The sequence below is a fragment of the Spea bombifrons genome, chromosome 9 (assembly GCF_027358695.1).
Source record: "Spea bombifrons isolate aSpeBom1 chromosome 9, aSpeBom1.2.pri, whole genome shotgun sequence".
In the NCBI taxonomy this organism is placed as follows: domain Eukaryota; kingdom Metazoa; phylum Chordata; class Amphibia; order Anura; family Pelobatidae; genus Spea; species Spea bombifrons.
In genome coordinates, this window is record NC_071095.1 from 24,432,920 (window position 1) to 24,502,947 (window position 70,028).

Below are 70,028 nucleotides of genomic sequence, written 5' to 3' on the forward strand. Positions count from 1 at the left end.
AGTGTAAGAGGGTGTAAGAGACAGTAGCAGAGTGTAAGAGAGTGTAAGAGAGTGTAAGAGACAGCAGCAGAGTGTAAGAGAGTGTAAGAGACAGTAACATAGTGTAAGAGAGAGTAACAGAGTGTAAGAGACAGTAACAGAGTGTACGAGACAGTAACAGAGTGTAAGAGACAGTAACAGAGTGCACGAGAGTGTAGTAGAGTGTAAGAGACAGTAACAGAGCGTAAGAGACAGTAGCAGAGTGTAAGAGACAGAAGCAGAGTGAAACAGAGAGTAGCAGAGTGTAAGAGACAGTAGCAGATTGTAAGAGAGTGTAAGAGACAGTAACAGAGTGTAGGAGAGTGTAAGAGACAGTAACAGAGTGTAAGAGACAGTAACAGAGTGTAAGAGACAGCAGCAGAGTGTCAGAGAGTGTAACAGCGTGTAAGAGAGTGTAACAGAGTGTAAGAGAGTGTAAGAGACAGTAACAGAGTGTAGGAGAGTGTAAGAGACAGTAACAGAGTGTAAGAGACAGTAACAGAGTGTAAGAGACAGCAGCAGAGTGTAAGAGAGTGTAAGAGACAGTAGCAGAGTGTAATAGACAGTAACAGAGTGTAAGTGAGTGTAAGAGACAGTAGCAGAGTGTAATAGACAGTAACAGAGTGTAAGAGAGTGTTATAGACAGTAGCAGAGTTTAAGAGACAGTAACAGAGTGTAAGAGAAGTAAAAGAGTGTAAGAGACAGTAACAGAGTGAAAGAGACAGTAGCAGAGTTAAAGAAACAGTAGTAGAGGGTAGTAGAGTGTAGTAGAGTGTAAGAGAGTGTAAGAGAGTGTCACATGGCATATACCGTCCTCTAGGATCACATAGTCCCGAATGATCTCAGTATACTGTGAACGTCTTTGGGGATCTCTTCGCGTAGACATCGTAAACCTGTGTAAGAGACAGGAGCAGAGAGTAAGAGATGGTAACAGAGTATATGAGACAGTAGCAGAGTGTAAGAGAGTGTAACAGAGTATAGGAGACAGTAACAGAGTATAGGAGACAGTAACAGAGTGTAAGATAATGTAAGAGACAGTAACAGAGTGTAAGAGAGTGTAACTGAGTGTAAGAGACAGTAACAGAGTGTAAAAGGGTGTAAGAGACAGTAGCAGAGTGTAGGAGAGTGTAAGAGACAGTAACAGAGTGTAAGAGACAGTAACAGAGTATATGAGACAGCAGCAGAGTGTAAGAGAGTGTAACAGAGTATAGGAGACAGTAACAGAGTATAGGAGACAGTAACAGAGTGTAAGAGACAGTAACAGAGTGTACGAGACAGTAACAGAGTGTAAGATACAATAACAGAGTGTATGACAGTGTAGTAGAGTGTAAGAGACAGTAACAGAGCGTAAGAGATAGTAGCAGAGTGTAAGAGACAGTAGCAGAGTGAAAGAGACAGTAACAGAGTGTAATAGACAGTAGCAGAGTGTAAGATACAGTAACAGAGTGTAAGAGACAGTAGCAGAGTGTAAGAGAGTGTAAGAGACAGTAACAGTGTGTAAGAGGGTGTAACAGCGTGTAAGAGAGTGTAGCAGCGTGTAAGAGAGTGTAACAGAGTGTAAGAGAGTGTAAGAGACAGTAACAGAGTGTAAGAGGGTGTAAGAGACAGTAGCAGAGTGTAGGAGAGTGTAAGAGAGTGTAAGAGACAGTAACAGAGTGTAAGAGAGTGTAACAGAGTGTAAGAGACAGTAACAGAGTGTACAAGAGTGTAGTAGAGTGTAAGAGACAGTAACAAAGTGTAAGAGACAGTAGCAGAGTGTAAGAGACAGTAGCAGATTGTAAGAGAGTGTAAGAGACAGTAACAGAGTGTAAGAGAGTGTAACAGCGCGTAAGAGAGTGTAACAGAGTGTAAGAGAGTGTAAGAGACAGTAACAGAGTGTAGGAGAGTGTAAGAGACAGTAACAGAGTGTAAGAGACAGCAGCAGAGTGTAAGAGAGTGTAAGAGACAGTAGCAGAGTGTAATAGACAGTAACAGAGTGTAAGAGAGTGTAAGAGACAGTAGCAGAGTGTAATAGACAGTAACAGAGTGTAAGAGAGTGTTATAGACAGTAGCAGAGTTTAAGAGACAGTAACAGAGTGTAAGAGACAGTAACAGAGTGTAAGAGGGTGTAAGAGACAGTAGCAGAGTGTAGGAGAGTGTAGGAGAGTGTAAGAGAGTGTAAGAGAGTGTAAGAGACAGTAACAGAGTGTAAGAGACAGTAACAGAGTGTAAGAGACAGCAGCAGAGTGTAAGAGAGTGTAAGACACAGTAGCAGAGTGTAATAGACAGTAACAGAGTGTAATAGACAGTAACAGAGTGTAAGAGAGTGTAAGAAACAGTAGCAGAGTGTAATAGACAGTAACAGAGTGTAAGAGAGTGTTATAGACAGTAGCAGAGTTTAAGAGACAGTAACAGAGTGTAAGAGACAGTAACAGAGTGTAAGAGGGTGTAAGAGACAGTAGCAGAGTGTAGGAGAGTGTAAGAGAGTGTAAGAGACAGTAACAGAGTGTAAGAGACAGTAACAGAGTGTAAGAGACAGCAGCAGAGTGTAAGAGAGTGTAAGAGACAGTAACAGAGTGTAAGAGATTGTAACAGAGTGTAAGAGACAGTAACAGAGTGTACAAGAGTGTAGTAGAGTGTAAGAGACAGTAACAGAGCGTAAGAGACAGTAGCAGAGTGTAAGAGACAGAAGCAGAGTGAAACAGAGATTAGCAGAGTGTAAGAGACAGTAGCAGACTGTAAGAGACAGTAGCAGATTGTAAGAAAGTGTAAGAGACAGTAACAGAGTGTAAAAGAGTGTAACAGTGTGTAAGAGAGTGTAACAGAGTGTAAGAGAGTGTAAGAGACAGTAACAGAGTGTAAGAGAGTGTTATAGACAGTAGCAGAGTTTAAGAGACAGTAACAGAGTGTAAGAGACAGTAACAGAGTGTAAGAGACAGTAACAGAGTGTACGAGACAGTAACAGAGTGTAAGATACAGTAACAGAGTGTATGACAGTGTAGTAGAGTGTAAGAGACAGTAACAGAGCGTAAGAGATAGTAGCAGAGTGTAAGAGACAGTAGCAGAGTGAAAGAGACAGTAACAGAGTGTAAGAGACAGTAGCAGAGTGTAAGAGAGTGTAAAAGACAGTAGCAGAGTGTAAGAGAGTGTAAGAGACAGTAACAGTGTGTAAGAGGGTGTAACAGCGTGTAAGAGAGTGTAACAGCGTGTAAGAGAGTGTAAGAGACAGTAACAGAGTGTAAGAGGGTGTAAGAGACAGTAGCAGAGTGTAGCAGAGTATAGGAGAGTGGAAGAGAGTGGAAGAGACAGTAACAGAGTGTAAGAGAGTGTAACAGAGTGTAAGAGACAGTAACAGAGTGTACGAGAGTGTAGTAGAGTGTAAGAGACAGTAACAGAGTGTAAGAGACAGTAGCAGAGTGTAAGAGACAGAAGCAGAGTGAAACAGAGAGTAGCAGAGTGTAAGAGCCAGTAGGAGAGTGTAAGAGACAGTAGCAGATTGTAAGAGAGTGTAAGAGACAGTAACAGAGTGTAAGAGAGTGTAACAGCGCGTAAGAGAGTGTAACAGAGTGTAAGAGGCAGTAACAGAGTGTAGGAGAGTGTAAGAGACAGTAACAGAGTGTAAGAGACAGCAGCAGAGTGTAAGAGAGTGTAAGAGACAGTAGCAGAGTGTAATAGACAGTAACAGAGTGTAAGAGAGTGTAAGAGACAGTAGCAGAGTGTAATAGACAGTAACAGAGTGTAAGAGAGTGTTATAGACAGTAGCAGAGTTTAAGAGACAGTAACAGAGTGTAAGAGACAGTAACAGAGTGTAAGAGGGTGTAAGAGACAGTAGCAGAGTGTAGGAGAGTGTAAGAGAGTATAAGAGAGTGTAAGAGACAGTAACAGAGTGTAAGAGACAGTAACAGAGTGTAAGAGACAGCAGCAGAGTGTAAGAGAGTGTAAGAGACAGTAACAGAATGTAGGAGAGTGTAAGAGACAGTAACAGAGTGTAAGAGACAGTAACAGAGTGTAAGAGACAGCAGCAGAGTGTAAGAGAGTGTAAGACACAGTAGCAGAGTGTAATAGACAGTAACAGAGTGTAAGAGAGTGTAAGAGACAGTAGCAGAGTGTAATAGACAGTAACAGAGTGTAAGAGAGTGTTATAGACAGTAGCAGAGTAACAGAGTGTACGAGAGTGTAGTAGAGTGTAAGAGACAGTAACAGAGTGTACGAGACAGTAACAGAGTGTAAGATACAGTAAAAGAGTGTATGACAATGTAGTAGAGTGTAAGAGACAGTAACAGAGCGTAAGAGATAGTAGCAGAGTGTAAGAGACAGTAGCAGAGTGAAAGAGACAGTAACAGAGTGTAAGAGACAGTAGCAGAGTGTAAGATACAGTAACAGAGTGTAAGAGACAGTAGCAGAGTGTAAGAGAGTGTAAGAGACAGTAACAGTGTGTAAGAGGGTGTAACAGCGTGTAAGAGAGTGTAACAGCGTGTAAGAGAGTGTAACAGAGTGTAAGAGAGTGTAAGAGACAGTAACAGAGAGTAAGAGGGTGTAAGAGACAGTAGCAGAGTGTAGGAGAGTGTAGGAGAGTGTAAGAGAGTGTAAGAGACAGTAACAGAGTGTAAGAGAGTGTAACAGAGTGTAAGAGACAGTACCAGAGTGTACGAGAGTGTAGTAGAGTGTAAGAGACAGTAAGAGAGCGTAAGAGACAGAAGCAGAGTGAAACAGAGAGTAGCAGAGTGTAAGAGACAGTAGCAGAGTGTAAGAGACAGTAGCAGAGTGTAAGAGAGTGTAAGAGACAGTAACAGAGTGTAAGAGAGTGTAACAGCATGTAAGAGAGTGTAAGAGACAGTAACAGAGTGTAGGAGAGTGTAAGAGACAGTAACAGAGTGTAAGAGACAGTAACAGAGTGTAAGAGACAGCAGCAGAGTGCAAGAGAGTGTAACAGTGTAACAGTGTAAGAGAGTGTAAGAGAGTGTAAGAGACAGTAGCAGAGTGTAATAGACAGTAACAGCGTGTAAGAGAGTGTAACAGAGTATAAGAGAGTGTAAGAGACAGTAACAGAGTGTAGGAGAGTGTAAGAGACAGTAACAGAGTTTAAGAGACAGTAACAGAGTGTAAGAGACAGCAGCAGAGTGTAAGAGAGTGTAAGAGACAGTAGCAGAGTGTAAGAGACAGTAGCAGAGTGTAAGAGAGTGTAAGAGACAGTAACAGAGTGTAAGAGAGTGTAACAGCATGTAAGAGAGTGTAACAGAGTGTAAGAGAGTGTAAGAGACAGTAACAGAGTGTAGGAGAGTGTAAGAGACAGTAACAGAGTGTAAGAGACAGTGACAGAGTGTAAGAGACAGCAGCAGAATGTAAGAGCATGTAACATAGTGTAAGAGAGTGTAAGAGACAGTAGCAGAGTGTAATAGACAGTGACAGAGTGTAAGACAGTGTAAGAGACAGTAGCAGAGTGTAATAGACAGTAACAGAGTGTAAGAGAGTGTTATAGACAGTAGCAGAGTTTAAGAGACAGTAACAGAGTGTAAGAGACAGTAACAGAGTGTAAGAGGGTGTAAGAGACAGTAACAGAATGTAAGAGACAGTAGCAGAGTGTAAGAGACAGCAGCAGAGTGCAAGAGAGTGTAACATAGTGTAAGAGAGTGTAAGAGACAGTAACAGAGTGTAAGAGAGTGTTATAGACAGTTGCAGAGTTTAAGAGACAGTAGCAGAGTTTAAGAGACAGTAACAGAGTGTAAGAGACAGTAACAGAGTGTAAGAGGGTGTAAGAGACAGTAGCAGAGTGTAGGAGAGTGTACGAGAGTGTAAGAGAGTGTAAGAGACAGTAACAGAGTGTAAGAGACAGTAACAGAGTGTAAGAGACAGCAGCAGAGTGTAAGAGAGTGTAAGAGACAGTAACATAGTGTAAGAGAGTGTAACAGAGTGTAAGAGACAGTAACAGAGTGTAAGAGACAGTAACAGAGTGTACGAGAGTGTAGTAGAGTGTAAGAGACAGTAACAGAGCGTAAGAGACAGTAGCAGAGTGTAAGAGACAGAAGCAGAGTGAAACAGAGAGTAGCAGAGTGTAAGAGACAGTAGCAGAGTGTAAGAGACAGTAGCAGATTGTAAGAGAGTGTAAGAGACAGTAACAGAGTGTAGGAGAGTGTAAGAGACAGTAACAGAGTGTAAGAGACAGTAACAGAGTGTAAGAGACAGCAGCAGAGTGTAAGAGAGTGTAACAGAGTGTAAGAGAGTGTAAGAGACAGTAACAGAGTGTAGGAGAGTGTAAGAGACAGTAACAGAGTGTAAGAGACAGTAACAGAGTGTAAGAGACAGCAGCAGAGTGTAAGAGAGTGTAAGAGACAGTAGCAGAGTGTAATAGACAGTAACAGAGTGTAAGAGAGTGTAAGAGACAGTAGCAGAGTGTAATAGACAGTAACAGAGTGTAAGAGACAGTAGCATAGTTTAAGAGACAGTAACAGAGAGTAAGAGAAGTAACAGAGTGTAAGAGACAGTAACAGAGTGAAAGAGACAGTAGCAGAGTGAAAGAAACAGTAGTAGAGGGTAGTAGAGTGTAGTCGAGTGTAGTAGAGTGTAAGAGAGTGTCACATGGCATATAAAGTCCTCTAGGATCACATAGTCCCGAATGATCTCAGTATACTGTGAACGTCTTTGGGGATCTCTTCGCGTAGACATCGTAAACCTGTGTAAGAGACAGTAGCAGAGAGTAAGAGACGGTAACAGAGTATATGAGACAGTAGCAGAGTGTAAGAGAGTGTAACAGAGTATAGGAGACAGTAACAGAGTATAGGAGACAGTAACAGAGTATAGGAGACAGTAACAGAGTGTAAGAGAATGTAAGAGACAGTAACAGAGTGTAAGAGAGTGTATCGGAGTGTAAGAGGGTGTAAGAGACAGTAGCAGAGTGTAGGAGAGTGTAAGAGAGTGTAAGAGACAGTAACAGAGTGTAAGAGACAGTAACAGAGTGTACGAGACAGTAACAGAGTGTATGACAGTGTAGTAGACTGTAAGAGACAGTAACAGAGCGTAAGAGATAGTAGCAGAGTGTAAGAGACAGTAGCAGAGTGAAAGAGACAGTAACAGAGTGTAAGAGACAGTAGCAGAGTGTAAGATACAGTAGCAGAGTGTAAGAGAGTGTAAGAGGGTGTAACAGCGTGTAAGAGAGTGTAACAGCGTGTAAGAGAGTGTAACAGAGTGTAAGAGAGTGTAAGAGACAGTAACAGATTGTAAGAGGGTGTAAGAGACAGTAGCAGAGTGTAGGAGAGTGTAAGAGAGTGTAAGAGACAGTAACAGAGTGTAAGAGAGTGAAACAGAGTGTAAGAGACAGTAACAGAGTGTACGAGAGTGTAGTAGAGTGTAAGAGACAGTAAGAGAGCGTAAGAGACAGAAGCAGAGTGAAACAGAGAGTAGCAGAGTGTAAGAGACAGTAGCAGAGTGTAAGAGACAGTAACAGAGTGTACGAGAGTGTAACAGAGTGTAAGAGAGTGTAAGAGACAGTAACAGAGTGTAGGAGAGTATATGAGTCAGCAGCAGAGTGTAAGAGAGTGTAACAGAGTATAGGAGACAGTAACAGAGTGTAGGAGACAGTAACAGAGTATAGGAGACAGTAACAGAGTGTAAGAGACAGTAACAGAGTGTAAGAGACAGTAACAGAGTGTACGAGACAGTAACAGAGTGTATGACAGTGTAGTAGAGTGTAAGAGACAGTAACAGAGCGTAAGAGATAGTAGCAGAGTGTAAGAGACAGTAGCAGAGTGAAAGAGACAGTAACAGAGTGTAAGAGACAGTAGCAGAGTGTAAGATACAGTAACAGAGTGTAAGAGACAGTAGCAGAGTGTAAGAGAGTGTAAGAGACAGTAACAGTGTGTAAGAGGGTGTAACAGCGTGTAAGAGAGTGTAACAGCGTGTAAGAGAGTGTAACAGAGTGTAAGAGAGTGTAAGAGACAGTAACAGAGTTTAAGAGGGTGTAAGAGACAGTAGCAGAGTGTAGGAGAGTGTAAGAGAGACAGGAGACAGTAGCAGAGTGTAAGAGAGTGTAAGAGACAGTAACAGAGTGTACGAGAGTGTAGTAGAGTGTAAGAGACAGTAAGAGAGCATAAGAGACAGTAAGAGAGCATAATAGACAGAAGCAGAGTGAAACAGAGAGTAGCAGAGTGTAAGAGACAGTAGCAGAGTGTAAGAGACAGTAGCAGAGTGTAAGAGAGTGTAAGAGACAGTAACAGAGTGTAGGAGAGTGTAAGAGACAGTAACAGAGTGTAAGAGAGTGTAACACAGTGTAAGAGACAGCAGCAGAGTGTAAGAGAGTGTAACATAGTGTAAGAGAGTGTAAGAGACAGTAGCAGAGTGTAATAGACAGTAACAGAGTGTAAGAGAGTGTAAGAGACAGTAGCAGAGTGTAATAGACAGTAACAGAGTCTAAGAGAGTGTTATAGACAGTAGCAGAGTTTAAGAGACAGTAACAGAGTGTAAGAGACAGTAACAGAGTGTAAGAGACAGTAGCAGAGTGAAAGAAACAGTAGTAGAGGGTAGTAGAGTGTAGTAGAGTGTAGTAGAGTGTAAGAGAATGTCACATGGCATATACCGTCCTCTAGGATCACATAGTCCCGAATGATCTCAGTATACTGTGAACGTCTTTGGGGATCTCTTCGTGTAGACATCGTAAACCTGTGTAAGAGACAGGAGCAGAGAGTAAGAGACGGTAACAGAGTATATGAGACAGTAGCAGAGTGTAAGAGAGTGTAACAGAGTATAGGAGACAGTAACAGAGTATAGGAGACAGTAACAGAGTGGAAGAGAATGTAAGAGACAGTAACAGAGTGTAAGAGAGTGTAACGGAGTGTAATAGACAGTAACAGAGTGTAAGAGGGTGTAAGAGACAGTAGCAGAGTGTAGGAGAGTGTAAGAGAGCGTAAGAGACAGTAACAGAGTGTAAGAGACAGTAACAAAGTATATGAGTCAGCAGCAGAGTGTAAGAGAGTGTAACAGAGTATAGGAGACAGTAACAGAGTATAGGAGACAGTAACAGAGTGTAAGAGACAGTAACAGAGTGTACGAGACAGTAACAGAGTGTAAGATACAGTAACAGAGTGTATGACAGTGTAGTAGAGTGTAAGAGACAGTAACAGAGCGTAAGAGATAGTAGCAGAGTGTAAGAGACAGTAGCAGAGTGTAAGAGACAGTAGCAGAGTGTAAGATACAGTAACAGAGTGTAAGAGACAGTAGCAGAGTGTAAGAGAGTGTAAGAGACAGTAACAGTGTATAAGAGGGTGTAACAGCGTGTAAGAGAGTGTAACAGCGTGTAAGAGAGTGTAACAGACTGTAAGAGACAGTAACAGAGCGTAAGAGACAGTAGCAGAGTGTAAGAGACAGAAGGAGAGTGAAACAGAGAGTAGCAGAGTGTAAGAGACAGTAGCAGAGTGTAAGAGACAGTAGCAGATTGTAAGAGAGTGTAAGAGACAGTAACAGTGTGTAAGAGGGTGTAACAGCGTGTAAGAGAGTGTAACAGCGTGTAAGAGAGTGTAACAGCGTGTAAGAGAGTGTAACAGAGTGTAAGAGAGTGTAAGAGACAGTAACAGAGTGTAAGAGGGTGTAAGAGACAGTAGCAGAGTGTAGGAGAGTGTAAGAGAGTGTAAGAGACAGTAACAGAGTGTAAGAGACAGTAACAGAGTGTACGAGAGTGTAGTAGAGTGTAAGAGACAGTAAGAGAACGTAAGAGACAGAAGCAGAGTGAAACAGAGAGTAGCAGAGTGTAAGAGACAGTAGCAGAGTGTAAGAGACAGTAGCAGAGTGTAAGAGAGTGTAAGAGACAGTAACAGAGTGTAAGAGAGTGTAAGAGACAGTAACAGAGTGTAGGAGAGTGTAAGAGACAGCAGCAGAGTGTAAGAGAGTGTAACATAGTGTAAGAGAGTGTAAGAGACAGTAGCAGAGTGTAATATACAGTAACAGAGAGTAAGAGAGTGTAAGAGACAGTAGCAGAGTGTAATAGACAGTAACAGAGTGTAAGAGAGTGTTATAGACAGTAGCAGAGTTTAAGAGACAGTAACAGAGTGTAAGAGACAGTAACAGAGTGTAAGAGGGTGTAAGAGACAGTAGCAGAGTGTAGGAGAGTGTAAGAGAGTGTAAGAGAGTGTAAGAGACAGTAACAGAGTGTAAGAGACAGTAACAGAGTGTAAGAGACAGCAGCAGAGTGTAAGAGACAGCAACAGAGTGTAAGAGACAGCAGCAGAGTGTAAGAGAGTGTAACATAGTGTAAGAGAGTGTAAGAGACAGTAGCAGAGTGTAATAGACAGTAACAGAGTGTAAGAGAGTGTTAGAGACAGTAGCAGAGTGTAATAGACAGTAACAGAGTGTACGAGAGTGTAGTAGAGTGTAAGAGACAGTAACAGAGCGTAAGAGACAGTAGCAGAGTGTAAGAGACAGAAGCAGAGTGAAACAGAGAGTAGCAGAGTGTAAGAGACAGTAGCAGAGTGTAAGAGACAGTAGAAGATTGTAAGAGAGTGTAAGAGACAGTAACAGAGTGTAAGAGAGTGTAACAGAGTGTAAGAGAGTGTAACAGCGTGTAAGAGAGTGTAAGAGACAGTAACAGAGTGTAGGAGAGTGTAAGAGACAGTAACAGAGTGTAAGAGACAGTAACAGAGTGTAAGAGACAGCAGAAGAGTGTAAGAGAGTGTAAGAGACAGTAGCAGAGTGTAATAGACAGTAACAGAGTGTAAGAGAGTGTTATAGACAGTAGCAGAGTTTAAAAGACAGTAACAGAGTGTAAGAGACAGTAACAGAGTGTAAGAGGGTGTAAGAGACAGTAGCAGAGTGGAGGAGAGTGTAAGAGAGTGTAAGAGACAGTAACAGAGTGTAAGAGACAGTAACAGAGTGTAAGAGACAGCAGCAGAGTGTAAGAGAGTGTAAGAGACAGTAACAGAGTGTAAGAGAGTGTAACAGAGTGTAAGAGACAGTAACAGAGTGTACGAGACAGTAACAGAGTGTAAGAGACAGTAACAGAGTGTACGAGAGTGTAGTAGAGTGTAAGAGACAGTAACAGAGCGTAAGAGACAGTAGCAGAGTGTAAGAGACAGAAGCAGAGTGAAACAGAGAGTAGCAGAGTGTAAGAGACAGTAACAGAGTGTAGGAGAGTGTAAGAGACAGTAACAGAGTGTAAGAGACAGTAACAGAGTGTAAGAGACAGCAGCACAGTGTAAGAGAGTGTAACATAGTGTAAGAGAGTGTAAGAGACAGTAGCAGAGTATAATAGACAGTAACAGAGTGTAAGAGAGTGTAAGAGACAGTAGCAGAGTGTAATAGACAGTAACAGAGTGTAAGAGAGTGTTATAGACAGTAGCAGAGTTTAAGAGACAGTAACAGAGTGTAAGAGACAGTAACAGAGTGTAAGATGGTGTAAGAGACAGTAGCAGAGTGGAGGAGAGTGTAAGAGAGTGTAAGAGACAGTAACAGAGTGTAAGAGACAGTAACAGAGTGTAAGAGACAGCAGCAGAGTGTAAGAGAGTGTAAGAGACAGTAACAAATTGTAAGAGAGTGTAACAGAGTGTAAGAGACAGTAACAGAGTGTACGAGACAGTAACAGAGTGTAAGAGACAGTAACAGAGTGTACGAGAGTGTAGTAGAGTGTAAGAGACAGTAACAGAGCGTAAGAGACAGAAGCAGAGTGAAACAGAGAGTAGCAGAGTGAAACAGAGAGTAGCAGAGTGTAAGAGACAGTAGCAGAGTGTAAGAGACAGTAGCAGAGTGTAAGAGAGTGTAAGAGACAGTAACAGAGTGTAAGAGAGTGTAACAGTGTGTAAGAGAGTGTAACAGAGTGTAAGAGAGTGTAAGAGACAGTAACAGAGTGTAGGAGAGTGTAAGAGACAGTAACAGAGTGTAAGAGACAGTAACAGAGTGTAAGAGACAGCAGCAGAGTGTAAGAGAGTGTAACATAGTGTAAGAGAGTGTAAGAGACAGTAGCAGAGTGTAATAGACAGTAACAGAGTGTAAGAGAGTGTTATAGACAGTAGCAGAGTTTAAGAGACAGTAACAGAGTGTAAGAGACAGTAACAGAGTGAAAGAGACAGTAGCAGAGTGAAAGAAACAGTAGTAGAGGGTAGTATAGTGTAGTAGAGTGTAGTAGAGTGTAAGAGAGTGTCACATGGCATATACCGTCCTCTAGGATCACATAGTCCCGAATGATCTCAGTATACTGTGAACGTCTTTGGGGATCTCTTCGTGTAGACATCGTAAACCTGTGTAAGAGACAGGAGCAGAGAGTAAGAGACGGTAACAGAGTATATGAGACAGTAGCAGAGTGTAAGAGAGTGTAACAGAGTGTAGGAGACAGTAACAGAGTATAGGAGACAGTAACAGAGTGTAAGAGACAGTAACAGAGTGTACGAGACAGTAAAAGAGTGTAAGATACAGTAACAGAGTGTATGACAGTGTAGTAGAGTGTAAGAGACAGTAACAGAGCGTAAGAGATAGTAGCAGAGTGTAAGAGACAGTAGCAGAGTGTAAGAGACAGTAGCAGAGTGTAAGAGACAGTAGCAGAGTGTAAGATACAGTAACAGAGTGTAAGAGACAGTAGCAGAGTGTAAGAGAGTGTAAGAGACAGTAACAGTGTGTAAGAGGGTGTAACAGCGTGTAAGAGGGTGTAACAGCGTGTAAGAGAGTGTAACAGAGTGTAAGAGAGTGTAAGAGACAGTAACAGAGTGTAAGAGGGTGTAAGAGACAGTAGCAGAGTGTAGTAGAGTGTAAGAGAGTGTAAGAGACAGTAACAGAGTGTAAGAGAGTGTAACAGAGTGTAAGAGACAGTAACAGAGTGTACGAGAGTGTAGTAGAGTGTAAGAGACAGTAAGAGAGCGTAAGAGACGGAAGCAGAGTGAAACAGAGAGTAGCAGAGTGTAAGAGACAGTAGCAGAGTGTAAGAGACAGTAGCAGAGTGTAAGAGAGTGTAAGAGACAGTAACAGAGTGTAAGAGAGTGTAACAGCATGTAAGAGAGTGTAACAGAGTGTAAGAGACAGTAACAGAGTGTAGGAGAGTGTAAGAGACAGTAACAGAGTGTAAGAGACAGTAACAGAGTGTAAGAGACAGCAGCAGAGTGTAAGAGAGTGTAACATAGTGTAAGAGAGTGTAAGAGACAGTAGCAGAGTGTAATAGGCAGTAACAGAGTGTAAGAGAGTGTAAGAGACAGTAGCAGAGTGTAATAGACAGTAACAGAGTGTAAGAGACTGTTATAGACAGTAGCAGAGTTTAAAAGACAGTAGCAGAGTGTAAGAGACAGTAACAGAGTGTAAGAGGGTGTAAGAGACAGTAGCAGAGTGTAGGAGAGTATAAGAGAGTGTAAGAGAGTGTAGAGACAGAAACAGAGTGTAAGAGACAGTAACAGAGTGTAAGAGACAGCAGCAGAGTGTAAGAGAGTGTAAGAGACAGTAACAGAGTGTAAGAGAGTGTAACAGAGTGTAAGAGACTGTAACAGAGTGTACGAGAGTGTAGTAGAGTGTAAGATTCAGTAACAGAGCGTAAGAGACAGTAGCAGAGTGTAAGAGACAGAAGCAGAGTGAAACAGAGAGTAGCAGAGTGTAAGAGACAGTAGCAGAGTGTAAGAGACAGTAGCAGAGTGTAAGAGAGTGTAAGAGACAGTAACAGCGTGTAAGAGAGTGTAACAGAGTGTAAGAGAGTGTAAGAGACAGTAACAGAGTGTAGGAGAGTGTAAGAGACAGTAACAGAGTGTAAGAGACAGTAACAGAGTGTAAGAGACAGTAACAGAGTGTAAGAGACAGCAGCAGAGTGTAAGAGAGTGTAACATAGTGTAAGAGAGTGTAAGAGACAGTAGCAGAGTGTAATAGACAGTAACAGAGTGTAAGAGAGTGTTATAGACAGTAGCAGAGTTTAAGAGACAGTAACAGAGTGTAAGAGACAGTAACAGAGTGTAAGAGGGTGTAAGAGACAGTAGCAGAGTGTAGGAGAGTGTAAGAGAGTGTAAGAGAGTGTAAGAGACAGTAACAGAGTGTAAGAGACAGCAGCAGAGTGTAAGAGAGTGTAAGATACAGTAACAGAGTGTAACAGAGTGTAACAGAGTGTAAGAGACAGTAACAGAGTGTACGAGACAGTAACAGAGTGTACGAGAGTGTAGTAGAGTGTAAGAGACAGTAAGAGAGCGTAAGAGACAGAAGCAGAGTGATACAGAGAGTAGCAGAGTGTAAGAGACAGTAGCAGAGTGTAAGAGACAGTAGCAGAGTGTAAGAGAGTGTAAGAGACAGTAACAGAGTGTAAGAGAGTGTAACAGCATGTAAGAGAGTGTAACAGAGTGTAAGAGACAGTAACAGAGTGTAGGAGAGTGTAAGAGACAGTAACAGAGTGTAAGAGACAGTAACAGAGTGTAAGAGACAGCAGCAGAGTGTAAGAGAGTATAACATAGTGTAAGAGAGTGTAAGAGACAGTAGCAGAGTGTAATAGGCAGTAACAGAGTGTAAGAGAGTGTAAGAGACAGTAGCAGAGTGAAATAGACAGTAACAGAGTGTAAGAGACTGTTATAGACAGTAGCAGAGTTTAAAAGACAGTAACAGAGTGTAAGAGACAGTAACAGAGTGTAAGAGGGTGTAAGAGACAGTAGCAGAGTGTAGGAGAGTATAAGAGAGTGTAAGAGAGTGTAGAGACAGAAACAGAGTGTAAGAGACAGTAACAGAGTGTAAGATACAGCAGCAGAGTGTAAGAGAGTGTAAGAGACAGTAACAGAGTGTAAGAGAGTGTAACAGAGTGTAAGAGACAGTAACAGAGTGTACGAGAGTGTAGTAGAGTGTAAGACAGTAACAGAGCGTAAGAGAGTGTAGTAGAGTGTAAGACAGTAACAGAGCGTAAGAGACAGTAGCAGAGTGTAAGAGACAGAAGCAGAGTGAAACAGAGAGTAGCAGAGTGTAAGAGACAGTAGCAGAGTGTAAGAGACAGTAGCAGATTTTAAGAGAGTGTAAGAGACAGTAACAGCGTGTAAGAGAGTGTAACAGAGTGTAAGAGAGTGTAAGAGACAGTAACAGAGTGTAGGAGAGTGTAAGAGACAGTAACAGAGTGGAAGAGACAGTTACAGAGTGTAAGAGACAGCAGCAGAGTGTAAGAGAGTGTAACATAGTGTAAGAGAGTGTAAGAGACAGTAACAGAGTGTAATAGACAGTAACAGAGTGTAAGAGAGTGTAAGAGACAGTAGCAGAGTGTAATAGACAGTAACAGAGTGTAAGAGAGTGTTATAGACAGTAGCAGAGTTTAAGAGACAGTAACAGAGTGTAAGAGACAGTAACAGAGTGAAAGAGACAGTAGCAGAGTGAAAGAAACAGTAGTAGAGTGTAGTAGAGTGTAGTAGAGTGTAAGAGAGTGTCACATGGCATATACCGTCCTCTAGGATCACATAGTCCCGAATGATCTCAGTATACTGTGAACGTCTTTGGGGATCTCTTCGCGTAGACATCATAAACCTGTGTAAGAGACAGTAGCAGAGAGTAAGAGACGGTAACAGAGTATATGAGACAGTAGCAGAGTGTAAGAGAGTGTAACAGAGTATAGGAGACAGTAACAGAGTGTAAGAGAATGTAAGAGACAGTAACAGAGTGTAAGAGAGTGTAACAGAGTGTAAGAGACAGTAACAGAGTGTAAGAGGGTGTAAGAGACAGTAGCAGAGTGTAAGAGACAGTAACAGAGTATATGAGACAGCAGCAGAGTGTAAGAGAGTGTAACAGAGTATAGGAGACAGTAACAGAGTATAGGAGACAGTAACAGAGTGTAAGAGACAGTAACAGAGTGTACGAGACAGTAACAGAGTGTAAGATACAGTAACAGAGTGTATGACAGTGTAGTAGAGTGTAAGAGACAGTAACAGAGCGTAAGAGATAGTAGCAGAGTGTAAGAGACAGTAGCAGAGTGAAAGAGACAGTAACAGAGTGTAAGAGACAGTAGCAGAGTGTAAGAGACAGTAGCAGAGTGTAAGAGAGTGTAAGAGACAGTAACAGTGTTTAAGAGGGTGTAACAGCGTGTAAGAGAGTGTAACAGCGTGTAAGAGAGTGTAACAGAGTGTAAGAGAGTGTAAAAGACAGTAACAGAGTGTAAGAGGGTGTAAGAGACAGTAGCAGAGTGTAGGAGAGTGTAAGAGAGTGTAAGAGACAGTAACAGAGTGTACGAGAGTGTAGTAGAGTGTAAGAGACAGTAACAGAGCGTAAGAGACAGTAGCAGAGTGTAAGAGACAGAAGCAGAGTGAAACAGAGAGTAGCAGAGTGTAAGAGACAGTAGCAGAGTGTAAGAGACAGTAGCAGATTGTAAGAGAGTGTAAGAGACAGTAACAGAGTGTAAGAGAGTGTAACATAGTGTAAGAGAGTGTAAGAGACAGTAACAGAGTGTAGGAGAGTGTAAGAGACAGTAACAGAGCGTCAGAGACAGTAACAGAGTGTAAGAGACAGCAGCAGAGTGTAAGAGAGTGTAACATAGTGTAAGAGAGTGTAAGAGACAGTAGCAGAGTGTAATAGACAGTAACAGAGTGTAAGAGAGTGTAAGAGACAGTAGCAGAGTGTAATAGACAGAAACAGAGTGTAAGAGAGTGTTATAGACAGTAGCAGAGTTTAAGAGACAGTAACAGAGTGTAAGAGACAGTAACAGAGTGTAAGAGACAGTAACAGAGTGAAAGAGACAGTAGCAGAGTGAAAGAAACAGTAGTAGAGTGTAGTAGAGTGTAAGAGAGTGTCACATGGCATATACCGTCCTCTAGGATCACATAGTCCCGAATGATCTCAGTATACTGTGAACGTCTTTGGGGATCTCTTCGCGTAGACATCGTAAACCTGTGTAAGAGACAGCAGCAGAGAGTAAGAGACGGTAACAGAGTATATGAGACAGTAGCAGAGTGTAAGAGAGTGTAACAGTGTATAGGAGACAGTAACAGAGTATAGGAGACAGTAACAGAGTATAGGAGACAGTAACAGAGTGTAAGAGAATGTAAGAGACAGTAACAGAGTGTAAGAGAGTGTAACAGAGTGTAAGAGACAGTAACAGAGTGTAAGAGGGTGTAAGAGACAGTAGCAGAGTGTAGGAGAGTGTAAGAGAGTGTAAGAGACAGTAACAGAGTGTACGAGACAGTAACAGAGTATATGAGACAGCAGCAGAGTGTAAGAGAGTGTAACAGAGTATAGGAGACAGTAACAGAGTGTAAGAGACAGTAACAGAGTGTAAGAGACAGTAACAGAGTGTAAGAGACAGTAACAGAGTGTATGAGACAGTAACAGAGTGTATGAGACAGTAACAGAGTGTAAGATACAGTAACAGAGTGTATGACAGTGTAGCAGAGTGTAAGAGACAGTAGCAGAGTGAAAGAGACAGTAACAGAGTGTAAGAGACAGTAGCAGAGTGTAAGATACAGTAACAGAGTGTAAGAGACAGTAGCAGAGTGTAAGAGAGCGTAAGAGACAGTAACAGTGTGTAAGAGGGTGTAACAGCGTGTAAGAGAGTGTAACAGCGTGTAAGAGAGTGTAACAGAGTGTAAGAGAGTGTAAAAGACAGTAACAGAGTGTAAGAGAGTGTAACAGAGTGTAAGAGACAGTAACAGAGTGTACGAGAGTGTAGTAGAGTGGAAGAGACAGTAAGAGAGCGTAAGAGACAGAAGCAGAGTGAAACAGAGAGTAGCAGAGTGTAAGAGACAGTAGCAGAGTGTAAGAGACAGTAGCAGAGTGTAAGAGACAGTAGCAGAGTGTAAGAGAGTGTAAGAGACAGTAACAGAGTGTAAGAGAGTGTAACAGCATGTAAGAGAGTGTAACAGAGTGTAAGAGAGTGTAAGAGACAGTAACAGAGTGTAGGAGAGCGTAAGAGACAGTAACAGAGTGTAAGAGACAGTAACAGAGTGTAAGAGACAGCAGCAGAGTGTAAGAGAGTGTAACATAGTGTAAGAGAGTGTAAGAGACAGTAGCAGAGTGTAATAGACAGTAACAGAGTGTAAGAGAGTGTAAGAGACAGTAGCAGAGTGTAATAGACAGTAACAGAGTGTAAGAGAGTGTTATAGACAGTAGCAGAGTTTAAGAGACAGTAACAGAGTGTAAGAGACAGTAACAGAGTGTAAGAGAGTGTAAGAGACAGTAGCAGAGTGTTGGAAGAGTTTAAGAGAGTGTAAGAGAGTGTAAGAGACAGTAACAGAGTGTAAGAGACAGTAGCAGAGTGTTGGAAGAGTTTAAGAGAGTGTAAGAGAGTGTAAGAGACAGTAACAGAGTGTAAGAGACAGTAACAGAGTGTAAGAGACAGCAGCAGAGTGTAAGAGAGTGTAAGAGACAGTAACAGAGTGTAAGAGCATGTAACAGAGCGTAAGAGACAGTAACAGAGTGAACGAGACAGTAACAGAGTGCAAGAGACAGTAACAGAGTGTACGAGAGTGTAGTAGAGTGTAAGAGACAGTAACAGAGTGTAAGAGACAGAAGCAGAGTGAAACAGAGAGTAGCAGAGTGTAAGAGACAGTAGCAGAGTGTAGGAGACAGTAGCAGATTGAAAGAGACAGTAGGAGACAGTAACAGAGTGTAGGAGTGTGTAAGAGACAGTAACAGAGTGTAAGAGACAGTAACAGAGTGTAAGAGACAGTAAGAGACAGTAGCAGAGTGTAGGAGAGTGTAAGAGAGTGTAAGAGACAGTAACAGAGTGTAAGAGACAGTAACAGAGTATATGAGACAGCAGCAGAGTGTAAGAGTGTAACAGAGTATAGGAGACAGTAACAGAGTATAGGAGACAGTAACAGAGTATAGGAGACAGTAACAGAGTGTAAGAGACAGTAACAGAGTGTACGAGACAGTAACAGAGTGTACGAGACAGTAACAGAGTGTATGACAGTGTAGTAGAGTGTAAGAGACAGTAACAGAGCGTAAGAGATAGTAGCAGAGTGTAAGAGACAGTAGCAGAGTGAAAGAGACAGTAACAGAGTGTAAGAGACAGTAGCAGAGTGTAAGATACAGTAACAGAGTGTAAGAGACAGTAGCAGAGTGTAAGAGAGTGTAAGAGACAGTAACAGTGTGTAAGAGGGTGTAACAGCGTGTAAGAGAGTGTAACAGAGTGTAAGAGAGTGTAAGAGACAGTAACAGAGTGTAAGAGGGTGTGAGAGACAGTAGCAGAGTGTAGGGGAGTGTAAGAGAGTGTAAGAGACAGTAACAGAGTGTAAGAGAGTGTAACAGAGTGTAAGAGACAGTAACAGAGTGTACGAGAGTGTAGTAGAGTGTAAGAGACAGTAAGAGAGCGTAAGAGACAGAAGCAGAGTGAAACAGAGAGTAGCAGAGTGTAAGAGACAGTAGCAGAGTGTAAGAGACAGTAGCAGAGTGTAAGAGAGTGTAAGAGACAGTAACAGAGTGTAAGAGAGTGTAACAGCATGTAAGAGAGTGCAACAGAGTGTAAGAGAGTGTAAGAGACAGTAACAGAGTGTAGGAGAGTGTAAGAGACAGTAACAGAGTGTAAGAGACAGTAACAGAGTGTAAGAGACAGCAGCAGAGTGTAAGAGAGTGTAAGAGACAGCAGCAGAGTGTAAGAGAGTGTAACATAGTGTAAGAGTGTAAGAGACAGTAGCAGAGTGTAATAGACAGTAACAGAGTGTAAGAGAGTGTAAGAGACAGTAGCAGAGTGTAATAGACAGTAACAGAGTGTAAGAGAGTGCTATAGACAGTAGCAGAGTTTAAGAGACAGTAACAGAGTGTAAGAGACAGTAACAGAGTGTAAGAGGGTGAAAGAGACAGTAGCAGAGTGTAAGAGAGTGTAAGAGAGTGTAAGAGACAGTAACAGAGTGTAAGAGACAGTAACAGAGTGTAAGAGACAGCAGCAAAGTGTAAGAGAGTGTAAGAGACAGTAACAGAGTGTAAGAGAGTGTAACAGAGTGTAAGAGACAGTAACAGAGTGTACGAGACAGTAACAGAGTGTAAGAGACAGAAACAGAGTGTACGAGAGTGTAGTAGAGTGTAAGAGACAGTAACAGAGCGTAAGAGACATTAGCAGAGTGTAAGAGACAGAAGCAGAGTGAAACAGAGAGTAGCAGAGTGTAAGAGACAGTAGCAGAGTGTAAGAGAGTGTAAGAGACAGTAACAGAGTGTAAGAGAGTGTAACAGCATGTAAGAGAGTGTAACAGAGTGTAAGAGAGTGTAAGAGACAGTAACAGAGTGTAGGAGAGTGTAAGAGACAGTAACAGAGTGTAAGAGACAGCAGCAGAGTGTAAGAGAGTGTAACACAGTGTAAGAGAGTGTAAGAGAGAGTAGCAGAGTGTAATAGACAGTAACAGAGTGTAAGAGAGTGTTATAGACAGTAGCAGAGTTTAAGAGACAGTAACAGAGTGTAAGAGACAGTAACAGAGTGTAAGAGGGTGTAAGAGACAGTAGCAGAGTGTAGGAGAGTGTAAGAGAGTGTAAGAGAGTGTAAGAGAGTGTAAGAGAGTGTAAGAGACAGTAACAGAGTGTAAGAGACAGTAACAGAGTGTAAGAGACAGCAGCAGAGTGTAAGAGAGTGTAAGATACAGTAACAGAGTGTACGAGACAGTAACAGAGTGTACGAGACAGTGACAGAGTGTACGAGACAGTAACAGAGTGTACGAGACAGTAACAGAGTGTACGAGAGTGTAGTAGAGTGTAAGAGACAGTAACAGAACGTAAGAGACAGTAGCAGAGTGTAAGAGACAGTAGCAGATTGTAAGAGAGTGTAAGAGACAGTAACAGAGTGTAAGAGAGTGTAACAGCGTGTAAGAGAGTGTAAGAGACAGTAACAGAGTGTAGGAGAGTGTAAGAGACAGTAACAGAGTGTAAGAGACAGTAACAGAGTGTAAGAGACAGTAACAGAGTGTAAGAGAGTGTAACAGCATGTAAGAGAGTGTAAGAGACAGTAGCAGAGTGTAATAGACAGTAACAGAGTGTAAGAGAGTGTTATAGACAGTAGCAGAGTTTAAGAGACAGTAACAGAGTGTAAGAGACAGTGACAGAGTGTAAGAGACAGTAACAGAGTGAAAGAAACAGTAGTAGAGTGTAGTAGAGTGTAAGAGAGTGTCACATGGCATATACCGTCCTCTAGGATCACATAGTCCCGAATGATCTCAGTATACTGTGAACGTCTTTGGGGATCTCTTCGCGTAGACATCGTAAACCTGTGTAAGAGACAGTAGCAGAGAGTAAGAGACGGTAACAGAGTATATGAGACAGTAGCAGAGTGTAAGAGAGTGTAACAGAGTATAGGAGACAGTAACAGAGTATAGGAGACAGTAACAGAGTGTAAGAGAATGTAAGAGACAGTAACAGAGTGTAAGAGAGTGTAACAGAGTGTAAGAGGAAGTAACAGAGTGTAAGAGGGTGTAAGAGACAGTAGCAGAGTGTAGGAGAGTGTAGGAGAGTGTAAGAGACAGTAACAGAGTGTAAGAGACAGTAAAAGAGTATATGAGACAGCAGCAGAGTGTAAGAGAGTGTAACAGAGTATAGGAGACAGTAACAGAGTATAGGAGACAGTAACAGAGTGTAAGAGACAGTAACAGAGTGTACGAGACAGTAACAGAGTGTAAGATACAGTAACAGAGTGTATGACAGTGTAGTAGAGTGTAAGAGACAGTAACAGAGCGTAAGAGATAGTAGCAGAGTGTAAGAGACAGTAGCAGAGTGAAAGAGACAGTAGCAGAGTGAAAGAGACAGTAACAGTGTGTAAGAGACAGTAGCAGAGTGTAAGATACAGTAACAGAGTGTAAGAGACAGTAGCAGAGTGTAAGAGAGTGTAAGAGACAGTAACAGTGTGTAAGAGGGTGTAACAGCGTGTAAGAGAGTGTAACAGCGTGTAAGAGAGTGTAAGAGAGTGTAAGAGAGTGTAAGAGACAGTAACAGAGTGTAAGAGGGTGTGAGAGACAGTAGCAGAGTGTAGGAGAGTGTAAGAGAGTGTAAGAGACAGTAACAGAGTGTAAGAGAGTGTAACAGAGTGTAAGAGACAGTAACAGAGTGTACGAGAGTGTAGTAGAGTGTAAGAGACAGTAACAGAGCGTAAGAGACAGTAGCAGAGTGTAAGAGACAGAAGCAGAATGAAACAGAGAGTAACAGAGTGTAAGAGACAGTAGCAGAGTGTAAGAGACAGTAGCAGATTGTAAGAGAGTGTAAGAGACAGTAACAGAGTGTGAGAGTGTAACAGCATGTAAGAGAGTGTAACAGAGTGTAAGAGAGTGTAAGAGACAGTAACAGAGTGTAGGAGAGTGTAAGAGACAGTAACAGAGTGTAAGAGACAGTAACAGAGTGTAAGAGACAGTAACAGAGTGTAAGAGACAGCAGCAGAGTGTAAGAGAGTGTAACATAGTGTAAGAGAGTGTAAGAGACAGTAGCAGAGTGTAATAGACAGTAACAGAGTGTAAGAAAGTGTAAGAGACAGTAGCAGAGTTTAAGAGACAGTAACAGAGTGTAAGAGACAGTAACAGAGTGTAAGAGACAGTAACAGAGTGTACGAGACAGTAGCAGAGTGAAAGAGACAGTAGTAAAGTGTAGTAGAGTGTAAGAGAGTGTCACATGGCATATACCGTCCTCTAGGATCACATAGTCCCGAATGATCTCAGTATACTGTGAACGTCTTTGGGGATCTCTTCGCGTAGACATCGTAAACCTCTGTAAGAGACAGTAGCAGAGAGTAAGAGACGGTAACAGAGTATATGAGACAGTAGCAGAGTGTAAGAGAGTATAGGAGACTGTAACAGAGTATAGGAGACAGTAACAGAGTGTAAGAGAATGTAAGAGACAGTAACAGAGTGTAAGAGAGTGTAACAGAGTGTAAGAGACAGTAACAGAGTGTAAGAGGGTGTAAGAGACAGTAGCAGAGTGTAAGAGAGTGTAACAGAGTATAGGAGACATTAACAGAGTATAGGAGACAGTAACAGAGTGTAAGAGACAGTAACAGAGTGTACGAGACAGTAACAGAGTGTAAGATACAGTAACAGAGTGTATGACAGTGTAGTAGAGTGTAAAAGACAGTAACAGAGCGTAAGAGATAGTAACAGAGCGTAAGAGATAGTAGCAGAGTGTAAGAGACAGTAGCAGAGTGAAAGAGACAGTAACAGAGTGTAAGAGACAGTAGCAGAGTGTAAGATACAGTAACAGAGTGTAAGAGACAGTAGCAGAGTGTAAGAGAGTGTAAGAGACAGTAACAGTGTGTAAGAGGGTGTAACAGCGTGTAAGAGAGTGTAACAGCGTGCAAGAGAGTGTAATAGAGTGTAAGAGAGTGTAAGAGACAGTAACAGAGTGTAAGAGGGTGTAAGAGACAGTAGCAGAGTGTAGGAGAGTGTAAGAGAGTGTAAGAGACAGTAACAGAGTGTAAGAGACAATAACAGAGTGTAAGAGAGTGTAAGAGACAGTAACAGAGTGTAAGAGAGTGTAACAGAGTGTAAGAGAGTGTAACAGAGTGTAAGAGACAGTAACAGAGTGTAAGAGACAGTAACAGAGTGTAAGAGACAGTAACAGAGTGTACGAGAGTGTAGTAGAGTGTAAGAGACAGTAACAGAGCGTAAGAGACATTAGCAGAGCGTAAGAGACAGAAGCAGAGTGAAAGAGAGAGTAGCAGAGTGTAAGAGACAGTAGCAGAGTGTAAGAGACAGTAGCATATTGTAAGAGAGTGTAAGAGACAGTAGCAGAGTGTAAGAGAGTGTAACAGCGTGTAACAGAGTGTAAGAGAGTGTAAGAGACAGTAAGAGAGCGTAAGAGACGGAAGCAGAGTGAAACAGCGAGTAGCAGAGTGTAAGAGACAGTAGCAGAGTGTAAGAGAGTGTAAGAGACAGTAACAGAGTGTAAGAGAGTGTAACAGCATGTAAGAGAGTGTAACAGAGTGTAAGAGACAGTAACAGAGTATAGGAGACAGTAACAGAGTGTAAGAGACAGTAACAGAGTGTACGAGACAGTAACAGAGTGTACGAGACAGTAACAGAGTGTAAGATACAGTAACAGAGTGTATGAGAGTGTAGTAGAGTGAAAGAGACAGTAACATAGCGTAAGAGATAGTAGCAGAGTGTAAGAGACAGTAGCAGAGTGAAAGAGACAGTACCAGAGTGTAAGAGACAGTAGCAGAGTGTAAGAGACAGTAACAGAGTGTAAGAGACAGTAGCAGAGTGTAAGAGAGTGTAAGAGACAGTAACAGTGTGTAAGAGGGTGTAACAGCGTGTAAGAGAGTGTAACAGCGTGTAAGAGAGTGTAACAGAGTGTAAGAGAGTGTACGAGAGTGTAAGAGACAGTAACAGAGTGTAAGAGGGTGTAAGAGACAGAAGCAGAGTGTAGGGGAGTGGAAGAGAGTGTAAGAGAGTGCAAGAGACAGTAACAGAGTGAAAGAGACAGTAACAGAGTGTAAGAGACAGCAGCAGAGTGTAAGAGAGTGTAAGAGACAGTAACAGAGTGTAAGAGAGTGTAACAGAGTGTAAGAGACAGTAACAGAGTGTACAAGACAGTAACAGAGTGTAAGAGACAGTAACAGAGTGTACGAGAGTGTAGTAGAGTGTAAGAGACAGTAACAGAGAGTAAGAGATAGTAGCAGAGTGTAAGAGACAGAAGCAAAGTGAAAGAGAGAGTAGCAGAGTGTAAGAGACAGTAGCAGAGTGTAATAGACAGTAACAGAGTGTAAGAGAGTGTTATAGACAGTAGCAGAGTTTAAGAGACAGTAACAGAGTGTAAGAGGGTGTAAGAGACAGTAGCAGAGTGTAGGAGAGTGTAGGAGAGTGTAAGAGAGTGTAAGAGACAGTAACAGAGTGTAAGAGACAGTAACAGAGTGTAAGAGACATCAGCAGAGTGTAAGAGAGTGTAAGAGACAGTAACAGAGTGTAAGAGAGTGTAACAGAGTGTAAGAGACAGTAACAGAGTGTAAGAGACAGTAACAGAGTGTAGGAGACAGTAACAGAGTGTACGAGAGTGTAGTAGAGTGTAAGAGACAGTAACAGAGCGTAAGAGACAGTAGCAGAGTGTAAGAGATAGTAGCAGAGTGTAAGAGACAGTAGCAGAGTGTAAGAGACAGTAGCATATTGTAAGAGAGTGTAAGAGACAGTAGCAGAGTGTAAGAGAGTGTAACAGCGTGTAACAGAGTGTAAGAGAGTGTAAGAGACAGTAAGAGAGCGTAAGAGACGGAAGCAGAGTGAAACAGCGAGTAGCAGAGTGTAAGAGACAGTAGCAGAGTGTAAGAGACAGTAGCAGAGTGTAAGAGAGTGTAAGAGACAGTAACAGAGTGTAAGAGAGTGTAACAGCATGTAAGAGAGTGTAACAGAGTGTAAGAGACAGTAACAGAGTATAGGAGACAGTAACAGAGTGTAAGAGACAGTAACAGAGTGTACGAGACAGTAACAGAGTGTACGAGACAGTAACAGAGTGTAAGATACAGTAACAGAGTGTATGAGAGTGTAGTAGAGTGAAAGAGACAGTAACATAGCGTAAGAGATAGTAGCAGAGTGTAAGAGACAGTAGCAGAGTGAAAGAGACAGTACCAGAGTGTAAGAGACAGTAGCAGAGTGTAAGAGACAGTAACAGAGTGTAAGAGACAGTAGCAGAGTGTAAGAGAGTGTAAGAGACAGTAACAGTGTGTAAGAGGGTGTAACAGCGTGTAAGAGAGTGTAACAGCGTGTAAGAGAGTGTAACAGAGTGTAAGAGAGTGTACGAGAGTGTAAGAGACAGTAACAGAGTGTAAGAGGGTGTAAGAGACAGAAGCAGAGTGTAGGGGAGTGGAAGAGAGTGTAAGAGAGTGCAAGAGACAGTAACAGAGTGAAAGAGACAGTAACAGAGTGTAAGAGACAGCAGCAGAGTGTAAGAGAGTGTAAGAGACAGTAACAGAGTGTAAGAGAGTGTAACAGAGTGTAAGAGATAGTAACAGAGTGTACAAGACAGTAACAGAGTGTAAGAGACAGTAACAGAGTGTACGAGAGTGTAGTAGAGTGTAAGAGACAGTAACAGAGAGTAAGAGATAGTAGCAGAGTGTAAGAGACAGAAGCAAAGTGAAAGAGAGAGTAGCAGAGTGTAAGAGACAGTAGCAGAGTGTAATAGACAGTAACAGAGTGTAAGAGAGTGTTATAGACAGTAGCAGAGTTTAAGAGACAGTAACAGAGTGTAAGAGGGTGTAAGAGACAGTAGCAGAGTGTAGGAGAGTGTAGGAGAGTGTAAGAGAGTGTAAGAGACAGTAACAGAGTGTAAGAGACAGTAACAGAGTGTAAGAGACATCAGCAGAGTGTAAGAGAGTGTAAGAGACAGTAACAGAGTGTAAGAGAGTGTAACAGAGTGTAAGAGACAGTAACAGAGTGTAAGAGACAGTAACAGAGTGTAGGAGACAGTAACAGAGTGTACGAGAGTGTAGTAGAGTGTAAGAGACAGTAACAGAGCGTAAGAGACAGTAGCAGAGTGTAAGAGATAGTAGCAGAGTGTAAGAGACAGTAGCAGAGTGTAAGAGAGTGTAAGAGACAGTAACAGAGTGTAAGAGGGTGTAACAGCATGTAAGAGAGTGTAACAGAGTGTAAGAGAGTGTAAGAGACAGTAACATAGTGTAGGAGAGTGTAAGAGACAGTAACATAGTGTAAGAGACAGTAACAGAGTGTAAGAGACAGCAGCAGAGTGTAAGAGAGTGTAACATAGTGTAAGAGAGTGTAAGAGAGTAGCAGAGTGTAATAGACAGTAACAGAGTGTAAGAGAGTGTTATAGACTGTAGCAGAGTGTAAGAGACAAGAGCAGAGTGAAAGAGACAGTAGTAGAGTGCAGTAGAGTGTAGTAGAGTGTAAGAGAGTGTCACATGACATATACCGTCCTCTAGGATCACATAGTCCCGAATGATCTCAGTATACTGTGAACGTCTTTGGGGATCTCTTCGCGTAGACATCGTAAACCTGTGTAAAAGACAGTAGCAGAGAGTAAGAGACAGTAACATAGTATATGAGACAGTAGCAGAGTGTAAGAGAGTGTAACAGAGTATATGAGACAGTAGCAGAGTGTAAGAGAGTGTAACAGAGTATAGGAGACAGTAACAGAGTATAGGAGACAGTAACAGAGTGTAAGAGAGTGTAAGAGACAGTTACAGAGTGTAAGAGAGTGTAACAGAGTGGAAGAGACAGCAGAAGAGTGTAAGAGAGTGTAAGAGACAGTAGCAGAGTGTAATAGACAGTAACAGAGTGTAAGAGAGTGTTATAGACAGTAGCAGAGTGTAAGAGACAATAGCAGAGTGTAAGAGACAGTAGCAGAGTGTAATAGACAGTAACAGAGTGTAAGAGAGTGTTATAGACAGTAGCAGAGTGTAAGAGACAATAGCAGAGTGTAAGAGACAGTAGCAGAGTGTAATACACTGTAGCATAGTGTAAGAGACAGTAGCAGAGTGTAAGAGACAGTAGCAGAGTGTAATAGACAGTAACAGAGTGTAAGAGAGTGTTATAGACAGTAGCAGAGTTTAAGAGACAGTAACAGAGTGTAAGAGACAGTAACATAGTGTAAGAGGGTGTAAGAGACAGTAGCAGAGTGAAGGAGAGTGTTAGAGAGTGTAAGAGACAGTAACAGAGTGTAAGAGACAGTAACAGAGTGTAAGAGACAGCAGCAGAGTGTAAGAGAGTGTAAGAGACAGTAACAGAGTGTACGAGACAGTAACACAGTGTAAGAGACAGTAACAGAGTGTACGAGAGTGTAGTAGAGTGTAAGAGACAGTAAGAGAGTGTAAGAGACAGAAGCAGAGTGATACAGAGAGTAGCAGAGTGTAAGAGACAGTAGCAGAGTGTAAGAGACAGTAGCAGAGTGTAAGAGAGTGTAAGAGACAGTAACAGAGTGTAAGAGAGTGTAACAGCATGTAAGAGAGTGTAACAGAGTGTAAGAGACAGTAACAGAGTGTAAGAGACAGTAACAGAGTGTAAGAGACAGTAACAGAGTGTAAGAGACAGCAGCATAGTGTAAGAGAGTGTAACATAGTGTAAGAGAGTGTAAGAGACAGTAGCAGAGTGTAATAGGCAGTAACAGAGTGTAAGAGAGTGTAAGAGACAGTAGCAGAGTGTAATAGACTGTTATAGACAGTAGCAGAGTTGAAAAGACAGTAACAGAGTGTAAGAGACAGTAACAGAGTGTAAGAGGGTGTAAGAGACAGTAGCAGAGTGTAGGAGAGTATAAGAGAGTGTAAGAGAGTGTAGAGACAGAAACAGAGTGTAAGAGACAGTAACAGACTGTAAGAGACAGCAGCAGAGTGTAAGAGAGTGTAAGAGACAGTAACAGAGTGTAAGAGAGTGTAACAGAGTATAAGAGACAGTAACAGAGCATAAGAGACAGTAGCAGAGTGTAAGAGACAGAAGCAGAGTGAAACAGAGAGTAGCAGAGTGTAAGAGACAGTAGCAGAGTGTAAGAGACAGTAGCAGATTGTAAGAGAGTGTAAGAGACAGTAACAGCGTGTAAGAGAGTGTAACAGAGTGTAAGAGAGTGTAAGAGACAGTAACAGAGTGTAGGAGAGTGTAAGAGACAGTAACAGAGTGTAAGAGACAGTAAGAGAGTGTAAGAGACAGCAGCAGAGTGTAAGAGAGTGTAACATAGTGTAAGAGAGTGTAAGAGACAGTAGCAGAGTGTAATAGACAGTAACAGAGTGTAAGAGAGTGTAAGAGACAGTAGCAGAGTGTAATAGACAGTAACAGAGTGTAAGAGAGTGTTATAGACAGTAGCAGAGTTTAAGAGACAGTAACAGAGTGTAAGAGACAGTAACAGAGTGAAAGAGACAGTAGCAGAGTGAAAGAAACAGTAGTAGAGTGTAGTAGAGTGTAGTAGAGTGTAAGAGAGTGTCACATGGCATGTACCGTCCTCTAGGATCACATAGTCCCGAATGATCTCAGTATACTTTGAACGTCTTTGGGGATCTCTTCGCGTAGACATCGTAAACCTGTGTAAGAGACAGTAGCAGAGAGTAAGAGATGGTAACAGAGTATATGAGACAGTAGCAGAGTGTAAGAGAGTGTAACAGAGTATAGGAGACAGTAACAGAGTGTAAGAGAATGTAAGAGACAGTAACAGAGTGTAAGAGAGTGTAACAGAGTGTAAGAGACAGTAACAGAGTGTAAGAGGGTGTAAGCGACAGTAGCAGAGTGTAGGAGAGTGTAAGAGAGTGTAAGAGACAGTAACAGAGTGTAAGAGACAGTAACAGAGTATATGAGACAGCAGCAGAGTGTAAGAGAGTGTAACAGAGTATAGGAGACAGTAACAGAGTATAGGAGACAGTAACAGAGTGTAAGAGACAGTAACAGAGTGTACAAGACAGTAACAGAGTGTAAGATACAGTAACAGAGTGTATGACAGTGTAGTAGAGTGTAAGAGACAGTAACAGAGCGTAAGAGATAGTAGCAGAGTGTAAGAGACAGTAGCAGAGTGAAAGAGACAGTAACAGAGTGTAAGAGACAGTAGCAGAGTCTAAGAGAGTGTAAGAGACAGTAACAGTGTGTAAGAGGGTGTAACAGCGTGTAAGAGAGTTTAACAGCGTGTAAGAGAGTGTAACAGAGTGTAAGAGAGTGTAAGATACAGTAACAGAGTGTATGAGGGTGTAAGAGACAGTAGCAGAGTGTAGGAGAGTGTAAGAGAGTGTAAGAGACAGTAACAGAGTGTAAGAGACAGTAACAGAGTGTAAGAGAGTGTAACAGAGTGTAAGAGACAGTAACAGAGTGTACGAGAGTGTTGTAGAGTGTAAGAGACAGTAAGAGAGCGTAAGAGATGGAAGCAGAGTGAAACAGAGAGTAGCAGAGTGTAAGAGACAGTAGCAGAGTGTAAGAGAGTGTAAGAGACAGTAACAGAGTGTAAGAGAGTGTAACAGCATGTAAGAGAGTGTAACAGAGTGTAAGAGACAGTAACAGAGTGTAGGAGAGTGTAAGAGACAGTAACAGAGTGTAAGAGACAGTAACAGAGTGTAAGAGACAGCAGCAGAGTGTAAGAGAGTGTAACATGGTGTAAGAGAGTGTAAGAGACAGTAGCAGAGTGTAACAGACAGTAACAGAGTGTAAGAGACAGTAGCAGAGTGTAAGAGACAGTAGCAGAGTGTAAGAGGCAGCAGCAGAGTGTAATAGGCAGTAACAGAGTGTAAGAGAGTGTAAGAGACAGTAGCAGAGTGTAATAGACAGTAACAGAGTGTAAGAGACTGTTATAGACAGTAGCAGAGTTTAAAAGACAGTAACAGAGTGTAAGAGACAGTAACAGAGTGTAAGAGGGTGTAAGAGACAGTAGCAGAGTGTAGGGGAGTATAAGAGAGTGTAAGAGAGTGTAGAGACAGAAACAGAGTTTAAGAGACAGTAACAGAGTGTAAGAGACAGTAACAGACTGTAAGAGACAGCAGCAGAGTGTAAGAGAGTGTAAGAGACAGTAACAGAGTGTAAGAGAGTGTAACAGAGTATAAGAGACAGTAACAGAGCATAAGAGACAGTAGCAGAGTGTAAGAGACAGAAGCAGAGTGAAACAGAGAGTAGCAGAGTGTAAGAGACAGTAGCAGAGTGTAAGAGACAGTAGCAGATTGTAAGAGAGTGTAAGAGACAGTAACAGCGTGTAAGAGAGTGTAACAGAGTGTAAGAGAGTGTAAGAGACAGTAACAGAGTGTAGGAGAGTGTAAGAGACAGTAACAGAGTGTAAGAGACAGTAAGAGAGTGTAAGAGACAGCAGCAGAGTGTAAGAGAGTGTAACATAGTGTAAGAGAGTGTAAGAGACAGTAGCAGAGTGTAATAGACAGTAACAGAGTGTAAGAGAGTGTAAGAGACAGTAGCAGAGTGTAATAGACAGTAACAGAGTGTAAGAGAGTGTTATAGACAGTAGCAGAGTTTAAGAGACAGTAACAGAGTGTAAGAGACAGTAACAGAGTGAAAGAGACAGTAGCAGAGTGAAAGAAACAGTAGTAGAGTGTAGTAGAGTGTAGTAGAGTGTAAGAGAGTGTCACATGGCATGTACCGTCCTCTAGGATCACATAGTCCCGAATGATCTCAGTATACTTTGAACGTCTTTGGGGATCTCTTCGCGTAGACATCGTAAACCTGTGTAAGAGACAGTAGCAGAGAGTAAGAGATGGTAACAGAGTATATGAGACAGTAGCAGAGTGTAAGAGAGTGTAACAGAGTATAGGAGACAGTAACAGAGTGTAAGAGAATGTAAGAGACAGTAACAGAGTGTAAGAGAGTGTAACAGAGTGTAAGAGACAGTAACAGAGTGTAAGAGGGTGTAAGCGACAGTAGCAGAGTGTAGGAGAGTGTAAGAGAGTGTAAGAGACAGTAACAGAGTGTAAGAGACAGTAACAGAGTATATGAGACAGCAGCAGAGTGTAAGAGAGTGTAACAGAGTATAGGAGACAGTAACAGAGTATAGGAGACAGTAACAGAGTGTAAGAGACAGTAACAGAGTGTACAAGACAGTAACAGAGTGTAAGATACAGTAACAGAGTGTATGACAGTGTAGTAGAGTGTAAGAGACAGTAACAGAGCGTAAGAGATAGTAGCAGAGTGTAAGAGACAGTAGCAGAGTGAAAGAGACAGTAACAGAGTGTAAGAGACAGTAGCAGAGTCTAAGAGAGTGTAAGAGACAGTAACAGTGTGTAAGAGGGTGTAACAGCGTGTAAGAGAGTTTAACAGCGTGTAAGAGAGTGTAACAGAGTGTAAGAGAGTGTAAGATACAGTAACAGAGTGTATGAGGGTGTAAGAGACAGTAGCAGAGTGTAGGAGAGTGTAAGAGAGTGTAAGAGACAGTAACAGAGTGTAAGAGACAGTAACAGAGTGTAAGAGAGTGTAACAGAGTGTAAGAGACAGTAACAGAGTGTACGAGAGTGTTGTAGAGTGTAAGAGACAGTAAGAGAGCGTAAGAGATGGAAGCAGAGTGAAACAGAGAGTAGCAGAGTGTAAGAGACAGTAGCAGAGTGTAAGAGAGTGTAAGAGACAGTAACAGAGTGTAAGAGAGTGTAACAGCATGTAAGAGAGTGTAACAGAGTGTAAGAGACAGTAACAGAGTGTAGGAGAGTGTAAGAGACAGTAACAGAGTGTAAGAGACAGTAACAGAGTGTAAGAGACAGCAGCAGAGTGTAAGAGAGTGTAACATGGTGTAAGAGAGTGTAAGAGACAGTAGCAGAGTGTAACAGACAGTAACAGAGTGTAAGAGACAGTAGCAGAGTGTAAGAGACAGTAGCAGAGTGTAAGAGGCAGCAGCAGAGTGTAATAGGCAGTAACAGAGTGTAAGAGAGTGTAAGAGACAGTAGCAGAGTGTAATAGACAGTAACAGAGTGTAAGAGACTGTTATAGACAGTAGCAGAGTTTAAAAGACAGTAACAGAGTGTAAGAGACAGTAACAGAGTGTAAGAGGGTGTAAGAGACAGTAGCAGAGTGTAGGGGAGTATAAGAGAGTGTAAGAGAGTGTAGAGACAGAAACAGAGTTTAAGAGACAGTAACAGAGTGTAAGAGACAGCAGCAGAGTGTAAGAGAGTGTAAGAGACAGTAACAGAGTGTAAGAGAGTGTAACAGAGTGTAAGAGACTGTAACAGAGTGTACGAGAGTGTAGTAGAGTGTAAGATTCAGTAACAGAGCGTAAGAGACAGTAGCAGAGTGTAAGAGACAGAAGCAGAGTGTAAGAGACAGTAGCAGAGTGTAAGAGACAGTAGCAGAGTGTAAGAGAGTGTAAGAGACAGTAACAGCGTGTAAGAGAGTGTAACAGAGTGTAAGAGAGTGTAAGAGACAGTAACAGAGTGTAGGAGAGTGTAAGAGACAGTAACAGAGTGTAAGAGACAGCAGCAGAGTGTAAGAGAGTGTAACATAGTGTAAGAGAGTGTAAGAGACAGTAGCAGAGTGTAATAGACAGTAACAGAGTGTAAGAGAGTGTAAGAGACAGTAGCAGAGTGTAATAGACAGTAACAGAGTGTACGAGAGTGTTATAGACAGTAGCAGAGTTTAAGAGACAGTAACAGAGTGTAAGAGACAGTAACAGAGTGAAAGAGACAGTAGCAGAGTGAAAGAAACAGTAGTAGAGTGTAGTAGAGTGTAGTAGAGTGTAAGAGAGTGTCACATGGCATATACCGTCCTCTAGGATCACATAGTCCCGAATGATCTCAGTATACTGTGAACGTCTTTGGGATCGGGATCTCTTCGCGTAGACATCGTAAACCTGTGTAAGAGACAGGAGCAGAGAGTAAGAGATGGTAACAGAGTATATGAGACAGTAGCAGAGTGTAAGAGAGTGTAACAGAGTATAGGAGACAGTAACAGAGTGTAAGAGAATGTAAGAGACAGTAACAGAGTGTAAGAGAGTGTAACAGAGTGTAAGAGACAGTAACAGAGTGTAAGAGGGTGTAAGAGACAGTAGCAGAGTGTAGGAGAGTGTAAGAGAGTGTAAGAGACAGTAACAGAGTGTAAGAGACAGTAACAGAGTATATGAGACAGCAGCAGAGTGTAAGAAAGTGTAACAGAGTATAGGAGACAGTAACATAGTATAGGAGACAGTAACAGAGTGTAAGAGACAGTAACAGAGTGTACGAGACAGTAACAGAGTGCAAGATACAGTAACAGAGCGTAAGAGATAGTAGCAGAGTGTAAGAGACAGTAGCAGAGTGAAAGAGACAGTAGCAGAGTGTAAGAGACAGTAGCAGAGTGTAAGAGACAGTAACAGAGTGTAAGAGACAGTAGCAGAGTGTAAGAGAGTGTAAGAGACAGTAACAGAGTGTAAGAGGGTGTAAGAGACAGTAGCAGAGTGTAGGAGAGTGTAAGAGAGTGTAAGAAACAGTAACAGAGTGTAAGAGACAGTAACAGAGTGTAAGAGAGTGTAAGAGACAGTAACAGAGTGTAAGAGAGTGTAACAGAGTGTAAGAGAGTGTAACAGAGTGTAAGAGACAGTAACAGAGTGTACGAGACAGTAACAGAGTGTACGAGAGTGTAGTAGAGTGTAAGAGACAGTAACAGAGCGTAAGAGACAGTAGCAGAGCGTAAGAGACAGAAGCAGAGTGAAAGAGAGAGTAGCAGAGTGTAAGAGACAGTAGCATATTGTAAGAGAGTGTAAGAGACAGTAGCAGAGTGTAAGAGAGTGTAACAGCGTGTAACAGAGTGTAAGAGAGTGTAAGAGACAGTAACAGAGTGTAGGAGAGTGTAAGAGACAGTAACAGAGTGTAAGAGACAGTAACAGAGTGTAAGAGACAGCAGCAGAGTGTAAGAGAGTGTAACATAGTGTAAGAGAGTGAAAGAGACAGTAGCAGAGTGTAATAGACAGTAACAGAGTGTAGGAGAGTGTCAGAGACAGTAACAGAGTGTAAGAGACAGCAGGAGAGTGTAAGAGAGTGTAACATCGTGTAAGAGAGTGTAAGAGACAGTAGCAGAGTGTAATAGACAGTAACAGAGTGTAAGAGAGTGTTATAGACAGTAGCAGAGTGTAAGAGACAATAGCAGAGTGTAAAATACAGTAGCAGTGTAAGAGACAGTAACAGAGTTTAAGAGAGTGTTATAGACAGTAGCAGAGTTTAAGAGACAGTAACAGAGTGTAAGAGATAGTAACAGAGTGTAAGAGACAGTAACAGAGTGAAAGAGACAGTAGCAGAGTGAAAGAAACAGTAGTAGAGTGTAGTAGAGTGTAAGAGAGTGTCACATGGCATATACCGTCCTCTAGGATCACATAGTCCTAAATGATCTCAGTATACTGTGAACGTCTTTGGGGATCTCTTCCCGTAGACCTCGTAAACCTGTGTAAGAGACAGTAGCGGAGTGTAAGAGAGTGTAACAGAGTATAGGAGACAGTAACATAGTATAGGAGACAGTAACAGAGTGTAAGAGAGTGTAAGAGACAGTTACAGAGTGTAAGAGAGTGTACGAGAGTGTAAGAGACAGTAACAGAGTGTAAGAGGGTGTAAGAGACAGTAGCAGAGTGTAGGGGAGTGGAAGAGAGTGTAAGAGAGTGCAAGAGACAGTAACAGAGTGAAAGAGACAGTAACAGAGTGTAAGAGACAGCAGCAGAGTGTAAGAGAGTGTAAGAGACAGTAACAGAGTGTAAGAGAGTGTAACAGAGTGTAAGAGACAGTAACAGAGTGTACAAGACAGTAACAGAGTGTAAGAGACAGTAACAGAGTGTACGAGAGTGTAGTAGAGTGTAAGAGACAGTAACAGAGAGTAAGAGATAGTAGCAGAGTGTAAGAGACAGAAGCAAAGTGAAAGAGAGAGTAGCAGAGTGTAAGAGACAGTAGCAGAGTGTAATAGACAGTAACAGAGTGTAAGAGAGTGTTATAGACAGTAGCAGAGTTTAAGAGACAGTAACAGAGTGTAAGAGGGTGTAAGAGACAGTAGCAGAGTGTAGGAGAGTGTAGGAGAGTGTAAGAGAGTGTAAGAGACAGTAACAGAGTGTAAGAGAGTGTAACAGAGTGTAAGAGACAGTAACAGAGTGTAAGAGGGTGTAAGAGACAGTAGCAGAGTGTAGGAGAGTGTAAGAGAGTGTAAGAGACAGTAACAGAGTGTAAGAGACAGTAACAGAGTATATGAGACAGCAGCAGAGTGTAAGAAAGTGTAACAGAGTATAGGAGACAGTAACATAGTATAGGAGACAGTAACAGAGTGTAAGAGACAGTAACAGAGTGTACGAGACAGTAACAGAGTGCAAGATACAGTAACAGAGCGTAAGAGATAGTAGCAGAGTGTAAGAGACAGTAGCAGAGTGAAAGAGACAGTAGCAGAGTGTAAGAGACAGTAGCAGAGTGTAAGAGACAGTAACAGAGTGTAAGAGACAGTAGCAGAGTGTAAGAGAGTGTAAGAGACAGTAACAGAGTGTAAGAGGGTGTAAGAGACAGTAGCAGAGTGTAGGAGAGTGTAAGAGAGTGTAAGAAACAGTAACAGAGTGTAAGAGACAGTAACAGAGTGTAAGAGAGTGTAAGAGACAGTAACAGAGTGTAAGAGAGTGTAACAGAGTGTAAGAGAGTGTAACAGAGTGTAAGAGACAGTAACAGAGTGTACGAGAGTGTAGTAGAGTGTAAGAGACAGTAACAGAGCGTAAGAGACAGTAGCAGAGCGTAAGAGACAGAAGCAGAGTGAAAGAGAGAGTAGCAGAGTGTAAGAGACAGTAGCAGAGTGTAAGAGACAGTAGCATATTGTAAGAGAGTGTAAGAGACAGTAGCAGAGTGTAAGAGAGTGTAACAGCGTGTAACAGAGTGTAAGAGAGTGTAAGAGACAGTAACAGAGTGTAGGAGAGTGTAAGAGACAGTAACAGAGTGTAAGAGACAGTAACAGAGTGTAAGAGACAGCAGCAGAGTGTAAGAGAGTGTAACATAGTGTAAGAGAGTGAAAGAGACAGTAGCAGAGTGTAATAGACAGTAACAGAGTGTAGGAGAGTGTCAGAGACAGTAACAGAGTGTAAGAGACAGCAGGAGAGTGTAAGAGAGTGTAACATCGTGTAAGAGAGTGTAAGAGACAGTAGCAGAGTGTAATAGACAGTAACAGAGTGTAAGAGAGTGTTATAGACAGTAGCAGAGTGTAAGAGACAATAGCAGAGTGTAAAATACAGTAGCAGTGTAAGAGACAGTAACAGAGTTTAAGAGAGTGTTATAGACAGTAGCAGAGTTTAAGAGACAGTAACAGAGTGTAAGAGACAGTAACAGAGTGTAAGAGACAGTAACAGAGTGAAAGAGACAGTAGCAGAGTGAAAGAAACAGTAGTAGAGTGTAGTAGAGTGTAAGAGAGTGTCACATGGCATATACCGTCCTCTAGGATCACATAGTCCTAAATGATCTCAGTATACTGTGAACGTCTTTGGGGATCTCTTCCCGTAGACCTCGTAAACCTGTGTAAGAGACAGTAAAAGAGTATATGAGACAGTAGCGGAGTGTAAGAGAGTGTAACAGAGTATAGGAGACAGTAACATAGTATAGGAGACAGTAACAGAGTGTAAGAGAGTGTAAGAGACAGTTACAGAGTGTAAGAGAGTGTAAGAGAGTGTAAGAGACAGTAACAGAGTGTAAGAGGGTGTAAGAGACAGTAGCAGAGTGTAGGGGAGTGGAAGAGAGTGTAAGAGAGTGCAAGAGACAGTAACAGAGTGAAAGAGACAGTAACAGAGTGTAAGAGACAGCAGCAGAGTGTAAGAGAGTGTAAGAGACAGTAACAGAGTGTAAGAGAGTGTAACAGAGTGTAAGAGACAGTAACAGAGTGTACAAGACAGTAACAGAGTGTAAGAGACAGTAACAGAGTGTACGAGAGTGTAGTAGAGTGTAAGAGACAGTAACAGAGAGTAAGAGATAGTAGCAGAGTGTAAGAGACAGAAGCAAAGTGAAAGAGAGAGTAGCAGAGTGTAAGAGACAGTAGCAGAGTGTAATAGACAGTAACAGAGTGTAAGAGAGTGTTATAGACAGTAGCAGAGTTTAAGAGACAGTAACAGAGTGTAAGAGGGTGTAAGAGACAGTAGCAGAGTGTAGGAGAGTGTAGGAGAGTGTAAGAGAGTGTAAGAGACAGTAACAGAGTGTAAGAGACAGTAACAGAGTGTAAGAGACATCAGCAGAGTGTAAGAGAGTGTAAGAGACAGTAACAGAGTGTAAGAGAGTGTAACAGAGTGTAAGAGACAGTAACAGAGTGTACGAGAGTGTAGTAGAGTGTAAGAGACAGTAAGAGAGCGTAAGAGACAGAAGCAGAGTGAAACAGAGAGTAGCAGAGTGTAAGAGACAGTAGCAGAGTGTAAGAGACAGTAGCAGAATGTAAGAGAGTGTAAGAGACAGTAACAGAGTGTAAGAGAGTGTAACAGCATGTAAGAGAGTGCAACAGAGTGTAAAAGAGTGTAAGAGACAGTAACAGAGTGTAGGAGAGTGTAAGAGACAGTAACAGAGTGTAAGAGACAGTAACAGAGTGTAAGAGACAGCAGCAGAGTGTAAGAGAGTGTAAGAGACAGCAGCAGAGTGTAAGAGAGTGTAACATAGTGTAAGAGTGTAAGAGACAGTAGCAGAGTGTAATAGACAGTAACAGAGTGTAAGAGAGTGTAAGAGACAGTAGCAGAGTGTAATAGACAGTAACAGAGTGTAAGAGAGTGCTATAGACAGTAGCAGAGTTTAAGAGACAGTAACAGAGTGTAAGAGACAGTAACAGAGTGTAAGAGGGTGAAAGAGACAGTAGCAGAGTGTAAGATAGTGTAAGAGAGTGTAAGAGACAGTAACAGAGTGGAAGAGACAGTAACAGAGTGTAAGAGACAGCAGCAAAGTGTAAGAGAGTGTAAGAGACAGTAACAGAGTGTAAGAGAGTGTAACAGAGTGTAAGAGACAGTAACAGAGTGTACGAGACAGTAACAGAGTGTAAGAGACAGAAACAGAGTGTACGAGAGTGTAGTAGAGTGTAAGAGACAGTAACAGAGCGTAAGAGACAGTAGCAGAGTGTAAGAGACAGAAGCAGAGTGAAACAGAGAGTAGCAGAGTGTAAGAGACAGTAGCAGAGTGTAAGAGAGTGTAAGAGACAGTAACAGAGTGTAAGAGAGTGTAACAGCATGTAAGAGAGTGTAACAGAGTGTAAGAGAGTGTAAGAGACAGTAACAGAGTGTAGGAGAGTGTAAGAGACAGTAACAGAGTGTAAGAGACAGCAGCAGAGTGTAAGAGAGTGTAACACAGTGTAAGAGAGTGTAAGAGAGAGTAGCAGAGTGTAATAGACAGTAACAGAGTGTAAGAGAGTGTTATAGACAGTAGCAGAGTTTAAGAGACAGTAACAGAGTGTAAGAGACAGTAACAGAGTGTAAGAGGGTGTAAGAGACAGTAGCAGAGTGTAGGAGAGTGTAAGAGAGTGTAAGAGAGTGTAAGAGAGTGTAAGAGACAGTAACAGAGTGTAAGAGACAGTAACAGATTGTAAGAGACAGCAGCAGAGTGTAAGAGAGTGTAAGATACAGTAACAGAGTGTACGAGACAGTAACAGAGTGTACGAGACAGTGACAGAGTGTACGAGACAGTGACAGAGTGTACGAGACAGTAACAGAGTGTACGAGAGTGTAGTAGAGTGTAAGAGACAGTAACAGAGCGTAAGAGACAGTAGCAGAGTGTAAGAGACAGTAGCAGATTGTAAGAGAGTGTAAGAGACAGTAACAGAGTGTAAGAGAGTGTAACAGCGTGTAAGAGAGTGTAAGAGACAGTAACAGAGTGTAGGAGAGTGTAAGAGACAGTAACAGAGTGTAAGAGACAGTAACAGAGTGTAAGAGAGTGTAACAGCATGTAAGAGAGTGTAAGAGACAGTAGCAGAGTGTAATAGACAGTAACAGAGTGTAAGAGAGTGTTATAGACAGTAGCAGAGTTTAAGAGACAGTAACAGAGTGTAAGAGACAGTGACAGAGTGTAAGAGACAGTAACAGAGTGAAAGAAACAGTAGTAGAGTGTAAGAGAGTGTCACATGGCATATACCGTCCTCTAGGATCACATAGTCCCGAATGATCTCAGTATACTGTGAACGTCTTTGGGGATCTCTTCGCGTAGACATCGTAAACCTGTGTAAGAGACAGTAGCAGAGAGTAAGAGACGGTAACAGAGTATATGAGACAGTAGCAGAGTGTAAGAGAGTGTAACAGAGTATAGGAGACAGTAACAGAGTATAGGAGACAGTAACAGAGTGTAAGAGAATGTAAGAGACAGTAACAGAGTGTAAGAGAGTGTAACAGAGTGTAAGAGGAAGTAACAGAGTGTAAGAGGGTGTAAGAGACAGTAGCAGAGTGTAGGAGAGTGTAGGAGAGTGTAAGAGACAGTAACAGAGTGTAAGAGACAGTAAAAGAGTATATGAGACAGCAGCAGAGTGTAAGAGAGTGTAACAGAGTATAGGAGACAGTAACAGAGTATAGGAGACAGTAACAGAGTGTAAGAGACAGTAACAGAGTGTACGAGACAGTAACAGAGTGTAAGATACAGTAACAGAGTGTATGACAGTGTAGTAGAGTGTAAGAGACAGTAACAGAGCGTAAGAGATAGTAGCAGAGTGTAAGAGACAGTAGCAGAGTGAAAGAGACAGTAACAGAGTGTAAGAGACAGTAGCAGAGTGTAAGATACAGTAACAGAGTGTAAGAGACAGTAGCAGAGTCTAAGAGAGTGTAAGAGACAGTAACAGTGTGAAAGAGGGTGTAACAGCGTGTAAGAGAGTGTAACAGAGTGTAAGAGAGTGTAAGAGACAGTAACAGAGTGTAAGAGGGTGTAAGAGACAGTAGCAGAGTGTAGGAGAGTGTAAGAGAGTGTAAGAGACAGTAACAGAGTGTAAGAGACAGTAACAGAGTATATGAGTCAGCAGCAGAGTGTAAGAGAGTGTAACAGAGTATAGGAGACAGTAACAGAGTATAGGAGACAGTAACAGAGTGTAAGAGACAGTAACAGAGTGTACGAGACAGTAACAGAGTGTAAGATACAGTAACAGAGTGTATGACAGTGTAGTAGAGTGTAAGAGACAGTAACAGAGCGTAAGAGATAGTAGCAGAGTGTAAGAGACAGTAGCAGAGTGTAAGAGACAGTAGCAGAGTGTAAGAGAGTGTAAGAGACAGTAACAGTGTGTAAGAGGGTGTAACAGCGTGTAGGAGAGTGTAACAGCGTGTAAGAGAGTGTAACAGAGTGTAAGAGACAGTAACAGAGTGTAAGAGGGTGTAAGAGACAGTAGCAGAGTGTAAGAGAGTGTAAGAGACAGTAACAGAGTGTAAGAGAGTGTAACAGAGTGTAAGAGACAGTAACAGAGTGTACGAGACAGTAACAGAGTGTAAGAGACAGTAACAGAGTGTACGAGAGTGTAGTAGAGTGTAAGAGACAGTAACAGAGCGTAAGAGACAGTAGCAGAGTGTAAGAGACAGAAGCAGAGTGAAACAGAGAGTAGCAGAGTGTAAGAGACAGTAGCAGAGTGTAAGAGACAGCAGCAGAGTGTAAGAGAGTGTAAGAGACAGTAACAGAGTGTAAGAGAGTGTAACAGCGTGTAAGAGACAGTAACAGAGTGTAGGAGAGTGTAAGAGACAGTAACAGAGTGTAAGAGACAGTAACAGAGTGTAAGAGACAGCAGCAGAGTGTAAGAGAGTGTAACATAGTGTAAGACAGTGTAAGAGACAGTAGCAGAGTGTAATAGACAGTAACAGAGTGTAAGAGAGTGTAAGAGACAGTAGCAGAGTGTAATAGACAGTAACAGAGTATAAGAGAGTGTTATAGACAGTAGCAGAGTTTAAGAGACAGTAACAGAGTGTAAGAGACAGTAACAGAGTGTAAGAGACAGTAACAGAGTGAAAGAGACAGTAGCAGAGTGAAAGAAACAGTAGTAGAGTGTAGTAGAGTGTAAGAGAGTGTCACATGGCATATACCGTCCTCTAGGATCACATAGTCCCGAATGAACTCAGTATACTGTGAACGTCTTTGGGGATCTCTTCGTGTAGACATCGTAAACCTGTGTAAGAGACAGGAGCAGAGAGTAAGAGACGGTAACAGAGTATATGAGACGGTAACAGAGTATATGAGACAGTAGCAGAGTGTAAGAGAGTCTAACGGAGTATAGGAGACAGTAACAGAGTGGAAGAGAATGTAAGAGACAGTAACAGAGTGTAAGAGAGTGTAACGGAGTGTTATAGACAGTAACAGAGTGTAAGAGGGTGTAAGAGACAGTAGCAGAGTGTAGGAGAGTGTAAGAGAGTGTAAGAGACGGTAACAGAGTGTAAGAGACAGTAACAGAGTATATGAGACAGCAGCAGAGTGTAAGAGACAGTAGCAGAGTGTAAGAGACAGTAGCAGAGTGTAAGAGAGTGTAAGAGACAGTAACAGAGTGTAAGAGAGTGTAACAGCGTGTAAGAGAGTGTAACAGAGTGTAAGAGAGTGTAAGAGACATTAACAGAGTGTAAGAGACAGTAACAGAGTGTAAGAGACAGCAGCAGAGTGTAAGAGAGTGTAACATAGTGTAAGACAGTGTAAGAGACAGTAGCAGAGTGTAATAGACAGTAACAGAGTGTAAGAGAGTGTAAGAGACAGTAGCAGAGTGTAATAGACAGTAACAGAGTGTAAGAGAGTGTTATAGACAGTAGCAGAGTTTAAGAGACAGTAACAGAGTGAAAGAGACAGTAACAGAGTGTAAGAGGGTGTAAGAGACAGTAGCAGAGTGGAGGAGAGTGTAAGAGAGTGTAAGAGACAGTAACAGAGTTTAAGAGACAGTAACAGAGTGTAAGAGACAGTAACAGAGTGTAAGAGGGTGTAAGAGACAGTAGCAGAGTGGAGGAGAGTGTAAGAGAGTGTAAGAGACAGTAACAGAGTGTAAGAGACAGTAACAGAGTGTAAGAGACAGCAGCAGAGTGTAAGAGAGTGTAAGAGACAGTAACAGAGTGTAAGAGAGTGTAACCGAGTGTAAGAGACAGTAACAGAGTGTACGAGACAGTAACAGAGTGTAAGAGACAGTAACAGAGTGTGCGAGAGTGTAGTAGAGTGTAAGAGACAGTAACAGAGCGTAAGAGACAGTAGCAGAGTGTAAGAGACAGAAGCAGAGTGAAACAGAGAGTAGCAGAGTGTAAGAGACAGTAGCAGAGTGTAAGAGACAGTAGCAGAGTGTAAGAGAGTGTAAGAGACAGTAACAGAGTGTAAGAGAGTGTAACAGCGTGTAAGAGAGTGTAACAGAGTGTAAGAGAGTGTAAGAGACAGTAACAGAGTGTAGGAGAGTGTAAGAGACAGTAACAGAGTGTAAGAGACAGTAACAGAGTGTAAGAGACAGCAGCAGAGTGTAAGAGAGTGTAACATAGTGTAAGACAGTGTAAGAGACAGTAACAGAGTGTAAGAGACAGCAGCAGAGTGTAAGAGAGTGTAAGAGACAGTAGCAGAGTGTAATAGACAGTAACAGAGTGTAAGAGAGTGTAAGAGACAGTAGCAGAGTGTAAGAGACAGTAGCAGAGTGTAAGAGAGTGTAAGAGACAGTAACAGAGTGTAAGAGAGTGTAACAGCATGTAAGAGAGTGTAACAGAGTGTAAGAGAGTGTAAGAGACAGTAACAGAGTGTAGGAGAGTGTAAGAGAGAGTAACAGAGTGTAAGAGACAGTGACAGAGTGTAAGAGACAGCAGCAGAGTGTAAGAGAGTGTAACATAGTGTAAGAGAGTGTAAGAGACAGTAGCAGAGTGTAATAGACAGTGACAGAGTGTAAGAGAGTGTAAGAGAAAGTAGCAGAGTGTAATAGACAGTAACAGAGTGTAAGAGAGTGTTATAGACAGTAGCAGAGTTTAAGAGACAGTAACAGAGTGTAAGAGACAGTAACAGAGTGTAAGAGGGTGTAAGAGACAGTAGCAGAGTGTAGGAGAGTGTAAGAGAGTGTAAGAGACAGTAACAGAGTGTAAGAGACAGTAACAAAGTGTAAGAGATAGCAGCAAAGTGTAAGAGAGTGTAAGAGACAGTAACAGAGTGTAAGAGAGTGTAACAGAGTGTAAGAGACAGTAACAGAGTGTACGAGACAGTAACAGAGTGTACGAGACAGTAACAGAGTGTACGAGAGTGTAGTAGAGTGTAAGAGACAGTAACAGAGCGTAAGAGACAGTAGCAGAGTGTAAGAGACAGAAGCAGAGTGAAACAGAGAGTAGAAGATTCTATGAGACAGTAGCAGAGTGTAAGAGACAGTTGCAGATTGTAAGAGAGTGTAAGAGACAGTAACAGAGTGTAAGAGAGTGTAACAGCGTGTAAGAGAGTGTAACAGAGTGTAAGAGAGTGTAAGAGACAGTAACAGAGTGTAGGAGAGTGTAAGAGACAGTAACAGAGTGTAAGAGACAGTAACAGAGTGTAAGAGACAGCAGCAGAGTGTAAGAGAGTGTAACATAGTGTAAGACAGTGTAAGAGACAGTAGCAGAGTGTAATAGACAGTAACAGAGTGTAAGAGAGTGTTATAGACAGTAGCAGAGTGTAAGAGACAGTAACAGAGTGTAAGAGACAGTAACAGAGTGAAAGAGACAGTAGCAGAGTGAAAGAAACAGTAGTAGAGTGTAGTAGAGTGTAAGAGAGTGTCACATGGCATATACCGTCCTCTAGGATCACATAGTCCCGAATGATCTCAGTATACTGTGAACGTCTTTGGGGATCTCTTCGCGTAGACATCGTAAACCTGTGTAAGAGACAGTAGCAGAGAGTAAGAGACGGTAACAGAGTATATGAGACAGTAGCAGAGTGTAAGAGAGTGTAAAAGAGTATAGGAGACAGTAACAGAGTGTAAGAGAATGTAAGAGACAGTAACAGAGTGTAAGAGAGTGTAACAGAGTGTAAGAGACAGTAACAGAGTGTAAGAGGGTGTAAGAGACAGTAGCAGAGTGTAGGAGAGTGTAAGAGAGTGTAAGAGACAGTAACAGAGTGTAAGAGACAGTAACACAGTATATGAGACAGTAGCAGAATGTAAGAGAGTGTAACAGAGTATAGGAGACAGTAACAGAGTATAGGAGACAGTAACAGAGTGTAAGAGACAGTACCAGAGTGTACGAGACAGTAACAGAGTGTAAGATACAGTAACAGAGTGTATGACAGTGTAGTAGAGTGTAAGAGACAGTAACAGAGCGTAAGAGATAGTAGCAGAGTGTAAGAGACAGTAGCAGAGTGAAAGATACAGTAACAGAGTGTAAGAGACAGTAGCAGAGTGTAAGATAGTGTAAGAGACAGTAACAGTGTTTAAGAGGGTGTAACAGCGTGTAAGAGAGTGTAACAGCGTGTAAGAGAGTGTAACAGAGTGTAAGAGAGTGTAAGAGACAGTAACAGAGTGTAAGAGGGTGTAAGAGACAGTAGCAGAGTGTTGGAGAGTGTAAGAGAGTGTAAGAGACAGTAACAGAGTGTAAGAGAGTGTAACAGAGTGTAAGAGACAGTAACAGAGTGTACGAGAGTGTAGTAGAGAGTAAGAGACAGTAAGAGAGCGTAAGAGACAGAAGCAGAGTGAAACAGAGAGTAGCAGAGTGTAAGAGACAGTAGCAGAGTGTAAGAGACAGTAGCAGAGTGTAAGAGAGTGTAAGAGACAGTAACAGAGTGTAAGAGAGTGTAACAGAGTGTAAGAGAGTGTAAGAGAGTGTAACAGAGTGTAGGAGAGTGTAAGAGACAGTAACAGAGTGTAAGAGACATTAAAATAGTGTAAGAGACAGCAGCAGAGTGTAAGAGAGTGTAACATAGTGTAAGAGAGTGTAAGAGACAGTAGCAGAGTGTAATAGACAGTAACAGAGTGTAAGAGAGTGTAAGAGACAGTAGCAGAGTGTAATAGACAGTAACAGAGTGTAAGAGAGTGTTATAGACAGTAGCAGAGTTTAAGAGACAGTAACAGAGTGTAAGAGACAGTAACAGAGTGTAAGAGAGTGTAAGAGACAGTAACAGAGTGTAAGAGACAGTAACAGAGTGTAAGAGACAGCAGCAGAGTGGAAGAGAGTGTAAGAGACAGTAACAGAGTGTAAGAGAGTGTAACAGAGTGTAAGAGACAGTAACAGAGTGTACGAGACAGTAACAGAGTGTAAGAGACAGTAACAGAGTGTACGAGAGTGTAGTAGAGTGTAAGAGACAGTAACAGAGCGTAAGAGACAGTAGCAGAGTGTAAGAGACAGAAGCAGAGTGAAACAGAGAGTAGCAGAGTGTAAGAGACAGTAGCAGAGTGTAAGAGACAGTAGCAGAGTGTAAGAGAGTGTAAGAGACAGTAACAGAGTGTAAGAGAGTGTAACAGCGTGTAAGAGAGTGTAACAGAGTGTAAGAGAGTGTAAGAGACAGTAACAGAGTGTAGGAGAGTGTAAGAGACAGTAACAGAGTGTAAGAGACAGTAACAGAGTGTAAGAGACAGCAGCAGAGTGTAAGAGAGTGTAACATAGTGTAAGACAGTGTAAGAGACAGTAGCAGAGTGTAATAGACAGTAACAGAGTGTAAGAGAGTGTAAGAGACAGTAGCAGAGTGTAATAGACAGTAACAGAGTGTAAGAGAGTGTTATAGACAGTAGCAGAGTTTAAGAGACAGTAACAGAGTGTAAGAGACAGTAACAGAGTGTAAGAGACAGTAACAGAGTGAAAGAGACAGTAGTAGAGGGTAGTAGAGTGTAGTAGAGTGTAGTAGAGTGTAAGAGAGTGTCAAATGGCATATACCGTCCTCTAGGATCACATAGTCCCGAATGATCTCAGTATACTGTGAACGTCTTTGGGGATCTCTTCGTGTAGACATCGTAAACCTGTGTAAGAGACAGGAGTAGACTGTAAGAGACGGTAACAGAGTATATGAGACAGTAGCAGAGTGTAAGAGAGTGTAACAGAGTATAGGAGACAGTAACAGAGTATAGGAGACAGTAACAGAGTGGAAGAGAATGTAAGAGACAGTAACAGAGTGTAAGAGAGTGTAACGGAGTGTAATAGACAGTAACAGAGTGTAAGAGGGTGTAAGAGACAGTAGCAGAGTGTAGGAGAGTGTAAGAGAGTGTAAGAGACAGTAACAGAGTGTAAGAGACAGTAACAGAGTATATGAGTCAGCAGCAGAGTGTAAGAGAGTGTAACAGAGTATAGGAGACAGTAACAGAGTATAGGAGACAGTAACAGAGTGTAAGAGACAGTAACAGAGTGTACGAGACAGTAACAGAGTGTAAGATACAGTAACAGAGTGTATGACAGTGTAGTAGAGTGTAAGAGACAGTAACAGAGCGTAAGAGATAGTAGCAGAGTGTAAGAGACAGTAGCAGAGTGTAAGAGACAGTAGCAGAGTGTAAGAGAGTGTAAGAGACAGTAACAGTGTGTAAGAGGGTGTAACAGCGTGTAGGAGAGTGTAACAGCGTGTAAGAGAGTGTAACAGAGTGTAAGAGACAGTAACAGAGTGTAAGAGGGTGTAAGAGACAGTAGCAGAGTGTAGGAGAGTGTAAGAGAGTGTAAGAGACAGTAACAGAGTGTAAGAGAGTGTAACAGAGTGTAAGAGACAGTAACAGAGTGTACGAGAGTGTAGTAGAGTGTAAGAGACAGTAAGAGAGCGTAAGAGACAGAAGCAGAGTGAAACAGAGAGTAGCAGAGTGTAAGAGACAGTAGCAGAGTGTAAGAGACAGTAGCAGAGTGTAAGAGAGTGTAAGAGACAGTAACAGAGTGTAAGAGAGTGTAAGAGACAGTAACAGAGTGTAGGAGAGTGTAAGAGACAGTAACAGAGTGTAAGAGACAGCAGCAGAGTGTAAGAGAGTGTAACATAGTGTAAGAGAGTGTTAGAGACAGTAGCAGAGTGTAAGAGACAGCAGCAGAGTGTAAGAGAGTGTAAGAGACAGTAACAGAGTGTAAGAGAGTGTAACAGAGTGTAAGAGACAGTAACAGAGTGTACGAGACAGTAACAGAGTGTAAGAGACAGTAACAGAGTGTACGAGAGTGTAGTAGAGTGTAAGAGACAGTAACAGAGCGTAAGAGACAGTAGCAGAGTGTAAGAGACAGAAGCAGAGTGAAACAGAGAGTAGCAGAGTGTAAGAGACAGTAGCAGAGTGTAAGAGACAGTAGCAGAGTGTAAGAGAGTGTAAGAGACAGTAACAGAGTGTAAGAGAGTGTAACAGCGTGTAAGAGAGTGTAACAGAGTGTAAGAGAGTGTAAGAGACAGTAACAGAGTGTAGGAGAGTGTAAGAGACAGTAACAGAGTGTAAGAGACAGTAACAGAGTGTAAGAGACAGCAGCAGAATGTAAGAGAGTGTAACATAGTGTAAGACAGTGTAAGAGACAGTAGCAGAGTGTAATAGACAGTAACAGAGTGTAAGAGAGTGTAAGAGACAGTAGCAGAGTGTAATAGACAGTAACAGAGTGTAAGAGAGTGTTATAGACAGTAGCAGAGTTTAAGAGACAGTAACAGAGTGTAAGAGACAGTAACAGAGTGTAAGAGACAGTAACAGAGTGTAAGAGACAGTAACAGAGTGAAAGAGACAGTAGCAGAGTGAAAGAAACAGTAGTAGAGTGTAGTAGAGTGTAGTAGAGTGTAAGAGAGTGTCACATGGCATATACCGTCCTCTAGGATCACATAGTCCCGAATGAACTCAGTATACTGTGAACGTCTTTGGGGATCTCTTCGTGTAGACATCGTAAACCTGTGTAAGAGACAGGAGCAGAGAGTAAGAGACGGTAACAGAGTATATGAGACGGTAACAGAGTATATGAGACAGTAGCAGAGTGTAAGAGAGTCTAACGGAGTATAGGAGACAGTAACAGAGTGGAAGAGAATGTAAGAGACAGTAACAGAGTGTAAGAGAGTGTAACGGAGTGTTATAGACAGTAACAGAGTGTAAGAGGGTGTAAGAGACAGTAGCAGAGTGTAGGAGAGTGTAAGAGAGTGTAAGAGACGGTAACAGAGTGTAAGAGACAGTAACAGAGTATATGAGACAGCAGCAGAGTGTAAGAGACAGTAGCAGAGTGTAAGAGACAGTAGCAGAGTGTAAGAGAGTGTAAGAGACAGTAACAGAGTGTAAGAGAGTGTAACAGCGTGTAAGAGAGTGTAACAGAGTGTAAGAGAGTGTAAGAGACAGTAACAGAGTGTAAGAGACAGTAACAGAGTGTAAGAGACAGCAGCAGAGTGTAAGAGAGTGTAACATAGTGTAAGACAGTGTAAGAGACAGTAGCAGAGTGTAATAGACAGTAACAGAGTGTAAGAGAGTGTAAGAGACAGTAGCAGAGTGTAATAGACAGTAACAGAGTGTAAGAGAGTGTTATAGACAGTAGCAGAGTTTAAGAGACAGTAACAGAGTGAAAGAGACAGTAACAGAGTGTAAGAGGGTGTAAGAGACAGTAGCAGAGTGGAGGAGAGTGTAAGAGAGTGTAAGAGACAGTAACAGAGTTTAAGAGACAGTAACAGAGTGTAAGAGACAGTAGCAGAGTGTAAGAGAGTGTAAGAGACAGTAACAGAGTGTAAGAGACAGTAACAGAGTGTAAGAGACAGCAGCAGAGTGTAAGAGAGTGTAAGAGACAGTAACAGAGTGTAAGAGAGTGTAACAGAGTGTAAGAGACAGTAACAGAGTGTACGAGACAGTAACAGAGTGTAAGAGACAGTAACAGAGTGTGCGAGAGTGTAGTAGAGTGTAAGAGACAGTAACAGAGCGTAAGAGACAGTAGCAGAGTGTAAGAGACAGAAGCAGAGTGAAACAGAGAGTAGCAGAGTGTAAGAGACAGTAGCAGAGTGTAAGAGACAGTAGCAGAGTGTAAGAGAGTGTAAGAGACAGTAACAGAGTGTAAGAGAGTGTAACAGCGTGTAAGAGAGTGTAACAGAGTGTAAGAGAGTGTAAGAGACAGTAACAGAGTGTAGGAGAGTGTAAGAGACAGTAACAGAGTGTAAGAGACAGTAACAGAGTGTAAGAGACAGCAGCAGAGTGTAAGAGAGTGTAACATAGTGTAAGACAGTGTAAGAGACAGTAGCAGAGTGTAATAGACAGTAACAGAGTGTAAGAGAGTGTAAGAGACAGTAGCAGAGTGTAATAGACAGTAACAGAGTGTAAGAGAGTGTTATAGACAGTAGCAGAGTTTAAGAGACAGTAACAGAGTGTAAGAGACAGTAACAGAGTGTAAGAGACAGTAACAGAGTGTAAGAGACAGTAACAGAGTGAAAGAGACAGTAGCAGAGTGAAAGAAACAGTAGTAGAGGGTAGTAGAGTGTAGTAGAGTGTAGTAGAGTGTAAGAGAGTGTCAAATGGCATATACCGTCCTCTAGGATCACATAGTCCCGAATGATCTCAGTATACTGTGAACGTCTTTGGGGATCTCTTCGTGTAGACATCGTAAACCTGTGTAAGAGACAGGAGTAGAGAGTAAGAGACGGTAACAGAGTATATGAGACAGTAGCAGAGTGTAAGAGAGTGTAACAGAGTATAGGAGACAGTAACAGAGTATAGGAGACAGTAAAAGAGTGTAAGAGAATGTAAGAGACAGTAACAGAGTGTAAGAGAGTGTAACAGAGTGTAAGAGACAGTAACAGAGTGTAAGAGGGTGTAAGAGACAGTAGCAGAGTGTAGGAGAGTGTAAGAGAGTGTAAGAGACAGTAACAGAGTGTAAGAGACAGTAACAGAGTATATGAGACAGCAGCAGAGTGTAAGAGAGTGTAACAGAGTATAGGAGACAGTAACAGAGTATAGGAGACAGTAACAGAGTGTAAGAGACAGTAACAGAGTGTACGAGACAGTAACAGATTGTAAGATACAGTAACAGAGTGTATGACAGTGTTGTAGAGTGTAAGAGACAGTAACAGAGAGTAAGAGATAGTAGCAGAGTGTAAGAGACAGTAGCAGAGAGAAAGAGACAGTAACAGAGTGTAAGAGACAGTAGCAGAGTGTAAGAGAGTGTAAGAGACAGTAACAGTGTGTAAGAGGGTGTAACAGCGTGAAAGAGAGTGTAACAGCGTGTAAGAGAGTGTAACAGAGTGTAAGAGACAGTAACAGAGTGTAAGAGGGTGTAAGAGACAGTAGCAGAGTGTAGGAGAGTGTAAGAGAGTGTAAGAGACAGTAACATAGTGTAAGAGAGTGTAAGAGACAGTAACAGAGTGTACGAGAGTGTAGTAGAGTGAAAGAGACAGTAAGAGAGTGTAAGAGACAGAAGCAGAGTGAAACAGAGAGTAGCAGAGTGTAAGAGACAGTAGCAGAGTGTAAGAGAGTGTAACAGCATGTAAGAGAGTGTAACAGAGTGTAAGAGAGTGTAAGAGACAGTAACAGAGTGTAAGAGACAGCAGCAGAGTGTAAGAGAGTGTAAGAGACAGTAGCAGAGTGTAATAGACAGTAACAGAGTGTAAGAGAGTGTAACAGACAGTAGCAGAGTGTAATAGACAGTAACAGAGTGTACGAGAGTGTTATAGACAGTAGCAGAGTTTAAGAGACTGTAACAGAGTGTAAGCGAAGTAACAGAGTGTAGGAGACAGTAACAGAGTGTAAGAGAGTGTAACAGCATGTAAGAGAGTGTAACAGAGTGTAAGAGAGTGTAAGAGACAGTAACAGAGTGTAGGAGAGTGTAAGAGACAGTAACAGAGTGTAATAGAGTGTAACAGCATGTAAGAGAGTGTAACAGAGTGTAAGAGAGTGTAAGAGACAGTAACAGAGTGTAGGAGAGTGTAAGAGACAGTAACAGAGTGTAAGAGACAGTAACAGAGTGTAAGAGACAGCAGCAGAGTGCAAGAGAGTGTAACATAGTGTAAGAGAGTGTAAGAGACAGTAGCAGAGTGTAATAGACAGTAACAGAGTGTAAGAGAGTGTAAGAGACAGTAGCAGAGTGTAATAGACAGTAACAGCGTGTAAGAGAGTGTAACAGAGTGTAAGAGAGTGTAAGAGACAGTAACAGAGTGTAGGAGAGTGTAAGAGACAGTAACAGAGTGTAAGAGACAGTAACAGAGTGTAAGAGACAGCAGCAGAGTGTAAGAGAGTGTAAGAGACAGTAGCAGAGTGTAATAGACAGTAACAGAGTGTAAGAGAGTGTAAGAGACAGTAGCAGAGTGTAAGAGACAGTAGCAGAGTGTAAGAGAGTGTAAGAGACAGTAACAGAGTGTAAGAGAGTGTAACAGCATGTAAGAGAGTGTAACAGAGTGTAAGAGAGTGTAAGAGACAGTAACAGAGTGTAGGAGAGTGTAAGAGAGAGTAACAGAGTGTAAGAGACAGTGACAGAGTGTAAGAGACAGCAGCAGAGTGTAAGAGAGTGTAACATAGTGTAAGAGAGTGTAAGAGACAGTAGCAGAGTGTAATAGACAGTGACAGAGTGTAAGAGAGTGTAAGAGAAAGTAGTAGAGTGTAATAGACAGTAACAGAGTGTAAGAGAGTGTTATAGACAGTAGCAGAGTTTAAGAGACAGTAACAGAGTGTAAGAGACAGTAACAGAGTGTAAGAGGGTGTAAGAGACAGTAGCAGAGTGTAGGAGAGTGTAAGAGAGTGTAAGAGAGTGTAAGAGACAGTAACAGAGTGTAAGAGACAGTAACAGAGTGTAAGAGACAGCAGCAAAGTGTAAGAGAGTGTAAGAGACAGTAACAGAGTGTAAGAGAGTGTAACAGAGTGTAAGAGACAGTAACAGAGTGTACGAGACAGTAACAGAGTGTACGAGACAGTAACAGAGTGTACGAGAGTGTAGTAGAGTGTAAGAGACAGTAACAGAGCGTAAGAGACAGTAGCAGAGCGTAAGAGACAGAAGCAGAGTGAAACAGAGAGTAGAAGATTCTATGAGACAGTAGCAGAGTGTAAGAGACAGTAGCAGATTGTAAGAGAGTGTAAGAGACAGTAACAGAGTGTAAGAGAGTGTAACAGCGTGTAAGAGAGTGTAACAGAGTGTAAGAGAGTGTAAGAGACAGTAACAGAGTGTAGGAGAGTGTAAGAGACAGTAACAGAGTGTAAGAGACAGTAACAGAGTGTAAGAGACAGCAGCAGAGTGTAAGAGAGTGTAACATAGTGTAAGAGAGTGTAAGAGACAGTAGCAGAGTGTAATAGACAGTAACAGAGTGTAAGAGAGTGTTATAGACAGTAGCAGAGTGTAAGAGACAGTAACAGAGTGTAAGAGACAGTAACAGAGTGAAAGAGACAGTAGCAGAGTGAAAGAAACAGTAGTAGAGTGTAGTAGAGTGTAAGAGAGTGTCACATGGCATATACCGTCCTCTAGGATCACATAGTCCCGAATGATCTCAGTATACTGTGAACGTCTTTGGGGATCTCTTCGCGTAGACATCGTAAACCTGTGTAAGAGACAGTAGCAGAGAGTAAGAGACGGTAACAGAGTATATGAGACAGTAGCAGAGTGTAAGAGAGTGTAAAAGAGTATAGGAGACAGTAACAGAGTGTAAGAGAATGTAAGAGACAGTAACAGAGTGTAAGAGAGTGTAACAGAGTGTAAGAGACAGTAACAGAGTGTAAGAGGGTGTAAGAGACAGTAGCAGAGTGTAGGAGAGTGTAAGAGAGTGAAAGAGACAGTAACAGAGTGTAAGAGACAGTAACACAGTATATGAGACAGTAGCAGAATGTAAGAGAGTGTAACAGAGTATAGGAGACAGTAACAGAGTATAGGAGACAGTAACAGAGTGTAAGAGACAGTACCAGAGTGTACGAGACAGTAAAAGAGTGTAAGATACAGTAACAGAGTGTATGACAGTGTAGTAGAGTGTAAGAGACAGTAACAGAGCGTAAGAGATAGTAGCAGAGTGTAAGAGACAGTAGCAGAGTGAAAGATACAGTAACAGAGTGTAAGAGACAGTAGCAGAGTGTAAGAGAGTGTAAGAGACAGTAACAGTGTGTAAGAGGGTGTAACAGCGTGTAAGAGAGTGTAACAGCGTGTAAGAGAGTGTAACAGAGTGTAAGAGAGTGTAAGAGACAGTAACAGAGTGTAAGAGGGTGTAAAAGACAGTAGCAGAGTGTTGGAGAGTGTAAGAGAGTGTAAGAGACAGTAACAGAGTGTAAGAGAGTGTAACAGAGTGTAAGAGACAGTAACAGAGTGTACGAGAGTGTAGTAGAGAGTAAGAGACAGTAAGAGAGCGTAAGAGACAAAAGCAGAGTGAAACAGAGAGTAGCAGAGTGTAAGAGACAGTAGCAGAGTGTAAGAGACAGTAGCAGAGTGTAAGAGAGTGTAAGAGACAGTAACAGAGTGTAAGAGAGTGTAACAGAGTGTAAGAGAGTGTAACAGAGTGTAGGAGAGTGTAAGAGACAGTAACAGAGTGTAAGAGACAGTAAAAGAGTGTAAGAGACAGCAGCAGAGTGTAAGAGAGTGTAACATAGTGTAAGAGAGTGTAAGAGACAGTAGCAGAGTGTAATAGACAGTAACAGAGTGTAAGAGAGTGTAAGAGACAGTAGCAGAGTGTAATAGACAGTAACAGAGTGTAAGAGAGTGTTATAGACAGTAGCAGAGTTTAAGAGACAGTAACAGAGTGTAAGAGACAGTAACAGAGTGTAAGAGAGTGTAAGAGACAGTAACAGAGTGTAAGAGACAGTAACAGAGTGTAAGAGACAGCAGCAGAGTGGAAGAGAGTGTAAGAGACAGTAACAGAGTGTAAGAGAGTGTAACAGAGTGTAAGAGACAGTAACAGAGTGTACGAGACAGTAACAGAGTGTAAGAGACAGTAACAGAGTGTACGAGAGTGTAGTAGAGTGTAAGAGACAGTAACAGAGCGTAAGAGACAGTAGCAGAGTGTAAGAGACAGAAGCAGAGTGAAACAGAGAGTAGCAGAGTGTAAAAGACAGTAGCAGAGTGTAAGAGACAGTAGCAGAGTGTAAGAGAGTGTAAGAGACAGTAACAGAGTGTAAGAGAGTGTAACAGCGTGTAAGAGAGTGTAACAGAGTGTAAGAGAGTGTAAGAGACAGTAACAGAGTGTAGGAGAGTGTAAGAGACAGTAACAGAGTGTAAGAGACAGTAACAGAGTGTAAGAGACAGCAGCAGAGTGTAAGAGAGTGTAACATAGTGTAAGACAGTGTAAGAGACAGTAGCAGAGTGTAATAGACAGTAACAGAGTGTAAGAGAGTGTAAGAGACAGTAGCAGAGTGTAATAGACAGTAACAGAGTGTAAGAGAGTGTTATAGACAGTAGCAGAGTTTAAGAGACAGTAACAGAGTGTAAGAGACAGTAACAGAGTGTAAGAGACAGTAACAGAGTGAAAGAGACAGTAGTAGAGGGTAGTAGAGTGTAGTAGAGTGTAGTAGAGTGTAAGAGAGTGTCAAATGGCATATACCGTCCTCTAGGATCACATAGTCCCGAATGATCTCAGTATACTGTGAACGTCTTTGGGGATCTCTTCGTGTAGACATCGTAAACCTGTGTAAGAGACAGGAGTAGACTGTAAGAGACGGTAACAGAGTATATGAGACAGTAGCAGAGTGTAAGAGAGTGTAACAGAGTATAGGAGACAGTAACAGAGTATAGGAGACAGTAACAGAGTGGAAGAGAATGTAAGAGACAGTAACAGAGTGTAAGAGAGTGTAACGGAGTGTAATAGACAGTAACAGAGTGTAAGAGGGTGTAAGAGACAGTAGCAGAGTGTAGGAGAGTGTAAGAGAGTGTAAGAGACAGTAACAGAGTGTAAGAGACAGTAACAGAGTATATGAGTCAGCAGCAGAGTGTAAGAGAGTGTAACAGAGTATAGGAGACAGTAACAGAGTATAGGAGACAGTAACAGTGTAAGAGACAGTAACAGAGTGTACGAGACAGTAACAGAGTGTAAGATACAGTAACAGAGTGTATGACAGTGTAGTAGAGTGTAAGAGACAGTAACAGAGCGTAAGAGATAGTAGCAGAGTGTAAGAGACAGTAGCAGAGTGTAAGAGACAGTAGCAGAGTGTAAGAGAGTGTAAGAGACAGTAACAGTGTGTAAGAGGGTGTAACAGCGTGTAGGAGAGTGTAACAGCGTGTAAGAGAGTGTAACAGAGTGTAAGAGAGTGTAACAGAGTGTAAGAGGGTGTAAGAGACAGTAGCAGAGTGTAGGAGAGTGTAAGAGAGTGTAAGAGACAGTAACAGAGTGTAAGAGAGTGTAACAGAGTGTAAGAGACAGTAACAGAGTGTACGAGAGTGTAGTAGAGTGTAAGAGACAGTAAGAGAGCGTAAGAGACAGAAGCAGAGTGAAACAGAGAGTAGCAGAGTGTAAGAGACAGTAGCAGAGTGTAAGAGACAGTAGCAGAGTGTAAGAGAGTGTAAGAGACAGTAACAGAGTGTAAGAGAGTGTAAGAGACAGTAACAGAGTGTAGGAGAGTGTAAGAGACAGTAACAGAGTGTAAGAGACAGCAGCAGAGTGTAAGAGAGTGTAACATAGTGTAAGAGAGTGTTAGAGACAGTAGCAGAGTGTAAGAGACAGCAGCAGAGTGTAAGAGAGTGTAAGAGACAGTAACAGAGTGTAAGAGAGTGTAACAGAGTGTAAGAGACAGTAACAGAGTGTACGAGACAGTAACAGAGTGTAAGAGACAGTAACAGAGTGTACGAGAGTGTAGTAGAGTGTAAGAGACAGTAACAGAGCGTAAGAGACAGTAGCAGAGTGTAAGAGACAGAAGCAGAGTGAAACAGAGAGTAGCAGAGTGTAAGAGACAGTAGCAGAGTGTAAGAGACAGTAGCAGAGTGTAAGAGAGTGTAAGAGACAGTAACAGAGTGTAAGAGAGTGTAACAGCGTGTAAGAGAGTGTAACAGAGTGTAAGAGAGTGTAAGAGACAGTAACAGAGTGTAGGAGAGTGTAAGAGACAGTAACAGAGTGTAAGAGACAGTAACAGAGTGTAAGAGACAGCAGCAGAGTGTAAGAGAGTGTAAGAGACAGTAGCAGAGTGTAATAGACAGTAACAGAGTGTAAGAGAGTGTAAGAGACAGTAGCAGAGTGTAAGAGACAGTAGCAGAGTGTAAGAGAGTGTAAGAGACAGTAACAGAGTGTAAGAGAGTGTAACAGCATGTAAGAGAGTGTAACAGAGTGTAAGAGAGTGTAAGAGACAGTAACAGAGTGTAGGAGAGTGTAAGAGAGAGTAACAGAGTGTAAGAGACAGTGACAGAGTGTAAGAGACAGCAGCAGAGTGTAAGAGAGTGTAACATAGTGTAAGAGAGTGTAAGAGACAGTAGCAGAGTGTAATAGACAGTGACAGAGTGTAAGAGAGTGTAAGAGAAAGTAGCAGAGTGTAATAGACAGTAACAGAGTGTAAGAGAGTGTTATAGACAGTAGCAGAGTTTAAGAGACAGTAACAGAGTGTAAGAGACAGTAACAGAGTGTAAGAGGGTGTAAGAGACAGTAGGAGAGTGTAAGAGAGTGTAAGAGAGTGTAAGAGACAGTAACAGAGTGTAAGAGACAGCAGCAAAGTGTAAGAGAGTGTAAGAGACAGTAACAGAGTGTAAGAGAGTGTAACAGAGTGTAAGAGACAGTAACAGAGTGTACGAGACAGTAACAGAGTGTACGAGACAGTAACAGAGTGTACGAGAGTGTAGTAGAGTGTAAGAGACAGTAACAGAGCGTAAGAGACAGTAGCAGAGTGTAAGAGACAGAAGCAGAGTGAAACAGAGAGTAGAAGATTCTATGAGACAGTAGCAGAGTGTAAGAGACAGTAGCAGATTGTAAGAGAGTGTAAGAGACAGTAACAGAGTGTAAGAGAGTGTAACAGCGTGTAAGAGAGTGTAACAGAGTGTAAGAGAGTGTAAGAGACAGTAACAGAGTGTAGGAGAGTGTAAGAGACAGTAACAGAGTGTAAGAGACAGTAACAGAGTGTAAGAGACAGTAACAGAGTGTAAGAGACAGCAGCAGAGTGTAAGAGAGTGTAACATAGTGTAAGAGAGTGTAAGAGACAGTAGCAGAGTGTAATAGACAGTAACAGAGTGTAAGAGAGTGTTATAGACAGTAGCAGAGTGTAAGAGACAGTAACAGAGTGTAAGCGACAGTAACAGAGTGAAAGAGACAGTAGCAGAGTGAAAGAAACAGTAGTAGAGTGTAGTAGAGTGTAAGAGAGTGTCACATGGCATATACCGTCCTCTAGGATCACATAGTCCCGAATGATCTCAGTATACTGTGAACGTCTTTGGGGATCTCTTCGCGTAGACATCGTAAACCTGTGTAAGAGACAGTAGCAGAGAGTAAGAGACGGTAACAGAGTATATGAGACAGTAGCAGAGTGTAAGAGAGTGTAAAAGAGTATAGGAGACAGTAACAGAGTGTAAGAGAATGTAAGAGACAGTAACAGAGTGTAAGAGAGTGTAACAGAGTGTAAGAGACAGTAACAGAGTGTAAGAGGGTGTAAGAGACAGTAGCAGAGTGTAGGAGAGTGTAAGAGACAGTAACAGAGTGTAAGAGACAGTAACACAGTATATGAGACAGTAGCAGAATGTAAGAGAGTGTAACAGAGTATAGGAGACAGTAACAGAGTATAGGAGACAGTAACAGAGTGTAAGAGACAGTACCAGAGTGTACGAGACAGTAACAGAGTGTAAGATACAGTAACAGAGTGTATGACAGTGTAGTAGAGTGTAAGAGACAGTAACAGAGCGTAAGAGATAGTAGCAGAGTGTAAGAGACAGTAGCAGAGTGAAAGATACAGTAACAGAGTGTAAGAGACAGTAGCAGAGTGTAAGAGAGTGTAAGAGACAGTAACAGTGTGTAAGAGGGTGTAACAGCGTGTAAGAGAGTGTAACAGCGTGTAAGAGAGTGTAACAGAGTGTAAGAGAGTGTAAGAGACAGTAACAGAGTGTAAGAGGGTGTAAAAGACAGTAGCAGAGTGTTGGAGAGTGTAAGAGAGTGTAAGAGACAGTAACAGAGTGTAAGAGAGTGTAACAGAGTGTAAGAGACAGTAACAGAGTGTACGAGAGTGTAGTAGAGAGTAAGAGACAGTAAGAGAGCGTAAGAGACAAAAGCAGAGTGAAACAGAGAGTAGCAGAGTGTAAGAGACAGTAGCAGAGTGTAAGAGACAGTAGCAGAGTGTAAGAGAGTGTAAGAGACAGTAACAGAGTGTAAGAGAGTGTAACAGAGTGTAAGAGAGTGTAACAGAGTGTAGGAGAGTGTAAGAGACAGTAACAGAGTGTAAGAGAAAGTAAAAGAGTGTAAGAGACAGCAGCAGAGTGTAAGAGAGTGTAACATAGTGTAAGAGAGTGTAAGAGACAGTAGCAGAGTGTAATAGACAGTAACAGAGTGTAAGAGAGTGTAAGAGACAGTAGCAGAGTGTAATAGACAGTAACAGAGTGTAAGAGAGTGTTATAGACAGTAGCAGAGTTTAAGAGACAGTAACAGAGTGTAAGAGAGTGTAAGAGACAGTAACAGAGTGTAAGAGACAGTAACAGAGTGTAAGAGACAGCAGCAGAGTGTAAGAGACAGCAGCAGAGTGGAAGAGAGTGTAAGAGACAGTAACAGAGTGTAAGAGAGTGTAACAGAGTGTAAGAGACAGTAACAGAGTGTACGAGACAGTAACAGAGTGTAAGAGACAGTAACAGAGTGTACGAGAGTGTAGTAGAGTGTAAGAGACAGTAACAGAGCGTAAGAGACAGTAGCAGAGTGTAAGAGACAGAAGCAGAGTGAAACAGAGAGTAGCAGAGTGTAAGAGACAGTAGCAGAGTGTAAGAGACAGTAGCAGAGTGTAAGAGAGTGTAAGAGACAGTAACAGAGTGTAAGAGAGTGTAACAGCGTGTAAGAGAGTGTAACAGAGTGTAAGAGAGTGTAAGAGACAGTAACAGAGTGTAGGAGAGTGTAAGAGACAGTAACAGAGTGTAAGAGACAGTAACAGAGTGTAAGAGACAGCAGCAGAGTGTAAGAGAGTGTAACATAGTGTAAGACAGTGTAAGAGACAGTAGCAGAGTGTAATAGACAGTAACAGAGTGTAAGAGAGTGTAAGAGACAGTAGCAGAGTGTAATAGACAGTAACAGAGTGTAAGAGAGTGTTATAGACAGTAGCAGAGTTTAAGAGACAGTAACAGAGTGTAAGAGACAGTAACAGAGTGTAAGAGACAGTAAGAGAGTGAAAGAGACAGTAGTAGAAGGTAGTAGAGTGTAGTAGAGTGTAGTAGAGTGTAAGAGAGTGTCAAATGGCATATACCGTCCTCTAGGATCACATAGTCCCGAATGATCTCAGTATACTGTGAACGTCTTTGGGGATCTCTTCGTGTAGACATCGTAAACCTGTGTAAGAGACAGGAGTAGACAGTAAGAGATGGTAACAGAGTATATGAGACAGTAGCAGAGTGTAAGAGAGTGTAACAGAGTATAGGAGACAGTAACAGAGTATAGGAGACAGTAACAGAGTGGAAGAGAATGTAAGAGACAGTAACAGAGTGTAAGAGAGTGTAACGGAGTGTAATAGACAGTAACAGAGTGTAAGAGGGTGTAAGAGACAGTAGCAGAGTGTAGGAGAGTGTAAGAGAGTGTAAGAGATAGTAACAGAGTGTAAGAGACAGTAACAGAGTATATGAGTCAGCAGCAGAGTGTAAGAGAGTGTAACAGAGTATAGGAGACAGTAACAGAGTATAGGAGACAGTAACAGAGTGTAAGAGACAGTAACAGAGTGTACGAGACAGTAACAGAGTGTAAGATACAGTAACAGAGTGTATGACAGTGTAGTAGAGTGTAAGAGACAGTAACAGAGCGTAAGAGATAGTAGCAGAGTGCAAGAGACAGTAGCAGAGTGTAAGAGACAGTAGCAGAGTGTAAGATACAGTAACAGAGTGTAAGAGACAGTAGCAGAGTGTAAGAGAGTGTAAGAGACAGTAACAGTGTGTAAGAGGGTGTAACAGCGTGTAAGAGAGTGTAACAGAGTGTAAGAGGGTGTAAGAGACAGTAGCAGAGTGTAGGAGAGTGTAAGAGAGTGTAAGAGACAGTAACAGAGTGTAAGAGAGTGTAACAGAGTGTAAGAGACAGTAACAGAGTGTACGAGAGTGTAGTAGAGTGTAAGAGACAGTAAGAGAGCGTAAGAGACAGAAGCAGAGTGAAACAGAGAGTAGCAGAGTGTAAGAGACAGTAGCAGAGTGTAAGAGACAGTAGCAGAGTGTAAGAGAGTGTAAGAGACAGTAACAGAGTGTAGGAGAGTGTAAGAGACAGTAACAGAGTGTAAGAGACAGTAACAGAGTGTAAGAAACAGTAACAGAGTGTAAGAGAGTGTAACATAGTGTAAGAGAGTGTAAGAGAGAGTAGCAGAGTGTAATAGACAGTAACAGAGTGTAAGAGAGTGTAAGAGACAGTAGCAGAGTGTAATAGACAGTAACAGAGTGTAAGAGAGTGTTATAGACAGTAGCAGAGTTTAAGAGACAGTAACAGAGTGTAAGAGACAGTAACAGAGTGTAAGAGGGTGTAAGAGACAGTAGCAGAGTGTAGGAGAGTGTAAGAGAGTGTAAGAGACAGTAACAGAGTGTAAGAGACAGTAACAGAGTGTAAGAGACAGCAGCAGAGTGTAAGAGAGTGTAAGATACAGTAACAGAGTGTACGAGACAGTAACAGAGTGTACGAGACAGTAACAGAGTGTACGAGACAGTAACAGAGTGTACGAGACAGTAACAGAGTGTAAGAGACAGTAACAGAGTGTACGAGAGTGTAGTAGAGTGTAAGAGACAGTAACAGAGCGTAAGAGACAGTAGCAGAGTGTAAGAGACAGTAACAGAGTGTAAGAGAGTGTAACAGCGTGTAAGAGAGTGTAAGAGACAGTAACAGAGTGTAAGAGGGTGTGAGAGACAGTAGCAGAGTGTAGGAGAGTGTAAGAGAGTGTAAGAGACAGTAACAGAGTGTAAGAGAGTGTAACAGAGTGTAAGAGACAGTAACAGAGTGTACGAGAGTGTAGTAGAGTGTAAGAGACAGTAAGAGAGCGTAAGAGACAGAAGCAGAGTGAAACAGAGAGTAGCAGAGTGTAAGAGACAGTAGCAGAGTGTAAGAGACAGTAGCAGAGTGTAAGAGAGTGTAAGAGACAGTAACAGAGTGTCGGAGAGTGTAAGAGACAGTAACAGAGTGTAAGAGACAGTAACAGAGTGTAAGAGACAGTAACAGAGTGTAAGAGAGTGTAACAGAGTGTAACATAGTGTAAGAGAGAGTAGCAGAGTGTAATAGACAGTAACAGAGTGTAAGAGAGTGTAAGAGACAGTAGCAGAGTGTAATAGACAGTAACAGAGTGTAAGAGAGTGTTATAGACAGTAGCAGAGTTTAAGAGACAGTAACAGAGTGTAAGAGACAGTAACAGAGTGTAAGAGGGTGTAAGAGACAGTAGCAGAGTGTAGGAGAGTGTAAGAGACAGTAACAGAGTGTAAGAGACAGTAACAGAGTGTAAGAGACAGCAGCAGAGTGTAAGAGAGTGTAAGATACAGTAAGAGAGTGTAAGATACAGTAACAGAGTGTACGAGACAGTAACAGAGTGTACGAGACAGTAACAGAGTGTACGAGACAGTAACAGAGTGTACGAGACAGTAACAGAGTGTAAGAGACAGTAACAGAGTGTACGAGAGTGTAGTAGAGTGTAATAGACAGTAACAGAGCGTAAGAGACAGTAGCAGAGTGTAAGAGACAGTAGCAGATTGTAAGAGAGTGTAAGAGACAGTAACAGAGTGTAAGAGAGTGTAACAGCGTGTAAGAGATTGTAAGAGACAGTAACAGAGTGTAGGAGAGTGTAAGAGACAGTAACAGAGTGTAAGAGACAGTAACAGAGTGTAAGAGAGTGTAACAGCGTGTAAGAGAGTGTAAGAGACAGTAGCAGAGTGTAATAGACAGTAAGAGAGTGTTATAGACAGTAGCAGAGTTTAAGAGACAGTAACAGAGTGTAAGAGACAGTGACAGAGTGTAAGAGACAGTAACAGAGTAAAAGAGACAGTAGCAGAGTGAAAGAAACAGTAGTAGAGTGTAGTAGAGTGTAAGAGAGTGTCACATGGCATTTACCGTCCTCTAGGATCACATAGTCCCGAATGATCTCAGTATACTGTGAACGTCTTTGGGGATCTCTTCGCGTAGACATCGTAAACCTGTGTAAGAGACAGTAGCAGAGAGTAAGAGACGGTAACAGAGTATATGAGACAGTAGCAGAGTGTAAGAGAGTGTAACAGAGTATAGGAGACAGTAACAGAGTATAGGAGACAGTAACAGAGTGTAAGAGAATGTAAGAGACAGTAACAGAGTGTAAGAGAGTGTAACAGAGTGTAAGAGGAAGTAACAGAGTGTAAGAGGGTGTAAGAGACAGTAGCAGAGTGTAGGAGAGTGTAAGAGAGTGTAAGAGACAGTAACAGAGTGTAAGAGACAGTAACAGAGTATATGAGACAGCAGCAGAGTGTAAGAGAGTGTAACAGAGTATAGGAGACAGTAACAGAGTATAGGAGACAGTAACAGAGTGTAAGAGACAGTAACAGAGTGTACGAGACAGTGACAGAGTGTAAGATACAGTAACAGAGTGTATGACAGTGTAGTAGAGTGTAAGAGACAGTAACAGAGCGTAAGATATAGTAGCAGAGTGTAAGAGACAGTAGCAGAGTGAAAGAGACAGTAGCAGAGTGAAAGAGACAGTAACAGAGTGTAAGAGACAGTAGCAGAGTGTAAGATACAGTAACAGAGTGTAAGAGACAGTAGCAGAGTGTAAGAGAGTGTAAGAGACTGTAAGAGAGTGTAAGAGACATTAACAGTGTGTAAGAGGGTGTAACAGCGTGTAAGAGAGTGGAACAGCGTGTAAGAGAGTGTAAGAGAGTGTAAGAGAGTGTAAGAGACAGTAACAGAGTGTAAGAGGGTGTGAGAGACAGTAGCAGAGTGTAGGAGAGTGTAAGAGAGTGTAAGAGACAGTAACAGAGTGTAAGAGAGTGTAACAGAGTGTAAGAGACAGTAACAGAGTGTACGAGAGTGTAGTAGAGTGTAAGAGACAGTAAGAGAGCATAAGAGACAGAAGCAGAGTGAAACAGAGAGTAGCAGAGTGTAAGAGACAGTAGCAGAGTGTAAGAGACAGTAGCAGAGTTAAGAGAGTGTAAGATACAGTAACAGAGTGTAAGTGAGTGTAACAGCATGTAAGAGAGTGTAAGAGAGTGTAAGAGACAGTAACAGAGTGTTGGAGAGTGTAAGAGACAGTAACATAGTGTAAGAGACAGTAACAGAGTGTAAGAGACAGCAGCAGAGTGTAAGAGAGTGTAACATAGTGTAAGAGAGTGTAAGAGACAGTAGCAGGGTGTAATAGAAAGTAACAGAGTGTAAGAGAGTGTAAGAGACAGTAGCAGAGTGTGATAGACAGTAACAGAGTGTAAGAGAGTGCTATAGACAGTAGCAGAGTTTAAGAGACAGTAACAGAGTGTAAGAGACAGTAACAGAGTGTAAGAGGGTGTAAGAGACAGTAGCAGAGTGTAGGAGAGTGTAAGAGAGTGTAAGAGAGTGTAAGAGACAGTAACAGAGTGTAAGAGACAGTAACAGAGTGTAAGAGACAGCAGCAAAGTGTAAGAGAGTGTAAGAGACAGTAACAGAGTGTAAGAGAGTGTAACAGAGTGTAAGAGACAGTAACAGAGTGTACGAGACAGTAACAGAGTGTAAGAGACAGTAACAGAGTGTACGAGAGTGTAGTAGAGTGTAAGAGACAGTAACAGAGCGTAAGAGACAGTAGCAGAGTGTAAGAGACAGAAGCAGAGTGAAACAGAGAGTAGCAGAGTCTATGAGAAAGTAGCAGAGTGTAAGAGACAGTAGCAGATTGTAAGAGAGTGTAAGAGACAGTAACAGAGTGTAAGAGATTGTAACAGCGTGTAAGAGAGTGTAACAGAGTGTAAGAGAGTGTAAGAGACAGTAACAGAGTGTAGGAGAGTGTAAGAGACAGTAACAGAGTGTAAGAGACAGTAACAGAGTGTAAGAGACAGCAGCAGAGTGTAAGAGAGTGTAACATAGTGTAAGAGAGTGTAAGAGACAGTAGCAGAGTGTAATAGACAGTAACAGAGTGTAAGAGAGTGTAAGAGACAGTAGCAGAGTGTAATAGACAGTAACAGAGTGTAAGAGAGTGTTATAGACAGTAGCAGAGTGTAAGAGACAGTAACAGAGTGTAAGAGACAGTAGCAGAGTGAAAGAAACAGTAGTAGAGTGTAGTAGAGTGTAAGAGAGTGTCACATGGCATATACCGTCCTCTAGGATCACATAGTCCCGAATGATCTCAGTATACTGTGAACGTCTTTGGGGATCTCTTCGCGTAGACATCGTAAACCTGTGTAAGAGACAGTAGCAGAGAGTAAGAGACGGTAACAGAGTATATGAGACAGTAGCAGAGTGTAAGAGAGTGTAACAGTGTATAGGAGACATTAACAGAGTATAGGAGACAGTAACAGAGTATAGGAGACAGTAACAGAGTGTAAGAGAATGTAAGAGACAGTAACAGAGTGTAAGAGAGTGTAACAGAGTGTAAGAGACAGTAACAGAGTGTAAGAGGGTGTAAGAGACAGTAGCAGAGTGTAGGAGAGTGTAAGAGAGTGTAAGAGACAGTAACAGAGTGTAAGAGACAGTAACAGAGTGTAAGAGGGTGTAAGAGACAGTAGCAGAGTGTAGGAGAGTGTAAGAGAGTGTAAGAGACAGTAACAGAGTGTAAGAGACAGTAACAGAGTATATGAGACAGCAGCAGAGTGTAAGAGAGTGTAACAGAGTATAGGAGACAGTAACAGAGTATAGGAGACAGTAACAGAGTGTAAGAGACAGTAACAGAGTGTACGAGACAGTAACAGAGTGTAAGATACAGTAACAGAGTGTATGACAGTGTAGTAGAGTGTAAGAGACAGTAACAGAGCGTAAGAGATAGTAGCAGAGTGTAAGAGACAGTAGCAGAGTGAAAGAGACAGTAACAGAGTGTAAGAGACAGTAGCAGAGTGTAAGATACAGTAACAGAGTGTAAGAGACAGTAGCAGAGTGTAAGAGAGTGTAAGAGACAGTAACAGTGTGTAAGAGAGTGTAACAGAGTGTAAGAGAGTGTAAGAGACAGTAACAGAGTGTAAGAGGGTGTAAGAGACAGTAGCAGAGTGTAGGAGAGTGTAAGAGAGTGTAAGAGACAGTAACAGAGTGTAAGAGTGTGTAACAGAGTGTAAGAGACAGTAACAGAGTGTACGAGAGTGTAGTAGAGTGTAAGAGACAGAAAGAGAGTGTAAGAGACAGAAGCAGAGTGAAACAGAGAGTAGCAGAGTGTAAGAGACAGTAGCAGAGTGTAATAGACAGTAGCAGAGTGTAAGAGAGTGTAAGAGACAGTAACAGAGTGTAAGAGAGTGTAACAGCATGTAAGAGAGTGTAAGAGAGTGTAAGAGACAGTAACAGAGTGTAGGAGAGTGTAAGAGACAGCAGCAGAGTGTAAGAGAGTGTAACATAGTGTAAGAGAGTTTAAGAGACAGTAGCAGAGTTTAAGAGACAGTAACAGAGTGTAAGAGACAGTAACAGAGTGTAAGAGGGTGTAAGAGACAGTAGCAGAGTGTAGGAGAGTGTAAGAGAGTGTAAGAGACAGTAACAGAGTGTAAGAGACAGTAACAGAGTGTAAGAGGGTGTAAGAGACAGTAGCAGAGTGTAGGAGAGTGTAAGAGAGTGTAAGAGAGTGTAAGAGAGTGTAAGAGACAGTAACAGAGTGTAAGCGACAGTAACAGAGTGTAAGAGACAGCAGCAGAGTGTAAAAGAGTGTAAGAGACAGTAACAGAGTGTAAGAGAGTGTAACAGAGTGTAAGAGACAGTAACAGAGTGTACGAGACAGTAACAGAGTGTAAGAGACAGTAACAGAGTGTACGAGAGTGTAGTAGAGTGTAAGAGACAGTAACAGAGCGTAAGAGACAGTAGCAGAGTGTAAGAGACAGAAGCAGAGTGAAACAGAGAGTAGCAGAGTGTAAGAGACAGTAGCAGATTGTAAGAGAGTGTAAGAGACAGTAACAGAGTGTAAGAGAGTGTAACAGAGTGTAAGAGAGTGTAAGAGACAGTAACAGAGTGTAAGAGACAGTAACAGAGTGTAAGAGACAGCAGCAGAGTGTAAGAGAGTGTAACATAGTGTAAGAGAGTGTAAGAGACAGTAGCAGAGTGTAATAGACAGTAACAGAGTGTAAGAGAGTGTAAGAGACAGTAGCAGAGTTTAAGAGACAGTAACAGAGTGTAAGAGACAGTAACAGAGTGAAAGAGACAGTAGCAGAGTGAAAGAAACAGTAGTAGAGTGTAGTAGAGTGTAGTAGAGTGTCACATGGCATATACCGTCCTCTAGGATCACATAGTCCCGAATGATCTCAGTATACTGTAAACGTCTTTGGGGATCTCTTCGCGTAGACATCGTAAACCTGTGTAAGAGACAGTAGCAGAGAGTAAGAGACGGTAACAGAGTATATGAGACAGTAGCAGAGTGTAGGAGAGTGTAAGAGAGTGTAAGAGACAGTAACAGAGTGTAAGAGACAGTAACAGAGTATCTGAGACAGCAGCAGAGTGTAAGAGAGTGTAACAGAGTATAGGAGACAGTAAGAGAGTATAGGAGACAGTAACAGAGTGCAAGAGACAGTAACAGAGTGTACGAGACAGTAACAGAGTGCAAGATACAGTAACAGAGTGTGTGACAGTGTACTAGAGTGTAAGAGACAGTAGCAGAGCGTAAGAGATAGTAGCAGAGTGTAAGAGACAGTAGCAGAGTGAAAGAGACAGTAGCAGAGTGTAAGAGACAGTAGCAGAGTGTAAGAGACAGTAACAGAGTGTAAGAGAGTGTAAGAGACAGTAACAGTGTGTAAGAGGGTGTAACAGCGTGTAAGAGAGTGTAACAGCGTGCAAGAGAGTGTAATAGAGTGTAAGAGAGTGTAAGAGACAGTAACAGAGTGTAAGAGGGTGTAAGAGACAGTAGCAGAGTGTAGGAGAGTGTAAGAGAGTGTAAGAGACAGTAACAGAGTGTAAGAGACAGTAACAGAGTGTAAGAGAGTGTAAGAGACAGTAACAGAGTGTAAGAGAGTGTAACAGAGTGTAAGAGAGTGTAACAGAGTGTAAGAGACAGTAACAGAGTGTACGAGACAGTAACAGAGTGTAAGAGACAGTAACAGAGTGTACGAGAGTGTAGTAGAGTGTAAGAGACAGTAACAGAGCGTAAGAGACATTAGCAGAGCGTAAGAGACAGAAGCAGAGTGAAAGAGAGAGTAGCAGAGTGTAAGAGACAGTAGCAGAGTGTAAGAGACAGTAGCATATTGTAAGAGAGTGTAAGAGACAGTAGCAGAGTGTAAGAGAGTGTAACAGCGTGTAACAGAGTGTAAGAGAGTGTAACAGCGTGTAACAGAGTGTAACAGAGTGTAAGAGAGTGTAAGAGACAGTAGCAGAGTTTAAGAGACAGTAACAGAGTGTAACAGACAGTAACAGAGTGTAAGAGGGTGTAAGAGACAGTAGCAGAGTGTAGGAGAGTGTAAGAGAGTGTAAGAGAGTGTAAGAGACAGTAACAGAGTGTAGGAGAGTGTAAGAGACAGTAACAGAGTGTACGAGACAGTAACAGAGTGTAAGAGACAGTAACAGAGTGTACGAGAGTGTAGTAGAGTGTAAGAGACAGTAAGAGAGCGTAAGAGACGGAAGCAGAGTGAAACAGAGAGTAGCAGAGTGTAAGAGACAGTAGCAGAGTGTAAGAGACAGTAGCAGAGTGTAAGAGAGTGTAAGAGACAGTAACAGAGTGTAAGAGAGTGTAACAGCATGTAAGAGAGTGTAACAGAGTGTAAGAGACAGTAACAGAGTATAGGAGACAGTAACAGAGTGTAAGAGACAGTAACAGAGTGTACGAGACAGTAACAGAGTGTAAGATACAGTAACAGAGTGTATGAGAGTGTAGTAGAGTGTAAGAGACAGTAACATAGCGTAAGAGATAGTAGCAGAGTGTAAGAGACAGTAGCAGAGTGAAAGAGACAGTACCAGAGTGTAAGAGACAGTAGCAGAGTGAGACAGTAACAGAGTGTAAGAGACAGTAGCAGAGTGTAAGAGAGTGTAAGAGACAGTAACAGTGTGTAAGAGGGTGTAACAGCGTGTAAGAGAGTGTAACAGCGTGTAAGAGAGTGTAACAGAGTGTAAGAGAGTGTACGAGAGTGTAAGAGACAGTAACAGAGTGTAAGAGGGTGTAAGAGACAGTAGCATAGTGTAGGGGAGTGGAAGAGAGTGTAAGAGAGTGCAAGAGACAGTAACAGAGTGAAAGAGAAAGTAACAGAGTGTAAGAGACAGCAACAGAGTGTAAGAGAGTGTAAGAGACAGTAACAGAGTGTAAGAGAGTGTAACAGAGTGTAAGAGACAGTAACAGAGTGTACAAGACAGTAACAGAGTGTAAGAGACAGTAACAGAGTGTACGAGAGTGTAGTAGAGTGTAAGAGACAGTAACAGAGCGTAAGAGATAGTAGCAGAGTGTAAGAGACAGAAGCAAAGTGAAAGAGAGAGTAGCAGAGTGTAAGAGACAGTAGCAGAGTGTAATAGACAGTAACAGAGTGTAAGAGAGTGTTATAGACAGTAGCAGAGTTTAAGAGACAGTAACAGAGTGTAAGAGGGTGTAAGAGACAGTAGCAGAGTGTAGGAGAGTGTAGGAGAGTGTAAGAGAGTGTAAGAGACAGTAACAGAGTGTAAGAGACAGTAACAGAGTGTAAGAGACATCAGCAGAGTGTAAGAGAGTGTAAGAGACAGTAACAGAGTGTAAGAGGGTGTAAGAGACAGTATCAGAGTGTAGGAGAGTGTAAGAGAGTGTAAGAGACAGTAACAGAGTGTAAGAGAGTGTAACAGAGTGTAAGAGACAGTAACAGAGTGTACGAGAGTGTAGTAGAGTGTAAGAGACAGTAAGAGAGCGTAAGAGACGGAAGCAGAGTGAAACAGAGAGTAGCAGAGTGTAAGAGACAGTAGCAGAGTGTAAGAGACAGTAGCAGAGTGTAAGAGAGTGTAAGAGACAGTAACAGAGTGTAAGAGAGTGTAACAGCATGTAAAAGAGTGTAACAGAGTGTAAGAGAGTGTAAGAGACAGTAACAGAGTGTAAGAGACAGTAGCAGAGTGTAAGAGACAGCAGCAGAGTGTAAGAGAGTGTAACATAGTGTAAGAGAGTGTAAGAGACAGTAGCAGAGTGTAATAGACAGTAATAGAGTGTAAGAGAGTGTAAGAGACAGTAGCAGAGTGTAATAGACAGTAACAGAGTGTAAGAGAGTGTTATAGACAGTAGCAGAGTTTAGGAGACAGTAACAGAGTGTAACAGACAGTAACAGAGTGTAAGAGGGTTTAAGAGACAGTAGCAGAGTGTAGGAGAGTGTAAGAGAGTGTAAGAGACAGTAACAGAGTGTAAGAGACAGTAACAGAGTGTAAGAGACAGCAGCAGAGTGTAAGAGAGTATAAGAGACAGTAACAGAGTGTAAGAGAGTGTAACAGAGTGTAAGAGACAGTAACAGAGTGTACGAGACAGTAACAGAGTGTAAGAGACAGTAACAGAGTGTACGAGAGTGTTGTAGAGTGTAAGAGACAGTAACAGAGCGTAAGAGACAGTAGCAGAGTGTAAGAGACAGAAGCAGAGTGAAACAGAGAGTAGCAGAGTGTAAGAGACAGTAGCAGAGTGTTAGAGACAGTAGCAGATTGTAAGAGAGTGTAAGAGACAGTAACAGAGTGTAAGAGAGTGTAACAGCGTGTAAGAGAGTGTAACAGAGTGTAAGAGAGTGTAAGAGACAGTAACAGAGTGTAGGAGAGTGTAAGAGACAGTAACAGAGTGTAAGAGACAGTAACAGAGTGTAAGAGACAGCAGCAGAGTGTAAGAGAGTGTAACATAGTGTAAGAGAGTGTAAGAGACAGTAGCAGAGTGTAATAGACAGTAACAGAGTGTAAGAGAGTGTTATAGACAGTAGTAGAGTTTAAGAGACAGTAAAAGAGTGTAAGAGAAGTAACAGAGTGTAAGAGACAGTAACAGAGTGAAAGAGACAGTAGCAGA